This window comes from Alosa sapidissima, chromosome 23 (genome assembly GCF_018492685.1).
Source record: "Alosa sapidissima isolate fAloSap1 chromosome 23, fAloSap1.pri, whole genome shotgun sequence".
Taxonomy (NCBI): Eukaryota; Metazoa; Chordata; class Actinopteri; order Clupeiformes; family Clupeidae; genus Alosa; species Alosa sapidissima.
In genome coordinates, this window is record NC_055979.1 from 17638768 (window position 1) to 17710856 (window position 72089).

The following is a 72089-nucleotide window of genomic DNA, read 5'->3' on the forward strand; positions in this document are numbered from 1 at the left end:
AGAGGGCTTTTTGTGGCTAGACTCAATAATATTGTGTGAAATTACACACTAAGAAAAGAAGTTAATTTTCACCTTTACTTTCTCACTAATGGACACTCTTTAATGTACAACACGCATGGACTGCATCACAATGTAGCTTAGGCCTACATGATGCACACTACTGTGAAATAGTTAGCGCTGAGACAACAAATACAAGGTATTGCTCATAGACCTTTTGTCAAAGAGGCTGGAGGGGTATTTGTTGCATGTCTTGCAGTATATCTCAAGAAATCCTTTCAACAGACGATCAGAAAAGGTGGGATCCTGAACACCACAGAGTCTTGAAACAAATGTGTTGACTACACCTGCTTGTTGTCAGCCAGCCACCATCAGTGTGCAGTAAGGTTGGGGTGTTGGGGTTATGAACAGTGATCTTAAGGAAGAGACTGAGGTCTTTCCTATTTATTTTAAGCGTTTTCACGAGAATTACACGTTGATGCATCAACTTAGCTTTAACTGATACGTGCAGTATATGTACAGTATGTGGTGTCGTTGGTGTATCTGTTTGTGTGTGTGTGTGTGTGTGTTAGTGTATGTTTGCATGTGCGTGCATGTGTGTATGTGTGTATGTGTGTGTGTGTGTGCTTGTGATCTCTATAAGTTGGCTAGTCTGTCATCTCATCTGCTATCCCTTCTAAAGTGTCCTGTGAGTCTACTGCCTGCATGGGCAACTATCCCACTCAAACACATAAACAACACACCATTACATCTCAACACATTGCATTGTAACATTGCAAGGACACACCAACTGGGAAGAGGTATAGTTCCATGGATGCTGTACATATTTTCTGAACAAATACTGCTTTTGTGCCTTTAGCTTATTTGCTTTTCACAGACATGTAATCATAGATAGATAGATAGATAGATAGATAGATAGATACTTTATTGATCCCTAGGAGAAATTCAAGGTCACAGTAGCATAGACAACACACACACACATTCAATAACAGCAGAAAAAGTCATTAAAAGTATATAATATAAAAAAACACAACTAAGCAATAAGGACTGTAGAAGATAAAGAATATACTAAATATACTAAAATACAAATTATACTAAATAAAACTTAATCTAAATCAATTCGTACTCAAGTGACGGTTATGATGCTCAAATTTAGAAACTGTTAGAAATGGTTTCATATGCAGTGTTCATGAGCACAACTAGGACTGGCATGTTCAAACGTGTGCTCAAATCGCTATGAAGTAATATCAGGGCATTAATTAGGTTTTCCCTCGTCACAGTGTCATCTGTACTCTTTTTTGGCGAAGAGAGAGAACACCTGCTGTTGGCATTTTTCCCAGGAAGAACCTTGACTCACTGCTCCCCACAACAAAAGAATGTCTGTATGGGCAGAGGTCTATGCAATAGTCCCATTAGAATGACAAACTTTGAATTCTACATGAAGGAAAAAAAGGAGAGAAAAGCTCTTGAATGCAGAAACTAAGTCATCCCTACTAAAAGAACAGCTCCTCAACTCCAATTTCCCATAGGGGAAGCGATGCAATAACCCCCTCTATAATAATGGAAAATGCGCTGATCCAAGATTTCATCTCATTTAGCCCTCCAATAATTTTCTTCCTGCAAGCACATCAAGTCGGGAGAGAGGACCAGGGCATTGGTGCCTAAGTGTCTGGCTAATGTTATTTCTGCACTCGTGATGCCAATTCTGAACATTTGCTGTGAGCAAGATGTAAGATCTGCAGTTTTACATCTACTGGTGCTTCTCTATCTTAGGAAGAGAACCAAAGACATCCAAAAACTATTTCTAGCTGTTTTTCTACACTTTTACGTTACAATTTTACTCATTGGCAGAAATAATGGTAATAGCAGAGACTTCATCAGCAACATTACCATTATAAAGCTGAAATTAAGGGCAAATATTCTTCTCATCTTATGTGGGAATATAGGCCTTACATGCCAATTATATTGCAGGTTGATGTCGGTAGGATTTCTGTTATTGATAAATGACACCCTGTTGTCCTGAAATGTCTCAGATCTGACAAAATAAAATGAACCCATTCCCCCTCCAACCGTCTTCGTGAGAAACTGTTTTATTGAAGGTACAAAAACACCATATGCTCTCTCTCTGTGCCTCAGTCACGCTCCCCTTCCCTCCTCATCCAGTCTGGCGCACCTGAGCCCAAGGCTGCTTCAGTGGTCACGGCGAGTTCCACGGCGCACACGCTCAATGCACCACACACACACACACACACACACACACACAGACACACACACACAGGGGCTGGATGGTGTGTGTGGTGCACAGAATGCCCCACCACCACATTAGCCTCCCCCTCGCTCTCTCTCTCTCTCTCTCTCTCTCTCTCTCTCTCTCTCTCTCTCTCTCTCGCTGTCTCTCTCTCTCACTCTCTCTCTCTCTCTGTTGTCCACTCAATCTCGGGCCATTATTACTCTTCATCAGTCAACCCAATGACTGGGCACGCCGCGTCGCAGCATGCCAGCAGAGGGAACGCGGCATCGCGTCGCGTTCTGCTCCGGCAAATTCCCAGCACCCCACTCGGCCAGACAACAATGTGGACGTGAGGCGCTGAGGAGAGCGAGGGAAGAAGTGTGTGTGTGGGGGAGGGGGGTGATACAGCACATAAATTGACTGTTTCAAACAAAAAAGAAGAAGAAAAGGAGAAAGAATAGAATAGGGTAACACTTTACTTGACAGTATCGACATATGACACTGTCATGACACATGAAACCTAACCCTAACCCAACCCTAACCCTGACCCTGACCCTCATCCTAACTCTAAACCTAACCCTATACCTAACCCTAATCCTAATCCTAACCCTAACTTTTTATGACAAAAACCGAATGTCACTTGATAACAGAAGCGTTATGTCATAAATGGTTATGACTTGTTTATGACACGTTCATGACAGTGTCATGTCGAGTGTAACCGAATAGAAAGAGTGAAAATAACACAAAGAGGCCAGACGGAGATGAGAGACAGGTGACTGAGTGCATCAGACTCACAGGGAAGCTGCACCAGGCGCATAACTGAAGCGTTCCGCTTGCGATGCATCTGCTGCAACAATTAGCTTCCACTATAATCAATGGAAGTAGCTACACCAGACGTGGATAGCGGCGAGTACGTTCGCCTGGTGTCGCTTCCCTGTCAGACTTCTGGATGAAAAACAAAACGTCTGTCGTGGTCTGACACCTGTTGATGAGAAGCCACGCATAACAAGATCAACCCTCTCTCTCTCTCTCTCAGGCTGGGCTCAGGCGAGGGAAACCTCCGCCTGTGGCACACACACTCCGACACTCAGCGCACGTGTCAGGGAGGCAGGAGGGAGGCGACCCGCAGGTTGGCGGTTTTCATCAAAATCCAATGTTTCCCACTGCTCTGCTGATTCGCTGATGGGTGAGGGATTGGCCAATCAGAGCAAATTTAATCACGGACACCTGGGAAGAAGCACTGAGCACAATTCAGTGCACAGCAGAGGAAAGGAGGAATCTCAGGTAAAGTTAAAACTCAAAGCAAAACTCAGTTTGTCCTCCGGCAAAGCCATTACAAACTTTATGCTAATAAAGATAATTGATGTAAATGACGAAAAATTGCATATTGTAAACAGCATATCCTTGATGCAATTAGATGTCATTTTTATGCAAGGCTGAATAACAACATTGACAGACACAACCAAAACAGTTAACACACTCACACACTGATTTGCATGTAATGACTGCAACTGCTAAAGTAGTAGACACTCTTTTGAAATAAGGTCAGGAACCTCAGGCTGGCGAGCCAGATATGGCTCTTTTGTTGACTGCTTGTGGCTCACAGAGATATTTGAGCTGAGATTTTTTTTATCACGGTAAATAAGCAGCTAAAATAGGCTAATATTACACTATTGTGTCAATACAACATAAAACACCATTGACTCTTATTGTATTTTTTAAATAATAACACCTAGTTTGACCTCAACAGCACCAAAACTAAATTTTCATTGGACAATGTGGCCTGGCACAGGCCATTGTCATGTGAACTTCAAACTCTTCAAGTTCAATCTCCCTACTTGCTTAGCTTACTCACAGAAATAAAAGATCAGAACTACCGCATACTGCATTTTGACTCAGAAAACTTTTCTGTTAGGGGCAGGTCTAACAGCAACACACCACTAACCAGGAGTAGTCCAAGTTAGCTCTGCTCTAGCTCTTTAATAGACTGTTTCAATCTGTTCCTAGAGGGTTTCCGGTTGAAATGTTCAAAACCAATGCAGGTGCTTTGGAATGAAAATTAATCAAACTTTAGCGTAATGCTTTACAAAATGTCGAATTCTCAAATTGTTGTTTGTCCCCAAGTTAGCATTCGCTCAATGATGTTTTCTGTGCCACCAGAAATGCCTTAGGAATCCACCTGATTGTTTATGCAGTTGAAAGGGTCTATACAGTGTCTTGCCAATTTCAGTTTGCATGGTTCTAAATATTGAGTCTTTGCCCATGGGTAGGGCAGGGACAAATAAGAGTTTGAAAATATGCCACTCTGTAAAAAGAAAACAGCTCTAACAGTCAGCAATATTGTGAAAAGCTGCCATATTAGAAATGATGGACTTCAAGTCTATTGGGTGCGTAATTAAATTCATGGTTTGTAACATACTAATGGCATGCTTGTTCCAAGGCTTCTTCTGTAGAAACTGGTGACTGGTTAGAACTGTATAGAAGAATGGTTAATAGCACTTCAAATGACACTGCAATGCATGGCAAGTGGCATAAATCAATTTGTTGTTTTGCTCCTGTTTTTGGCTACAGTCCTCTTAAAATTTTGTTTGACGTTTCGTTCTTTTTTTTGTTTTGTTCTTTGAGCCATTTCTAATCCCTGACTAATGGTTAAGAGTCGTTAGATGAATGGATGATAAGTAACACGGCATCATGCTTTGAAGGCCAGATGAGTGAAGCACTTATAAAAGTGAAGCATAGAAGGAATTCTTTGATGCTGGTTGACATAGTATAATAATTGTCACAAACACAAGGTCATCTTTAAGGTCTCTCTCTCTCTCTCTCTCTCTCTCTCTCTCTCTCTCTCTCTCTCTCTCTCTCTCTATCTGTTCAGCCACACTACTGCATATCCTCCATATGATGTAATTGCAGTAAAGGGCCTCTTGTCCCCTCTGGCGAGTTCTGCTGATGTGACCCAAGATGTCATCATCAGCCCATACTGTTCAGCAAGGAGCAGGTCAGAACAGACAACACATACTGTACACACCTACACATGTACTCTCTCTCTCTCTCTCTCTCTCTCTCTCTCTTTCTCTCTCACACACACACAGTCACACACACACACACACACACACAAACCAAACAATAGCCAGTGACCAGCAGGTGGAGTGGGAGCTCCAACCAGCCACCAGGGAGGTGCCAGCTCCGCCTCCAGATTGATGAGCTCAGGACAGACAGCTTTGCAACCAGTAGGCCCGCCAGAGCTGCTCTCGGCCGGTAAATATTTATACTGCTCACTTCCCTCCTAACCACCACCCCACGCTCATGCAAGTATGCACATCGTAGCAGACAGCCGCCTGAAAGAGAGACTCCTCAGGCAAAATTCATATTCTCCTAGTCCTTCTCCCCTTTCCTCCTCCTCCACCACCATCACACTCTCTCTCTACCCCCCTCTTTTTTCCAATGCTCCTGCAAGGGCCTGATTGATTCAATCATCCACACAATTACACATTTTCCTCTCCAAAGGAGCCGTGTTTAAAATTGCGCATTTGGGCCAGTAATTTTTAACAATGCTTGGGATTGTGCGGAAATGGTTTAAACGCGTGCGGATAATTGGATTGTTGGATTGTAACCGAACTAGCAAAACCACAGGCCCGGGGCATGCATGCCACTGGGGTGAGTGTAACACGAGACTCACAACTCGTTCAGATAAATGTGAAATATCTGGTAAAGTCAACAGTGGGTCCAACTGTTTGTGGTCAAGCATAGGCAACACTCAATTGACTCTTGCTGGGAGATGTGTTCATCTCTAGTGATTAAGTGATTACAAATAACGAATCCGCATTTCACATTCCAAGAAAAAGTATAATGCACATGCCACAGAGACATTTAAAGGTACCCCCCCCCCCCCCCCCCCCCATTCACCTGCATTCACCTCTGTATCTTTCTGTCTAGGAAGTGGACACGCTTGGAATATGAGCAGTTCACCAAATTCACACAAGACAATGCACAAAACAAGCATGCCAATTTGAGAAAAATCTAATCTGACTCCATCCCTTTGTACTGCAGAGTCAATTGCAGTTCTACAAAATATATTTTCTCTTCTGATGATGTCAGCAGTAGGGGGGCTTTGAACAGACAAGACGAGTCATTCACCTGATTCACAAAATACATGCAGTTTATGACAAACACAAAGCTCCACACCACACAGGCCCAATGAAAATCACAGCTGCCTGGTGGAGCTAAACCACCCATTTCCTCCTTTGAACTCAAACTCACCGCAGTTCCATACTTATCCTCCTCTTCTTCCGTGCAGTAGGAGGGCTTTGAACAGACGAGGGCCCACCACCAGGCACCCCTCCATGCCGGCTTGGCTCTCCTGAAGCCTCCTGGGGGCCCTCTTCCACCGCGCTACCCGTGTGCCGGGGCTGAGTCGACGGGGATGAAGCCTGACAGTATTGGCAGGTGCCCAGATCTGCTGGCAGTCTGGCTCGTTTGGGGTTCGGCGCTGGGTTGCATTATGGCACCTATATAGTTCTATCAGAGGAGTATTGAGTGCTTGTGACACATGAAACTGCCATGGCATGATGAGAGATAACCGCTGTCAGCTTCCATCTGCGCTTCAAAAGATTTAAGCCCCCAGACAGCGAAATGGAGCAGGAGGACTGCAGATGTGCAGAAATGGGCAAGAGATAGAGGGAGGAAGAGAGAGAGGGAGGAAGAGAGAGAGAGGGACAGAGAGAGGGAGGAAGAGAGAGAGGGAGGAAGAGAGAGAGAGGGACAGAGAGAAAGTTAAGTGGACTGTGTATTAGAGGACAACACTCACACTCACACACACACACACACGCTCAGGGTAAGGAATAAATGCTCAACAGATGAGTATGCACCCACAAATGCCTCGGAGATGCTGACAGAGGAACTATTTATATTCTGGCAAGTGTATTGATGCTTTGACGCTGGCTCGGGTTAGGGCTAAGGCCTGGAGATTGGTTTGCTATGCTATGCACAGACTATAAACAAGGCTTTTTTTCTTCGCTTTTCACTATTCAACTGTTATGTTCCTCTTTCAGTCGCACCCTGGAGGAGTCAGCAGAGGCTCCTGAGGAGGTTAGCAAGACACCAATTTTAAAAATCGGACGTGTGTGTTGACAGCGCGTTGGAGAGAGACAAAGTAATGGGAGAGGAAACGCTTCATTCAATTTTCTGAAGGTTTTCTTCGAAGAACTTCCGAGGAGGGGGTCACTGAGTCAATGTGGTTCGTTGTGCCATCCAAAATGACCCCTCTCTGTGGTCAGAGTCATTCACAGCACTGGCCTCTCGCAAACTGTAATAATCATAAATCGTTTGTCATGAGGTTACCCTTCCAGAGGATTCTGACTTCCTTTTTCTGATATGTGTGATTTGTTGGTCTTGTCTTGTCTCACAGTCCTGGTTGTGTGTGTGTGTGTGTGTGTGTGTGTGTGTGTGTGTGTGTGTCTCCTCTTTTTATCCCTGCATGCTAATTCTCACCCTTTCTCCCTCTCTCTCATCAATTCTCTGTTTCGATTTCTCCCCTTACAGTGTTACTCTCTTTTCTCTCTTTCTCTCTCTCTCTCTCTCTCTCTCTCATACCCACCCACACACACACACACACACACACACACACACACAAATATACACAATCATATTCACTCTCTAATACACAACACACACACACACAGTTCCCTCTCTCCCTCCCTGGAGTGGCATGCAGGTGTACAGCGCGGAACAATGAATGCGGCTTTAGACCTGATTAAGGTTTTCTTCCCGCGAGGGCACATAGAAGGGGGAGGCCCGGGCCTCCATGCAATTAAATCAAGGTCTCTTTTAATGAGGAGCATGTTTATTAAGTCCATTCAGGGAGCCGGCAGCCCGAGCTGTTAGCGCCCCGCTCTCAGATAAGGTGCGGCTAAGTAGGCAGCGCGGCAACAGAGGCAGCAGTGAGGCGGGTTTGCATTGTTTGTGTTGTTTTGTGCTGTGGCTGGGCAGACTGCTAATATGTCACGGGTGAATCACACAGACTCTCACCAGGAGATGGACAGACAGGAGGAAGAGAAGCTGGTTATACATGCGCAGCACATATGCATCACTTACACAGAGAGACACTCAGAGACAGACCGACAGAGAGAAAGAGAGAGAGAAAGAGAGATAGAGAAAGAGAGAGAGAGTCTACGAGAGGCCAAAAAGGCATTGCATAATTTTGCAGGTGCTGTTTTTATTGAAGGGAAAACTTTATGAGTCAGAGACCTTGATAGAAACTAGAGCGACAAGGCAAACATGAGCTCTCAGAGGAGTTGTTCCTGGTGAGTGCTCACTACAACACTGACACCTAGAGACTAACTGTGGGTGTAGCAACCTCAAGTCAGATGGTGTATGGAGATCGCAGAAGGTTCCAGATCTGGAGACATCAGCCATAGCTTTCTATGACACATTGCTTGCCTTTAACAATCCTTAATCCTTAAATTAGGATTAATGCATTATCATACCGGATATGTAATCATCCCACCTAACTTTCACCTCAGGTGGCTTTAAACACCATGTCTTATTCTCTACACCTGACTATCATATGCATTTGTCATGTATACAGACCTTACTGTCCTGTATCTGACCCTAGGCAGATGGGTCAGGCCCTTGAGTCATGGATCTGCTCGAGGTTTCTTCCTATATGTATCTCCAATTCTAGGGAGTTTTTCCTCGCCCCTGTTACCCATGGGCCTTCTTTTCTTCTTTTTCTCTGATTGTCTACACTTTGTAAAGCGCCAACATGATACATGTGTAATGTTTTGGCGCTCTATGAGCACAATTAAATTGAAAAAAAAAGAAAATTAACAGCAGCCTATAATCATATACTCCTTTTATTAAAAAGAAATGCTAGCAGTAATGCATACATTTATATCAATTGACTTACTTTTTTATTGATACACTGTGAGTAACTGTCGATATACAGTGAGATCAACTGCATGTTCAGACTTCTAAAACTGGAATAAAGGTCCGAGTTCAAAATATGTTTTTCAGAGACAGAGAGGGAGAGGGAAAGTGAAAAGCATTTCTCATTTCATCTGACCATTACTCCATTCACAGATCTATACTCCAAGATACCCACTTGGCATTCAACACATCACTTAATATTCATCACTGCCACCACTTGGGTATTAAAACTTCTTCAAGTGGAGGGTGGCAGGGATTATACCTGCGCAATTACTTCTCAGACTGCGCCTTTATTCCCCATAGCCTTGATAATTATACAGACAATAGGTGTGTGTGAGAGAAAGGTTTTTGTTCAAGGAGCCCCAGGCGGTGTGCTCCCTATCACACACATGCAGCCGAGGTTCAGTTATTCAAAGAGCAAAACCAACTGTAATCACGCGCATCCGAAACATAATGACCACCTACATCCCGACCCTTGTGACCGTGTGACAATCAGCAACAAGTTTTAACACACTCCATTGTTGTAAACGCGCGCCCCCTTTGCCAATGTGAAAGAGCTTGAGATTAGCAAAAAACGGAACCTCACACTTCACCTGAGGAATGGAACGATATATTAGTATTCCGTCTCTCCACTTGGTCCATTCAGAAAAGGAAAAATAACTGCCTGATTATTCTCACCCTCCCAATTACACTGAGTGAAGAGGAAGCACAGAGAGCAGCCGACGTGTTGTTGCTTCCTTATTTATTTATTTATTTTCTATTTACATCCTGATCAAATTTTCATAACTCAATTTGGCAGGATGCTAGTGGGGAGGAGGTGGGGAGGTTCGACTTAGGTGTGACTCACCTTGTTCCTGATCGTCCTTCTCCTGATCCCATCCGGTCTCCTTTGCCTGGCGTGCCTCCACTTGGCAACACGTCAAGGTTCTGTCTTTCTGCCTTCTGGGAAAGAATTCAGGGATGTCCTTTACACAGCAAGTGTCTTTAACTTACAGTTAAAACATCTTTGCAATGCCAAAATGATGTTAATTATGTGTTGTAACTGAAAAAAGACAAAATTAACTGCAAAATAGTTACGTTTTTAAAAAAAGTACTAACATCTTTGGTGGTCATCAAGGTAACATGTGTACATACAACAATATATCCTTTCAAGATAATGCATTCAAACTCAACATTCCAACTTTCTGCCCTGCATGTCTGCCAATATTTTAGTTGATTCTTTTCTTCTGCTGGGATTTTTCTGTGGTTGAGATGACTAAAATGACAAAGCACATTATTTCAAAAAAGTTGAGTGAGTGAGTGAGTGAGTGTTGAGTTTTGCAGTGTGCTGTAGCCACCATAAAGCGAAAACAGATTCATCTCCCAGGAGTCTAGAATGTGTTATAGAAACAGTCATCGCTTTCGATCTGACAGGCAATCGTGCACTCCGAGCACACTTAAGAACTACTCCCATAGTGCCTCCCAACAGGTCCTAAAGTGACCCGCCGTGCTGTTCTCTCTCTCTCTCTCTCGGCCTAATGGCAGTGATGTGTGACGGACGGGGAATTCTCTGTGTTCTCCCACAGGCACTGCCCCACAACCCCCCCACACCAACCCCTCACCACCACCACCACCCCGTTTCTATTTCCAGACGTGTCATGGCTGAATCCGGGGCTGTGTGTCAGGGACCGGAATGTTCCTTATCTCATCTGTCAGGCCTGGACACTGAACTTCACAGATCCGCTTTCCAGCCAGATGGGCTGTGTCGGCCATTTGCATGGATGTAAATAGCTCATTGGGTTGTGAAGGGTTAATGTGTCAAAGTGATTTTATTGCTGTGATGCCTGAAACAGGCTACTCTATCTTATTTTCTCATACACATATACATTTGGGTGGGATATCAGTCTTCAAAATGGTGGGCTCTTTTTTTAATTATAGGCAAAGTACAAAGTCATTAAGTCTAACTAAAGCTAATTTAATAACCAAGCAAAATCAATTTGCAAGTTTATCTTCATGGATAAGAACATTGATGAGTCAGCTCAATGCTTTCACATGCCACACAATAGGTAGTTCATGGATGAGAACTTTGCTTGTTGACTTTGCTCTTTGCCCACCATTTACATTAGGGCCCAGTATCTTATTATTAGCATTGTATTAGTGTTTATTAACAATGTTATAATACTATTGTATGTTTATACGCCATCTATTATTGTGTATTGTAGAATGCTCATTATGACTGAGGTGAAGAATTTGACTGCTCATCCCAAAGAATCTGAGAGTATATCCTCTGTTTTGTTCTCTTGGAGACAAAGTCTAAATGGTCATTCCAGGTTAACAGGTGATCTATCCATACGCCCAAATACTTGTAGCAGGGAACCTGCTTGATTGTTTTATTGTGGATTAGAATAGGGGTTATGTGTGAGTCAGGTGGTGACCCAAGCACAATTTCTTCTGTTTCCTTTGCATTAATCTTAAGAGCATTAAGGTCACACCATTCTACCATTTTATGCACCCCCTGCTGGTGTATCTTGGGGCAGTTGGAATTATTCAGGAGAGACAGTACGACTGTGTCGTCAGAGTACTTTATAATATACTGGTTAGGTGTTTCTGTGCGACAGTTGTTGGTGTATAGGGTAGAAAGCACTGCTGAGCTCACACAGCCTTGTGGGGCTCCTACAGTGGTTATGGTGGCAGATGAAAGGGTTCTATTAACCGTAACTATCTGGATTCTGTTGGTGAGAAATGAAGCATACCAATGGATTAGGAATGGGTTTATTTTCTGCTGGATCATCTTGTTCACTAAAAGATTTGTTTGTATTGTGTTAAACACTGATGAAAAGTCTAGGAAGAGAGCTCTGGCGTAGGTCTTAGGTTTATCCAGGTGTTTGGTTATGAAATGGACCAGTGTGGTGACAGCATCTTCAGTTCCACAGCCCTGCTTGTAGGCGAATTGGTATTGGATCAGCTTGCTCTTTCATAGGGTCTGTACGAAGCGGAAGGCAGCTGTCTGCTGCCTCGCTGTCTTCAGCTCTCTACCGAGTCACTTGCCGCAGCAGACATCAAGGTACCGGCTACGAACTTTGTTTCGGACAGCCTAGCAAGATAGCAACACAGAACACCAGAAAGAAGATTGCTCACAATAAAATAGAATTTTGGACGTTGGAGGCAGCATGAAGGATACATCTATGCTGCCTTCAAAATTGGGCAAAACAAAGATATCTTATAAGGCAGCATTTTTGATTCGGACATGCCACGATGCCTTGCTCCCCTGTTAGATATCTTAAAGGCAGCATTTTTTCCTGTTTCGTACAGGCCTATAGTGTTGACCAGATGGCGGAGTAGAATTCTTTCAAGAGACTTCATAATTACTGAGGTCAAAGCTATTGGCCTGAAGTCACAGTATGTTCTTTTGGACATGGGGTTTTTGGAATCGGATTGATGTGGGAAGTTTTCCAAAGTGAAGGAACAATATGTGTGTCAATGGATGCCTGGAAAATTGGTTGCCGGACTGGAGCCATCTGATAGGCAAAATTCTTCACAAGAAAAGGAATGCATTCATTTGGCCCTGCTGCTTTCTTTGGGTTTGTGTATTGAAACGTTTTTCTTACATCCTCGGTAGTCATGATCATTCTGTCTGTCTGTACTATCGGTGTGATGGTTATGAGGATATCTGGATATCTGGTTATGAGGATATACCTTTGTTTAAATTGATTCAAATCTGGAAAATAATGTATTTAAATCACTGGCAAAGGAAACCTCATTATCAGTAGAGATGAAAGTGAAAGTGATTGATAATGACTGACTGACTATTATTGTGTTACATGCTTCAAATGTAAAGCACTTTGAGCTGCATTCTGTGTATGAAATGTGCTATACAAATAAAGCTTAGAAAATAAATCAATCTTCCAGAATAAATCATCTCTCATACTCCTTCAGCTCCTTGTAAACAGCAACTTTTACATACTCAGTTGTTTGCTCAATGATCATTGACACTCACAGGTTTGCTTATATTAAGTATACATGTAAATTTCACAAAATGTTTGCTGCAAGTTTTGGTACATAAATATATGTTCTAAAGCCACACACATCATTGTATTCTTTACAAGGTCACAAACTTGTGTTCGAACTTGTGTGAATGTGTGTGTTTGACAAGTTTGCAGCAACCGGTAAAGTATACTATGGTGACTCCCAAATATCCAAGTACTCCTCTGCCATTTATTGGTGCTCATAGTACACATTGCTGTGATGTACATCTATTTTTACATACATTTTTACAGTGTGTGTGTGTGTGTCTTTAAAACCTCTGTGTACTGCCAGTATGTCTGTGTGTGTGAGTGTTGATGTGTCTGTGTGCACAGTGTGTGTCTGTGCTTGAGTGTGCGTGTGTGTCTGCGTGTCTCTTTCTGTGTGTGTGTGTGTGTGTGTGTGTGTGTGTGTGTGTGTGCATGAAAATCACACAAATCGATTTTTTCAAGATATGCATCTTGTGATCAAGTTTACAACTTTTTACTACAGCAATGCTATAAGGACAATATATATTTATTTATAATGACCTTCAATGACTCACAACAGGGAAGCTGTTGACGGAGCTGTCGTTACCCACCCAGGCCACTGCCTTGCCCGCCAGAAGCTGCTGGCAGATTCGTCTGTGATGGAGGTCTCTAGATCAGCTACTGACTGTGCGGTGTCAAGACCACCACAGCAGGGCAAGGGCGCGGGAAGGGGGGTGCTGAGGGTGCTGCAGCACCCCCTGCTGGCAGGAGATAGATTATAAAAAATTATTTTATATTTTTTTAAATAATTACTAATTCGCTGTCTGACAATAAACAGCTGAAAAAACGAACGATTTTAGCTCTAAAACTCATTTAGTATTAATAGTATTAGTATTAATTAATTAATTTATTTCGTAAGTGACCATGGTATAAACGGGATAATGCCCTTCGATGCGTCCATTATCAGAAATAAATGGACTTCGCGGAAGCAACCGTCCTCCGCTTCGTGTCGGACAGTTCACGCCTCCGCGTCGTCCATTTATTTCTGATAATGGACAACTCGTCGGGCATTATCCCTTACTTATACCATGGTCTAGGTTGAAAAGGGTGTCATAAGGCTACGTTTATACGGTGACGATGAAAAGAGAAGACGCAGAAGTGGCGTCTCGTCTTCATTTTTTTATTCGCGTTTAGACGAGCATTCTCAGGGGGAAATCTTTGTTTATATGAAGACGCAAGAGTATGTGATATTTGATTGGATATGCATTCCAGACCGCTGGGTGGTGGTGTGATAGAACCCCGGTACGTCACGCGCAGACATTCTAATTTGACAGTTTAGCCAGTGAGGTAATCAAGGATCTTTGGTTTAGCCGTTTAGACGGAGACGCAACCCGGGTCGTCTTCAAAACTCTACACTCTGGAAGGAGTCTTCAGATTTGTGCGTCTTCAAGCCCCGATGGCGGGGTCGCCGTGTAAACGAAAGGCACTTATGGTAAAATATTTTGTCGTCTTCCTTCGCAATCGTTCTCGTATAAACGGCCCTACACCTATAAAATTATTATGACGTTGCTTGACAACGCCTGAGTTAGTCCGCTCAGCTGTGACTTATCAACATTCCACAGCATTGCAAAAACAGCTGAAAAAACGAACGATTTTAACTCTAAAACTCATTTAGTATTAATAATTGATTTCATATTTATTTATTTCGTAAGTGACCATGGTATAAACAGGATAATGCCCTCAATGCATTATCAGAAATAAATGGAGACAGTTCACGCCTCCGCGTCGTCCATTTATTTCTGATAATGGACACCTCGTCGGGCATTATCCCTTACCTAACATCTCTGGTGTGGTTTTGACGATCAGAAAAGTAATTCTCCTTAGCTATACTGAAATAGGCTAATGATGTCAAGTGCGCTTCTGTGGGGTTAGGGTGGGCGCAGTGGACTCGGAGTGCTGTCGCGGAACATTGGAATTTGTGGCTGCCCAGGACTTTTCTAAAACTTCTCGCTATCACCCGCACACCACACTAAAATGACGTAGGCTATTTAGCAGTCAAAATCCGAAACATGTCCAGGGGAGGGGAGGGGAGGGGAGGGGGATCATCGGACATCCATTATTTTTGTTATTCAGCACCCCTGGTCAAAAATAGATTCCCGCGCGCCTGCAGCAGGGCGCAATAAGGAGGGGCCACCCGAAACGTACATACTGTATGTCTCCAATGACCCTCTTCATTGTTCACCCAAGAAGGAACACCATCTCGTTTGTATCATTGAAGCACTTTGAATATAAACCTTTGATCATACCAGCTTCCCTCTTGCAAGGTTGGTCCTAACCCTGCTAAAACAACAACTTTAATGGTGGCCTAAGGCCGAAACCAAAATATTTCCTATATCATCTGGTTGTATTCTAATAAATACATAAATATGGAGTGATAAATATGTATGCATTTGCTAATACAACAAATCTAATGGGTGCCCAAGACATAGTGCGGTAGCGATACTGTATGTTAGCCTATCACGCATTACCAGAGCAAATCAGTGACTCGTGCTTAGCAAAATGAGATTCCAAAACCACCAGTGTACTTCTCTGCTGCTATTTCTGAAAAATGTATAACTCTCCCAGAGACATTCATGGAATATCCCTCTCCGTCTCCATCTTCTCTTTCCTCCAGTCATACAGTACAGATCCTCTCGAGGTGATTTTTAAACATCTCAAAAGGATCTGTAGGACTGAACCCTCTGAGCAAGCATGTTTTCTCCTTTTTGTTGTATCACATTACTGAGGGAGAAGACAGCGAGAGCTGGGGAATGATAATTAATGTCTGAGAAATAGTCAGTGTCAGCCTATGCATATTTCACAGGGTTTTGTTTGTGTGTGTGTGTGTGTGTATGTGTGTGTGTGTTTGTGAGAGAGAGAGAGAAAGAGAGAGAGAGAGAGATGGTGCTGTGTCAAAGTCGGATCTAAGAAGTGTCCGTCATGATTTGTCACTGGAGTCTCACAACACTGTCATTGCCCGTGCTTCCTTCCTCGGACAGCTGGAATGCATAGAATAATGTATATGTATCTGCAAGAAGGTCGTTATCTTGTCCTAGTTTTCAGAATATCTCTCTCTCCATCTTACTCTCGCTCTCTCTCTTGGACAACATCACCAGGATTCAGCTGTGTGAGTCCCTGCAGGTTGCTGGGGGGCTGTTAGGAGGTTGTGTCAATTACTATATGTTTACATGCATGGCACCAACCAGAATTGTGGCAATGAAACAAATCATTAGAAATGTGAAGGACACAGTCTTGGTCATGTCTGAACGCCTGGAATGCTAATACAATACCGACCCTCTGGCCTCCTGTGCATGCGGAAATGGTGACATAAGATTAATATTTATCATTGGAGTATCAAAGTAATATATTCAATGCTGACATTGTTCCAATGACAGACACATGCCTCTTCACAGTAAATAATATAGTCAAGTCCCAGACCAGGGAAGTAACATATGAAATATGTATGATATATCATGTATAGATAGATAGATAGATAGATAGATAGATACTTTATTGATCCCCTGGGGAAATTCAAGAGATGTATTGTAGGATACCAGGTGTTATATTAAATATGGCCTCAAATATGCAAGAAAAAATGTGTCAGAGAAACAAGCACCTGCTGATTCAGAGCAAGTCGCTTGCTATTTATTTATTTATATATTATTCATCCATCTGGGCCAGATGTATGTTCCCTGTGGAAAGTCGAAGGCAAACCATTTGGGAATGCTCGCATCTCCATGGCAGCGACATGTCCGAACCCTTCAGTGCTCTCTGAGCTCCCATCCCCATTGCGATCCCCATGACGATTGCTAATCCGTTGGAAATGCGGTCGCTAGCTCACCTTATCAGCGCCCCTGAGTGGCACTGACAGATCAGCCGGCACGCGAACTCACTTCATGATGAGGGATTAACGTGACATATGGGAGAGCACACATAAGCACTTAGTCATCAAACAATTACACTGTGATCCCGGCGTATCAGGCAAATAATGACAGTGGCTAATGAAGCGCGACCGCAAAGAGGGATTTCAATTTCCATCCCGACAATGGAGCTTCCAAGCAGGTGATTTAATCTGGAGGTCTATAACACTCAAAAGATGAGTGTTTTGGTACCTCTAAGACACGCATCTCTGTGTTTTGTACATGATAATGCATTGTACATGATGTGCACTGCGCTAGGAACCACAAATCCACTATATGAAGAAATCGGTGAAGATAAAGTAACAGCCAGTTTCCTTATAGGATGCATTGTTGTAGGCTATGTTCCAAGACAAAAAAATATTATTTCTGATAGGTTATCTTTTTTAGCTCAATCTTTCAAATATTATTTCTAATAGGTCATCTTTTTTAGCTCAATCTTTCAGATGATCTTTCATCTTTTTTGATCAATCTTTCATCTTTTTTAGCTCAATCGTTCATCTTTCATGTTATTTTATTGCTTCCAATTAGTTGGTGGACAGGGTGGGTCTTCTTTCCCAATGTGTGGATCTTTTTAGTGGGTGCGCGCAAGTAGCCTACCAGAGTAGAAGTACTACCATATTCCCAGCTAACAATTTTTGGTTATAAGAACCGAATGTTAGGGGGAAGTTTTTTTTAGTTTTTTTGTTATGGGAACGTTGCTTGAAGGTTGCTTTGGATGTCCAGGAAAGTTTTTCTGACGGAAATTTTATGTTAGATTTTGGTTATGTCTTTTGGTTTACAGAATGCTCTCCCGACGTTCCTCTAACGTTTTCTTTATGGCAACCTGGGATAACCTTTAGAGATTTCCATTTGGTTGCAGTAACGTTCCACCAACCATGTGAATAAAAAAAAACCTCTAAAAAGGAATTGAGTCTTTTTAATGAATACATAAATGAGACAGATCCTACTTTGAGGTTCACTATGGAGTATAGCTGTAAAAGCATCTATTTCCTAGATCTACTAATTACGATCAATAACAATAAATTGGAGACCTCAATTTATAGGCAGGAAACTGACAGGAACACCATCCTTCATTCATCAAGCTTCCACCCTGACCATGTAACTAATTTTACTAATGTAACTAACTGGCTATCGCTTTGGACAAAAGCGTCTAATACCATAACCATAACTATTCCTTATGGTCAGTTTATAAGGCTTAGAAGAATCTGTAGCATTGAGGAAGACTTTAAGGTCAAAGCCAAGGAAATGTCTCAAAGATTCACAGAAAGAGGATATGTCCATACAGTGATTAATCAGGCAATTGTAAAGGCCAGCCAAAAATATAGGAATCATCAAAAATCAGAGAGTACAGTGACCTTTGTGTCCAAGTACTGCACAGCCTCTAAGCAGGTGAAAAGAATTATGAACAAACATTGGAAACTCTTTGAATGTGATCCCAGTCTGAGCCACATATTATTTTAAAAGGGGTAAAAATATTAAAGAGTCAAACCATATGGACTTATTAAAAAACAAGATTTGAGTGTTTTTGTGAGAACTGGCTTGCAATTTTGAAAAGGTCTATGATGGCATTTTAGGGATTTTGTCTATGCTGGACTATGACAATGGGAGGGAATATTGACTTATTTTACCCAATCTCAAGGTGAGGCTGCCAAATCAGAGGTACGGTATTCTAGATTGTGAGAGAGAGAGACAGACAGACAGAAAGAGAGAGTGAGAGAAGGAATTGCCTTACCATATTTCACATCACATACCGACCCCACAAGCACAGGTGCCCTTTTATTTTTTTTCAGTGGATAACACATCCCTTTTTGGAGGTCCTTTTTACAGGGTGGGCCATGTTCTGGAATCTCTTTTTAGATACAGGCAGACAGACAGACAGACAGGGTGTGGAGATGGAGGGCAGAGCAGAAAGCTTTATACCAAAACAAAAAAACAACAACCCAGTAGTTGTGTGAAAAGCACAGTAGTTGTGTGAAAAGCACAATGCAACCATAACGTTTGCATTTTTAGTTCCCGAGAACATTAGGAGAATGTTCCTCTGCGTGATGGTTCCTCTGCCTGGAGCTAACGTTCTCGAAACATACACAGAAGGTTATTGAAAAACTAACCACAGGAGAACTATAGGCTAACGTTACTTAAAGTCAGTAGAACGTCATGTGTTTGCTGTGAATTTTTTTTTAACCATTTATTTTCACAGCAGCAAAATCGAGTATCATGTAGCCTATTTTATGGTATTACTGTATGTACAGGTCCTGAGGAGACTAGTTGGACTATTATATAACTGTTATAACCGTCCATCAACAAAAGAGTTGAGGCAGAAATGTGGACCTTCAAAATTACGCTACCCTTACATTTTATATCCTGACATTATGCAAATAGTTAATGTTGCAGTCTGTGATTCTGTTTGTTGTCTGTTGATATATGTCAATATTTATTTACTTTAAGTAGAGCCTCTAGCCTGTATTCTTTCAGGACATCCACACACAGAGCCCTGAGAGCACACACTCTTAAAACGAATGTGTTAGAAACAACACAAACTGTGTTGTCCCTATCTGGACATAAAGATGTGTTAACAAAAAACAACACAAGTTGTGTTATCTTTTAACACATTTGTTTTAAGAGTGTACACAGTATAACAAAAGCTTGTGTTAGAAACAGCACAAACTGTGTTGTCCCTATCTGAACATAGAGATGTGTAACACGCATTGTGTTATTTTCAACACATTTGTTTTAAGAGTGCATCTTTTTTCTTCCCGCTCCAGCTGCCTAACCCCCCCCCCCCCCCCCCCCCGTTCTGTCATGGCCCTCCACAGTACTCAGAAGGCAGCAGTGCAAATGCTCTTCAACCGGATGTTTACATCCAGGTAGATTTCATTTCATTATGGTGTTTCTGCAGTTGCTGCAATTGTTTTCTTCTTTTTTTTTAGCCATTTCTAAAATGGTGACCCATAGCCTGTGAACAGATTGGGTGAATAGGGTCTGGCCATGCTCCATTGGGGATTCTTTCCAATCCTGATGGGTGTACCTCGGGTTAATCAGATGACTTCACCACTCACTGCGTAAGCTGATAGCCTTTCCGTAACCGCAAGGAAGGAAGAAATGTCTTTGCACTTGATGAATACATTTGCTTTTTCTTCAACTCTCTTTGCTACTGAATTGCTATAGGCTACTGTATCTCTTCATAGCTCAGTGCTGTCATTGCTGTAACTTTAAAACAAGCACTGATTAGAGGCCACTCATAATGACCCATGCAGCGATTCATTATGCAAAGAAAGTTTCCATAACCCCAAAATGACAAAAAAGTGTTAAAAAATGACAAAAAGGATCACTTCACATGCAATGGCTATTCTTTCTACCACCTAAAATCTGTCAGTATACCCAAATCAAAAGGTATTTTTTGAGGCCTTTATTTAAAAGCAATAAGATGTAAGAATTGCTTATTTATTTTTTGGCATCAATATGCACATATGGCACATCTTTGCCCAGCATGTTGGAAAATGACACTTAAAGAGTACAGAGGTCATGCTCGTTACACCAAAGTAGTGCAGATCTTCAGAGCAGAGTGATAATGATAATGACATTGGCATTCTCCCGAAAGGCTTCAGTAACTTCCTTCAAAATAAGTTTGAAGCTGTTTTAAGGTCAATTTAAAAAGTGTTTCTTAAGGTAAAAACTAGGCATTAAGTTGCTTTAAGTGTGTAAGACTTATTTTTCTTCATGAACAAGATGTATATTATACATAATGTACAAACAGCCTAGGCTACTTAGTTTTCAGGTTTCTGTAGGCCTACTTAACTTGAGTAGGCCTAAGCCATTTATTTTTGACAACTTTTTACTTTTACTCCCCTACATTTTACAGAAAATATGTAGCCTATAGGCCACTTTTTACTCCTAAGGCTACTCCTTTTTAATCCTTACACTCAAAACAGGCTTGCCTACTTTTGAGTTAGGTAGGCCTATTGTCACTGATTTCACATCATTGCTTGCTTGCTAACAAAGGCCGATTTCCATCTATGGATGGGACAATACTGGCGCAAAAGGGGGGTTGATTTTGCACGTGTGGCAGCACCCAAAACATGCATGGCTTCATCATAACGGAAAGCGTCTTTATAAGTGTTTTAGCAAAATGTGTACCGACGACCAACCATCCTATTCAATTTTTTCTTCCTTGTTAACACGTAGGGGGAAATCTGATATTTTCCTAGCATATTCTGCTAGTGATGATCACCTCAATCATGTTTGTCAGCAAGTTCATCCTTGGGTGGGAAGGCAAGGCAAGCTACCCGTTTTCTTTTTTTATGAAACAGTGACATTTAATCTTTGTCGGCTACAGTACCCTACGCTTACGCAAAGTTAACAACTTTGATACGTTTTACGTTAAATACTAGATTATGTAGGGTACATTTCTGAGGCTATAGGCTACTTTACCTGAGGTCAGTGACACGTTCAACACGCTGGTTACGGGACCTGCCTGGCTCCCGTGCGCCTCCCGACCACTTGATGTCACTAATACACATAGCGTATACAGTTTTGGATAGCGGTAAAACGCACGAAGAAAGAGCAGATTCAACAACAGTGCGGCAGGTAGCACTAAGCATTGGTATGTTTGCTTTAAATATTCCATTATGTTGAAACTTATGTAGGATATATGATTAGTTGAAACGCGGAACTATATCAGTGAATGCTCAAATATTGATATCAGCGACCCGGTGTATTCAGAAAGAGACCCTGTAGCTTCAATAGCTAAGGGGGGCGTTTCAATGGATCCATTTTTGACAGACTTGCCAGCTTGCTAACTTGATCACGTTTGCCACTTGGCAGCTAGCTTGCTAATGCTGGCTTAAATCATGTAGCATCAGCTAGTTGTTCATGTCTGCATGTTGTCTTATTGAGTAAATTAGACTTCTCAAATGTCACTTCAGCATCCAGATGCTGAGCATCCTGCATTCTGCATCATCATTTGTCTGTCTCCTGTCTCGATTCTCCAGCGTCTGACCCAGAAAGCAGAAAATGCCTGACGAGCGCGCTTTGAAGAACCCCTACAAAGATTACGATGGCACCCAAACCTTGTTTGACGCTCAAGGAAACGTAAGTTTGTCGTCAATGTACCGTAACGTCATTGTTCTCCTTTAGAGGCAACAAAGTGACTGCACAATTTGCCATCATCTGATCTGTCAACATGCTTGAGACAAAGTATAAGCATCCTCAAAAACGGCAAGACAGTTAATCAACATTTCCTACTTTTGTTGTAAAAGCCCTTCATTCATATTTAGAGCATATTATGTCGTCCTGAGTCCAGATAGTTCAGGAAAGGTGAGAAACACCTAAGAGGCACATATTGTGCAGTGTATCAAATTGCATGTGCTGTTTTTCTGTCTCCAGCTAACGGCATCCTTTGCTGGCCGAATCACACATAAGATCAATGACCTTCTGACGGCCATGGAAAAGGGCCTGAAGTCGGCCGATCCCAGGGACTGCACAGGCTACACAGGATGGGCCGGTAAAGACAACATGTTTCTGCATACAATTTGGACTTTATAGACATCCATAAACAATTAGTCAAATAAATCGAACAACTACTCTGTCAATACAAAAAGAGTTTTTGCTTAAGTTAATTTGTTTTAATTAATTGTTTGTTTGTTTTTTAATCATAAGTGTTCACTAATTTACAGAACTCAGTATACAGCTTCCTAATAAGTGCTATGCAAATACACTCCCCCTTTCTGAAACTTTCTTCTCTCTCTCTCTCTCTCTCTCTCCTGGCACACACACACACACAAACTCTCACACACACACACACACACACAGGCATTGCGCTGCTCTATCTGCACCTGCACGGCGTGTTTGGCGAGCCCTCTTACCTGCAGAGGGCGCTGGACTACGTGAGCCGCAGCTTGAGCCTGACTGGCCGCTGGATCACCTTCCTGTGTGGTGACGCCGGACCGCTGGCCATCGCTGCTGTGGTCTACCACCGCCTGCAGAGGAACCAGGAGGCCGACGAGTGCGTCAACAGGTGAGTCACATGACTGCCAGGGTTCCTACGCAGTATGGAAAACCTGGAAAAGTATGGAATTTGATTTTAGTAATTTCCAGGTCTGAATAAGTATGGAAAAAAGAAACAAGGGTATGGAGAAATATTTGTGTTTCCAGACTATTGCATCTACAGTTCTAATCACTTTACTCAGGTCATAATGAACCATTCCTACTGTTGTGTAGCTTAAGTTGTCAGTCCACATCAATATACAATTGAATGGGGGTCCTCAGAAAAAAATCTCTCCCACAAGGAGACCCTGGTACCAAAACCAAATCGAGAACCCCTGTTCTATGCACATGCTCTACACCATTGTGCACTGGTTTGTTTGCGTATCTCTGCTATTTTCAGTAGTAGACTTTTTTGATTTTGTAAAAGTTACCAAGACATGGATACTGCATTATCTGATAAACTGTTATTGCAAACAAATAATACTGTTTACGGTGATTTCTGAGGCCTCTGCCATTAGTGCACTAGTCTCCAACATATGTAGGCTATGCTGTATCAAATGTGAGTGCACCTTCTAACTCAGCACTTCCCCAACGAAAAGTATTCAACAATGGGCAAGTGTTTTCTGAGGGCTAACAAGTTAATAATAAACATTATTATACAGCTATTTACAATGCTAGTAGAACACTCCATTGACAATGTCTAGAATATGGTCAGAAAAATGTACCGAGAAGTTTGAACATTTGAGTATGGAAAAAGTATGGAATTTTGAAATGGAAAATGTGTAGGAACCCTGGACTGCTGTTTAGGTTGTTTTTATTGATCATCTTATCCACAAATTGTGTACAGCCGGAAAGGTATGTAAGCATTTCACTGCTTATTATACTTTTATAATTGTGTTATGTGAACTTCTTGACCTCTGTCACCTTACCACCTTGAGAGATGGTTGATGATTGATCACAGTTGATATTGTGGTCATTTGGCCATAAATTGCTGTAGGGGATTCATATATGTCTGTATGATTCGTTTCATGCAAGTCTCTAATGCTGAATTTACCCCGTCTATTTTAACACCAAGCAAATTTCCCATGTGCTTTGTCTGACTCATTTTCAACTGCCAGTGTCAACGTTTTGTGAATCAAATGCAATAGATAATGTATAGCCAGTCACTGCAAAACAAGGTCACCAGGTCCCCTGAGGAAAAGTGTCCTTGTTTAGCCCATAGACTCAGAAAGGATTTGGTTTTCAGTGTGTCTCTCTGTGTTTTGTGTGTGTGTGTGTGTGTGTGTGTGTGTGTACGCCCAGGCTGCTGCAGCTGCACCAGAGTGTGGTGAAGGGCGTTGGGAACCTGCCTGACGAGCTGCTGTATGGCCGTGTGGGCTACCTGTACTCTCTGGTCTTCATCAACCAGCAGTTCGGCCAGGAGAAGATCCCTATGCAGTACATCCAACAGGTGAGCCCCGGACACCTGGCACACCTGAAGCAACACCTCACATCAACATTGAGATTCTACACTTGTACATGTTTACTCGGCATGCTTCTTGCACTTCTCATTGTTGTTTTGTGTATATTAGAATTGGCCCCGGGTAGCATTTTTTTTGTAACATAAAAAAATTACCAAAATCATGGATTGACACGAGATAGATATGATGGACACAACATTAAGTGACAAAAAGTAAAGTTAACCCTATTCCTTCAAAGTTCAAAATCCCTGTGCACAGCCCTTCTTTTTTCTAGGTGCTGATGATGTGCAGTAGAACTATTGAAACCTCAAAGAAAGAGTATACATCACAGCTTTAATAACCCTATTCCTCTTTGCTGGGTGTGTGTGTGTGTGTGTGTGTGTTTTTGATATATCTCTGGGTTAGATCTGTGACGCGGTTCTGGCCTCGGGCGAGAGTTTGGCGAAGCGCAACCGCACCCAGGAGCAGAGCCCTCTCATGTACGAGTGGTACCAGGAGCAGTACGTTGGCGCCGCCCATGGCCTGGCTGGCATCTACTACTTCCTCATGCAGGTACCGTCTGATTGGCTCAGCAGGTTGTCATCATGGCCGTTTCTCGATATGGACAGTACAACAAGAAAGAGAATTTAAAAAACAAGTTAACGAGAATAATCAACATGGTGAAAACAAATCCTATGAGATGTATAACCATTACACACATATGTTAGCCTAGAAATCTAGACGCACCCTAGCGGCAGCAAATGTAATTTGCAGTCAAGGTAGTCTAGCAACTCTCTGTTGGCTTGCGAGCTGGAAAATTGAAACTTCAATCAGGCCAATCACATTGTGTATAGAGTCGGTGGCGGTTCCGTGTGAATTCCCTGCTACTTGAAAACAATGAAGATGGATGCTGCTGCTGGCGAACAGCGGTCTTTCAAGTTAAGCTTTATTTTAAATTGGCAAAAGTTTGATCAACTAGCCAACTAGCTCCGCTGGTGGGAAAATGCATGGGAGTTGTAGCGTAGCGTTGTAGCATTGCCAATGGTAAGTTCCCAGACCCTACATTTTGATGTGGGTCAGGCTACACATACTGTATGTCATTTCAACGAGGATTTCAACGTGTTGGCCCACTAGTATTTTGACCTAAACCATCCGCTTAGCTCAACTGTCACTTGTTACTAGTAACATAAGCTAAACATAATATGGAAAATGACCTACTCACTTAAAGCAACACTACGGAGTTGATGAGCTGAAACCCTGAAAAGGCATGTGCCAAAACCTTGAGCAACGCCAGAGCCTAGCGATTGACATCGATAGATGCTTGCTGACATACTACAGTGTAACTGTTGTCTGTGGCGATATAGACAGCAATGTCATGCTGTGAAAGGTTTTCTCTCACTTTTGTTGCGTGTTTCTACCCAGAACACAGAACTGCCAAGTGTGGCCTTTTCCTTCTTCTTTTACTTAGTTATAAGTTCAGTCCAGCACTAAGAAACTAAAGAGACTGAGTGAAGCCTGTTCCTATGGCTCCTGTATTACTTTACAAATTGCAAGAGGCATGGCCTGAAAGGTTGATGATATGTCTCAAACTGTGGAAGAGTCCTTGTGTGTTATGAGCGCCAGTAGTTTGGCTACTGAACAAAGTCCAAGTTGGAGTTGAGCTGCACATTGCACTCTCATTGCGTGTGTAAAAGTGCATTTTAAGGAGAGGCTGGAGCACTAGCTGTTCCCAGTGGGTAGGGAGAAGCGCTTTGCGTGTCAGCTCCCTGGCTGGTAGGCATGAACTGTGAATCATCTTGGGAGCGTTCGGCTAAGTTGGAGAAGCACTCAAAGCGTTCTGTCTACCTCTTGACAGTCATGTTGATAACATCTTTCTGAGTTTGGCCTCAGTTGATCTCAGGTGCTCTGGAAAAAAAAGACCCATCAGAGCAGCGAATGGGATGTCGGGGCTAAAAGAACCCAAATGTGAGCTAGGACCACTCGAGTGGTCTAAGAAAACCACTCAGATGACTCATTTGCTTCAAAAACATGGATTTTTCTAAGAGAGCTGCAGATCATGGGCTATTGGTGCTGTTCTTTTGAAGCCCCCTAAGGTGACTTTGATGGAGCTTCAGGGTAGCTCCGCTGCGGAATTTAAAACTTATCTCCCATCAGTTCTCCCTGTAGCAAAGAGTGGAGAGTGGTGACTAAGAAAACTTCAAATCTCCTGTAGAAAGAAACACACTCTTAAACACCAAAGAGCCTTGTTGTTGCCATAGCTATCCTGCATTCCTAACACTCCTCTCTGTGTGCGTGTGTTTGTGTGCGTGTGTGTGTGTGTGTGTGTGTGTGTGTGTGCGTGTGTGTGTGTGTGTGTGTGTGTGTGCGTGTGCGTGTGCGTGTGTGTGTGTGTGTGTGTGTGTGTGTGTGTGCGCGTGTGCGCGCGCACTGTAGCCAGGCTTCGTGGTGGGCCAGGAGAGACTGACGACGCTGGTCAAGCCCAGCGTGGATTTTGTGTGCCAGCTGAAGTTCCCATCGGGCAACTACCCGCCTTGCGTGGGCGACGAGCGCGACCTCCTGGTGCACTGGTGCCACGGCTCCCCGGGGGTCATGTACATGCTGCTGCAGGCCTACAAGGTGAGTCTGAAGGCAAGAGAATAGAGAAAAGAGGCCGAGGAGAAAAACAAATCTTTGTAGTTTGATTTTTTGATTTATTTATTTTTTAAAAGATATCAGATTACAAGGTAGAGGCTGCAGCCTGTGGTATGCATGCATTACTAAAGTGTAGGTTGATTAAAGTGAAGCTGTCACCAAGCAGCACTACCCTGGAAATCCAGAGTTCTCGCGAGAGCACAATTTGAATTTGTTCAGCGAGCGACTCTGGCGAAAAGTAATGATGTTCGTTACCTATGCCCATGTAGCCGAGCTGCACCAATCACATCGGTGTATCTGATATAGGCGGGCCAGAGGCGAGCTAAACAGATGACGACAGCGCTGCAACACCGAAGTCCGGAATCAGTCAGTAAACATTGGTCATAGTGTTATCCAATTGCGTGCAGTGATATTTTCAAATGCATGCTGGGTGCCACCCCTCGAGTTGGGCCATTTTCATTACTCGTACCCAGACCCTTAATCTTTTAGATTTTGGTCTGGATTTTCCAGGATAAAGCAGCACTATGCAAGCAACAGTTCTTTTTAATAATAGTAGCAGTTTGAGGGCTTTAAGTCAGAATCAGACAGACTGAGCACACCATTAGATTTGTCAGTCTCTTTTGTAATCTGACCTGTCAGTGTATTGACAGATCTATGTTTGACAGTTGCAGTTTGTGCTTGGCAAATAAATGTTTTTTTATTTTGCTTATATAATCACTTTCTCCAATAAGCGATTTATTCCTCTTTATTCTCTTTGGGCTATTGGAATTCATTTTGGGCTTCGGTTCCATTCCAAGCAAACTCAGAAATTGTCATTTTCCACCATCACCGATTTCCCGACCCCCCCCCCCACCTCCTCCAACCTTCTATAAAATCAGGGAAAATTGGTCTACCCCAACTTCAAGGAAATATCCAACTTCCACGAGTTCTCTGGAGTGCAGCAGCACAGTATAACACCTCACCTGGTTCTTGATTAGCTGAATACAGCCGGAGTAGTTCATCTAATGAAGAGCTTAATGATGATGTGATGAGATCAGTCGGGTGGGTTTGTGCAGGGAGAGGTGTGAAATATGCCCAAGCAGCTGGTCCCCCAGAGGAAAACTCAAACAAAATGACTCCTGTGCATCTGTGTCCTATCATTTATGAAATTCGAATCATTTCTCACAAAAATGTGTTTATTTTATTCAGCGGCTGCTATGACTGTTCGGGTTTAAGTACCAATGTTAATTCATTTAGTGTTCATTTAATTGATTAAAAGAAGTATTCAATCCTTTCCCAAAGAAGTCATGGTCCCATGAAAAATTAAATATATTTCATTGAATTACATGAATACAAACCCGGTGAAAGCATTTTCATTGAATTCAAACCATTACATTACAGATAATAGAAACTTTAATAGATTTGTATTACTATTAAAAACACACCAATTATTACTGCAGAATCAACAGGTTTGTTGATACAAAACTTCCCTAAACTCTCTGGAAGAGCATGATACTACCATTGTGATGCTGCTATGGTTTTGGTTATGAAAATAATCTTAGCAAGCTCTGGATCTATTATTGAAAGGGTATTTTTCATAAATTAATCAAATATGTTGTCTATATTAATTAAACCAGACCCACTTAATTGTTAATTTCACTAGATTATTGCTTGTGTTCTTCACCAGCTGTTGTTATGTCTGAAACAGCAGTCATAAATCAAAAGTCATATATGTATGTGTATAATCAACTGTCATAAGTCATACGTGTACGTATGTGCATACTTTCTGTTCTTCACATGATAAGGCTATCAATGAGAGCAGGTGACAGATTTGGAGCAAACAAAGGCCTTCAGCATACAATATAGCATACAAATCTAAATTAAGAAATTTAGGCACGATAAGTTATGCAACTGTTGACTAGAGAACTAGTTTATTCACAATTTAGTGTTTCCGACAAAGTTCCCTAGACAGCCTGAGATTTCTGTTTGTAATTCACAGAGCACAGCTGATGGAAAGGTATACAGACCTGCATTTTAGTGTAATTTTCACGAATGCACTTAAAATATCCAAATGAGTTGCATGGAAACTCAGTCACTGTGACCAATGACTTGGAACGCGTTACTGCCACCTGGTGGCTGTCACTGAGAACTGAAATTCAAACACATGGTGACTTTTAAATGTGATTCAGATGGTAGAAAGCAGAGTGTGTAGTTACTGTTCCTGTAGTTTGAGAAACAAAATTGAATTATGAATTATAAAAAATGATTGTTCATTCATCATTTAGTTTTCTCATTGTGCTTGGATGCTTTTGCCTTTTACCTGATAGGTATTATTGTAGGGGGGCAGCCGTGGCCTACTGGTTAGGGCTTCGGGCTTGTAACTAAGGGGTTGCTGGTTTGATCCCTGACCAGTAGGAAAAAGGTGGCGGGGGAAGTGGTTGACCACTGCTCTCCCATGCCCACATCCACGGCTGAAGTGCCCTTGAGCAAGGCACCTAACCCCCTCACTGCTCCCCGAGCGCCGCTGTTGATGCAGGCAGCTCACTGCGTCGGGATTAGTGTGTGCTTCACCTCACTGTGTGTTCACTGTGTGCTGAGTGTGTTTCACTAATTCACAGATTGGGATAAATGCAGAGACCAAATTTCCCTCACGGGATCAAAAGAGTACTTATACTTATACTTATATTGTCTGTATCTATACACTAAGGTAGAGTCTTCTGGATGTTCTCTACAATTTTCTTGAATGGAAACAGTCAGAGGTGCAGAATAAGTTCATCTGAAATGTCTGACAATTTTACATAAACCTTTTGGTACATTTTATAGCTCTGTAGATGTTTCTTTGATAAGTGTGTGTGTGTGTGTGTGTGTGTGTGTGTGTGTGTGTGTTTTATGTCATCAGAAATCAGAAATGAAAGGAAAAGCTTATTTTTTGCTGTTACAGTCACTGCCAGATTTTTGTGTAAACCAGCCATCACCAGAGCTCCCCCCTCTCTCTATCCCTCTCCCCCCCTCCCCCTCTCTCTCTCTCTCTCCCCCTCTCTCTCTCTCTCCCTCCCTCTCCCTCTCTCTCTCACCTCTCTCTCTCCCCCCTCTCTCCCTCCCTCTCTCTCTCTCTCTCTCTCCCTCCTCCCTCCCTCTCTCTCCCTCTCTCTCTCTCCCTCCCTCTCCCTCCCTCTCCCTCTCTCTCTCACCTCTCTCTCTCCCCCCTCTCTCCCTCCCTCTCTCTCTCTCTCTCCCTCTCCCTCTCTCTCTCTCTCTCTCTCTCTCTCTCTCTCTCTCTCTATCTATCCCTCTCATCTCTGCAGGTGTTCGGAGTGAAGCAGTACCTGGAGGACGCTTCCCAGTGCGCAGAGGTGCTGTGGCAGCGTGGCCTACTCAAGAAGGGCTACGGCCTGTGCCACGGCGCCGCGGGCAACGCCTACGGCTTCCTGGCGCTCTTCAAGGTCACCCGCGAGGCTAAGCACCTCTACCGCGCCTGCATGGTAAGAGGGAGAGAGAGAGATACCCACATGAAAAACGGCGAACAGTTGGTTTCTTTTTCTATTCTAGTTTTATGTCCTATTCTAGTTTTATGCTTGTCTCCAAAATGTGCCATTTGGATAGAGAGGGACATTTTGGAAGTAAATGGTGTGTATCCAAGTTATGCAATGCATTGCCATTTACTGGCTATGCTTGCAGTCCTGCCAAGGCAATGTGCCATACTAGTCTCAAATGTGTTGGGCAGGAGAGGTGGGGGGGAGGGTGTTTTTTTTGTTTTGTTTTTTCCAGAAGGTGTTGGCCAGTGTCCTAGACAGGTCCATGGTGATTGCTGTGAGAAGTGCATTGGTGCTTCTCGAGGGCACACACAGGCACACCACACCGCTGTTGCTGTGCAGCCAAGCGCTGCCTCCTGCAGGCTCTGGCCGCCGCCCAGGCCTAAATGGAAAATTATACCACAATTTGAATACGTCTGATTCCGCAGGAATGTCCATCTCTTATTTACATAGACGATTGGAAGCCGCTCTCTCTCTGGCATCAGAGGAGGGGGCAGGCAGCTGGGGGGGTTGGTTGGAAGGCGGGGGATGGTTGCTTGTGGGGGGGGGGGGTGTCATTTGGTCCCCATGCACCGCCTGGAGGCCCTCCAAGTGGCAGCAGGCGCCCTCGAGGGTAGTTTCATCGGGCGGAGGGTATTTATATCCGTCCCCCAAAATAGACGCGCCTACTCCACACGGGCCAAGGCTGCAAGCATACTCTCACACTCACACTCACACTCAGCTTTGTTCTGCACTGCTTTCCATTGGGATTGTGTTTTCGATGGGGATCTGTGTGTGTGTGTGTGTGTCTCTGTGTGTGTTTACATGTACTCTCTGTGTGTGTGTGTGTGTGTGTGTGTGTGTGTTTACATGTACTCTGTGTGTGTGTGTGTGTGTGTATGTGTGTGTTTGTTTTTGAGGGATGGTGGCCTGCTTTTGAGCAGCAAAGCGTGTGTGACCTTTCTTGACGTTCAACTTTGATTAAATTGAATCAGACGAACCTTTGAATGTGATAACAGTTACTGTAATAACAAAATATTTCTCACAGTGTTCCCTTCAAGCTGTGTTCACTTCTGAAATGTACTCCAGATATGTGTCTTGTCACAAACAGTCTGATGACGTTGTTGATTGGGTTTGAGGCGAGGGATAATTCCCTCAAGGTTGTTGGAAAGTTGCCTGATGACTAATAGCGTCTGTCTCCTCCTGCAGTTTGCGGACTGGTGCATGAATTATGGCAAACATGGCTGCCGAACTCCAGACACTCCATTCTCTCTCTTTGAAGGTAAAACCGACCGAAAATCCATGCCAATTCATTAAGTTGATGATGCCTCATTATAATCCGCACTTTTTTTAATAAATGTGCCTCCCTTGCTAATTATGGGTAATTAAACTTTGCTGCCTCCTAATTACTGCCTTTTTATTGTTCATCACCCTAATTTTGATTTACTCAGGTCGCAGATTAGTTTAGCACTTACTGGCAGGAGTCTTTGCCATTAGTGAGCAATTACGCACAAGCTTGCAGAAATGAGGTTGTGGGCTACTGAGGCCTTAATTGCCTGTATTACGTCGTTTATTTTAAATACTTAGCCCCCTGATCTTCGCCAGTGTGAGCATCGTGTAAAAGAAATGCATAAGTTAAGAGCTGTTCTCCAGTCTGTTTAATATTCCCTTCTTTTAAATGACATCAGATTGTTGTATTGATGAGGTATGTGCTGGATCAGTGCATTTTTGCTTAGAGAGGCAGTAGTCCAGTATGCATAGCTGATATGCATAGCTAGGGGGTTAGGCTGGCTATCGGAAGATTGCCGATATGAATCCCAGATGGTCACTTGATGTTGTGCGTCGTGCCCTTGGACAAGGCACTTCATCTGCATCATCTCGTGTGTAGGGGTGTAGTTTGATTAAATGTTAATCAAAAATTACAACCTTTCACAGACAGCATATTTAAGTAAGATGAGGTTATTAAAGGTTTAGATAAGTTCCTGTTTGTTAAGAAGAGTTCTCTAAATTAGAACACACAATCTATGCCCCGTAGTGTCAATATGCAACGCCACTTAGTGCTAAGACGGTACCCAGTTAGTCATACATTGATTTAAAAAGATCACAATCCTATTGGACCGTGATCCTAACAACGTTAAAGTGCAATATCAAGTGTTCCTTGTGTGCAGTGCCATTGTTAGGAATTTCACTTCATACTATAAGTGAGGTTAGGTAGATGAACTGCACTGTGTTCAAGTGCCAATGATCCTGATGTGTAGCTTGTGTCAAGGCTTTTGCTACAAGTGTGATTTATTATGCTGACACTCTTTTCTTTTCTACACAGGCATGGCAGGCACTATTTACTTCCTGGCTGACCTGCTTCAGCCTATGAGGTCAAAGTTCCCAGCCTTTGAGATATAAAGGTATCCATGGCCACCTTCATCGAGTCCAAGGCTACTTCAACTACCATGTTTTGGAAGGCTCTTTCACGTCTCTCTCTCTCTCTTTCTGCTTGCACATGAGAACTCTAAAGTCTTGACACACATTAGTTGTCATGGCTACATGCTTTAAAATTTTTCTTTTTTTTTTTCCAAAAAAAAAAAAAGAATTGGCATGAAACACAGAGATGACAAAACAACTTACATCACTACACACACACATTCTGTGACCACACATGGTAACGTGATGTGCAAGTCAGTGTGAACCCACAGAAGTCTCAATATATGTCCAAGTCCTGGTATAATTTTCTATAGTCTGGTCTTGAACTCATGCCTATTGCCCATAGGTGTATGAATAGTCATTGGACTGCTCCAAAGCTTCCAAGGATTTAAGAGAAACCGTGTAAGAGAACAGTGATCTGTAGGCGAACACCCTTTGCACTTGCCGTGTTGGTTTGCATGCTAAAAGCTTGTAAGTGTCCGCCGGCATCATAGGTTTCATAAAAAAAGGAAAAAAAGAATATTACTTTGAATTAAGAGTTGTCTTAAGGAAATGTGTGGGGAAGGGGGAGAGAATGTTGCAATTCTGTCTGCTTGTCATCAAGGTGTGACTGAACAAAGGCATAAGTAGTGGTGTTAGGAATCAAATTCATGTATGGTACCTAATTGTGTGCATAAAATGTGCTGCCCATTCATTTTTATATGTATGTTGCTTACAAGCAAAAAGGAAAAAAAAATGTTTCGGTGTCAGTATTGTATGTGGATATAGCCAGTGGGATTGAACGTCACTTGCGCAATTCATAATGACTCTGTTTTTTTTTCCCCTTATTGATCTCTTTTTTCTAAGTCCTTTATTCACTTAGCATGGCTATGTATGATTTTTTTATTTGAATTTGTCATGCCTGCTATTTACACAGGCAGTTTCTTTTTTATGGCATTAATATGACTTGTAAATAAGTACTAAACAGTGTAACTGTAAACCTGTTCACTGAGCTAGACCATGTAGGTGCAACATTGCCTGACCTTTGTTTCTTACATCTCCATTAGCTCAATAATAAAATAATATTTTTACGTCTGTCCATCTGTCTTCCACTTTTTATGCACCGTTGACAATGTTTACTTGATTTAGATTTATTAATTTAGCAATTCTCCCCAGAGCAACTCGGGGTTAAATGCCTTGCTCAAGAACACAACGGTAGAACCCACAACTTTTCAGGCTTTTCAGTGGTGTCGTTCCTTTCCTCTAGTTTCCTCTACTGTTATTTAGGGGAAAGTACCAGAACAATTTTATAGAAAGACAGAGATTGAATTTAAATGTCTAATGGAGCCCTGCATGCATTAAGTCATGAAATGACATTCTGCATAAAGTAAGGAGTTCCACCTTTGGGTCAGTTAAAGTAGCATAGCAAGCCTGTAGTAGCAGAGCTTTTCCACAAAGTGGCACTGCTTATCTGCACGGCACTAATCTGCGCTTGAGAGGCAGAAATGGCACTTTTGACAAGATGTGAACCAAGCGAAGCCTGCCACATGATCATCTCAGACCAGGATGTCTCGGGGGATGCTCTGCAGACCTGGGTTTCTCGGAGTGAATGCTGTGGTGTGGTAGCCTGGCTAGCGCCACCACTTCTCAATGAGACGTGGTCTGGGAACCAAACGTTCATTTTCTCGTATTAGAAAAAAATGCCCAGATCCGTTTATTGGGTGCCACGGATGTCTATCAAATGCGTCTGTGCATAGCTCATCATCGTCTTGCTTTCCCCCCTGTTCTGTGATTGGTTCCCTATCTCAGGCGAAAATTTGCTCCATGGTCTCCAGGCTGCCTTAGCAGCGTGAATCAAATCGCGCGCAAGGCAGCATGGGAACACCCAGGCTAGTGGTGTGGTGCAGTGGAATATTTTCATCACTGAATTTACCAGTGCCACTTTTTTATATCAATTCAAACATCAGCTACACAAAATTATTCTAAATCGGTTCTAACCAAAATGGATATCCTCTCGAGTTATGTTGTATCATGGACTAAATGTTAATATGCCCATTTCAGTTGACATGTTTTTCGATGTCAGAATTAAAACTTGTAACTGAATTAAAAACTTGTGGTCACCATCTCATCACAATAATAACAATAGTATAGTATAATGGTAAAATATGGACCCATCATACTACTAAACTTCAAAGTAGTAAAAGATGGCAGAAACATAAGAGGCTGAGGGTGAAATGAAAAGAATGTATATCAGAGGTAACCTGACCCTCGCCAGATGAATTTCGTTCCGCCTAGCTTCACTCACATCCATCTGGGACCATTCTTCTTCCATTGAGAGTGATTTCTGCAACCGACTTTATGGTTCAGCCAATCAGGACGCAGGGCGGGAGTTTCATAGATGTGACGTAGTGGAGAAGCGACCGTGAGACTGTTATCAGCGTCACGGGTTGGCTTCGATGTGAGTGGTTGAAGTAGCACGTCAATAGATGACGGACAAGTGGCTTATTCAATCATATGCAAGCATTTTTTGATTAGGCCCAGCCTTCTGAAACACCATTCCAATGGATCGGTTCCAGATGGATGAGTGGAGCTAGGCGGAGCGAAATTCATCTGGCTAGGGTCAGGTTATATCAGAGGTGCCATGGATAAAAAAGATAGCGTCCAGATAGTGTCCCATACTTGAAACGTTTGGAATCATCAAAAAACCATCAGATCATTAGACAACTGTTTTGATGTCTGTTCCACTGTTTTGCAGCAAAAATGATTGACATGAAATGTGATGTAAGTCAGGTGAAAAGTAGACACTTGATTGAAAGTCTTGTGAGATCATTTGACAAACAGTCACACGTTTTCAATTCATGTTAAATATTTTTGAGAGATCGTGACCTTTTTCTAGAAATATATGATCAGTGATAGCAGTGGTATTTTGTTTCTCATTTACATCTCTATTAGCCTACAACCAATTAATAACTGATTGGAGCTGGCACTAAACACATGTTTTCACGTTCAAGTGTAATTTCTCAATATCTCATCTCAACTTCTCTGAAATGTTGAAAGTTATTAAAAGCTTGTTATAAATCTTTTCACCTTTAGAAACTAAATATGTGTTGTAGGTTTAATAACAAAGAGCCAACTGTGTGTGAATGTGAGAGTATGTGAGAGTATGTGTGTGTGTGTGTGTGTGTGTGGGGGGGGGGGGGGGGGGGGGGGGAGGCCAAGGCTTCTGGACAAGGGTTGAGTGTGGGTGGGAGTGACAGACATGTCGCCAACCCCTTGAGAAGCTAGCGACCTGTTCAGAATACCTCTGAAGAAACACGACACGACAGAAGACGAAGATCCTAAATATAGGACTCATCTGCTCAGGGGCGCGGCCCCTGCACCACTTCTTCCAGACCGGAACACGGAGAAACGGGAAGGGGTCAGGCTGCGAACTCCACTGTCATTTTGTCCGTCACTGCATTGCTTCTACATGATGGCTAGTTGAGTTGATTGTCTCTGTCAATTCTCTGTTACAACTAACTTTAGGTGGCAATAAACACTTGTGTTGAGCGTTGAAGACGTATACTGTAGCCTACGCGCGCGTGCACGTGTGCCTTTTTGGAAATGCACTCAGAGGCTAATTCGAAGTTGCTTTATAGTAGTTTTAAAGCATTGTATGGTCGCACACGTGGGCTCATAATAGCGTAGCTGATAAACCACACAGATATATGCAAAGTACATTGATATTGTTTAAGGACGCATCTTCCAGTTCCACAGGTCACGAGGCAAACTAGCTGGCTTATGCTTACAGAGAGGTCCGTAAAGTTTTTTTTTTTTTTTTGTATTGACGTGCTATCACTGTATAATGACTGTGAAAATCGAAACAAACATAATTAAAGTGAGACCACATATGTAGGCTATTCTAGTAGTCTTTCAAAAGAGGCTATAAAAGTGCATCACTGCAAAGGATGGAACTATTGCATTACCACAACACAACTCCATGATCGCCTTTACTTCGCCGATGGTTAGGTCCTCTTGGATGCATAAAGAAGCTGCGTTACTCTGTGTTACCCATATAATTATGTAACACGCGTCGAACAGACCCTCTAACACGGTGTCCACTGTCGAGGTTGTTTTCCCCCCTATTCTATGCTGTTTCCGCCAACAACATGAAACATTGTTGCACTCAAACATCCATATTTGCTTTTCATCAGCACCACGGATAGCTCCAAAAGCGTCCAATTAAATCAGTGGCTCTCAGAAGCTGGCATGTTACATGAAAGACCTGTTCTTGTGACACTGGATAGCACATATGCAGTCGCTACATACAGCAGAATATAAATATTCTTGTAAACAAATCAGTGGCCCCACAAATGCTGTGTGAATTGTAGGCTAAAATCTTAAAGTGTTATATTAAGCTTAGATTCAAAGAAAGATTTGTTGACTTGCCTGTTTTCTCTTTGGTTAATGTAACACAGTTATAAGCTTTGATGTTGGTTTATAGAGTGGCCAACTGCCTAACAAGCAGCATCCAAAGCTTGGCACATGAAGTGGAATTTCACACCCTCCTAATGTATTGCGTGTAAAGATGAAACAAGAGGAAATCAGAGAACATAGTCTTTTCACTTTTCACTTCAGCTTTTTACTGCACCCATGATCCAACCATAAGAGGACGAGTCGACCGTCTTATGGGTTAAAAATATCGCACCATGCAAACTAGACACATAGGTTAGGAGTCATTTCACAATTACAAGCAAATCTTACAATGCTGAATTATGCATTTCACATGTCAATTGTGCTGGACACTAGCACCAAATCTTATATGCCCCCAAGACTAACCCATTATTCAGATTTGAGTAATTAAATTGCTGAGCCGAGCCAAGCCAAGCAGTCTTCAAACAGTCCTTGAACGTGTTCTAAATTTATCACCCTCCCCTTCTGGAGCGGTGTCCAGCCCCCTAGCCAAGGCCATCGGTCTCCTTCCCCATTTGCCCTAAGAAAGCTAAAGAACCTCCAAAGCGACACTTGATCCGACATGTGACATCACAGTCTGAACTTAAATAAGAAGGGCCTAAGCCCATGGTTCAGGACCACTCTCCTGGGACTCCGGCTTCTGTTGACTTCTGCCTAACCGCTCCTCCATCTACATATCATCATGGTGTGTACTGTGGATATTTGCATTATTCTATGGATTTCTTTTTCTCTCTCTCTCTCTCTTTGTTTGGATCTGTGGCTGCCAACACATCTTTTGCGAATATAGGATACGTCTTTAACCAAACTGGTCAAGGCATGCAATTCAACTCTGCAATTGGTTCTGAATAACAGATATTGGACATATGCAGGGATGATTTCATATCATATAATCAAAAAAAAAAGAACAAAAAAAGACTTTTGTCAGAAAATACATACAATTTATGAAAAAAATAATATGTAAGAAAAAATAGAAGACGTTTCAGTTCCTACACTACCATTAGTAACTTCTAGATGGACTTACAGTGTTTGACGGAAGAAGATGTGTACGTCTATGTAAACGCTTGTGTGTGTATGTATGTGTGCTTGTGTGTGTGTGTGTGTGCATGCCTTTGTGTGTGTCTCTGTAGTGATACTCTTTAGTAGTAGAACTAACATGGTGCTTGTGCCTGTGTAGGGTGATGCTCCCGCTGAGGCTCCCGCCGCGGCCCCCGCTGCAGGTGGTGACTTCTCCGCTGACCAGATTGAGGGTAAGTCTCGACTTTATAGGAAACCAACAGTATGGGAAGCATTCTAATTTGGCCAGATTGAGGGTAAGTCTCCATCGCTGGACAAGACTTTATGGGAAAAGTACAGTATGGAAAGCATTCTAAATTGCCCAGATTGAGGCCTCTATTGCTGGACACAACTTTATAGGAAAAGAACAGTATGGGAGGCATTCTAAGTTGCCCAGATTGAGGCCTCTATTGCTGGACACGACTTTGAGGGTATGCCTCTATCACTGGACATGACATGACAAAGTACAATAATGTTACAATGAAATAAAAATGTTTTATTCATAAATCTAGCAACAATATGAATACTCATGTGAGTGACATGATAGTATGTGCTCTTTCACTTTCAGTAGAAGGTAGCTTGGTGTGCTGTTGATCAGTTCTAAAGTTTCAGAATCAACATACTACACTACAAATTACAATACTATGCTATTCTATCACTACTACGACAACTATAGCAAAAGTACAGGGAAGCACTCTCAGTGCATCTTTAAACGGCATGGCATTGTGCACTTATAGTAGGCCACATGGTGTACTCTGTGTAAATTAGTTGCTGTACTGTCTGTGAATTAGCCAATGCTCTGTGTACCCTCTTTGACTGAAAAAAAAAAACAAGATGCCGGAGTGTTCAGGCATGTTTGAGGGCTAGCTAATCTTACAGTGTTTAAATATATATATATGTACCAGTTGAAGGATGGGTCGTCACATGTGTTGATTGATGTTACAACACAATTGACAAGATAGTTGACACTCAGACTCTTGTTTCCTTGTTGTAGATGTAGTGGTTGTCAATGGACATAGCTTTCAGGATAAAGAAGAGATTCCATCTTGAAACTCTTCTCCATGATATATAGAATTATTGTCAGAATTACTGTTAAGCATGAACAAAATCTCACAAAGACAATGTGAAAAAGTCTGTTCAGAAGACATTTCTATAATACCCAGAGCAGGTAGATGTGTTATTTTGGGGAGTAAAACCACGAAACCACAATTTTTTTTTCTCAGAAAGAGAAAAACATTCTTTTGTTATGGGACTTGTGTATCCATAATAAAAACATGCCCCAAAACACCTGCTGTCTTGGTAGCAACACAAAGTGTTGGAAAATGTTTCTCAGCTGTTGAGGCCATTCTTAACTATTCTATTCCCAGTGGTGGTAACACAGGCTTCAGTTGCACAGTGGTCCTTGGACTTTGTACTAATCTCTAGCTACGGGCTGAAGATTCAAAGATGGCGTAGGGTCAGTTTTCAAAATACATTTGCACCAACGCCCTTGCCACCCCTCAAGTTTTTTTCATTCACTGAACTTTACAGCCCCTTGCTAAGATGTCCTTTATTAAGACGTCCATTGAGGATCATTTAGAATAATTCTTAATTCAAAAAGTAGTGTGCTCCAAAATATATATTTATATTAGATGTAAGACAATCAATGGGGAGTAAACATTTAGTAATATACATATGTTCTTTAGTTTCAATAAAGTATAGAGAGGTCTTTGTGAAAAGCCCTTCTACTGATAGTGCCTACTGTGTTAGTAAAATCTCATCGCTAGATTAATTAGAACTGTGACATGACGAGTACATCTGTCAGTTATATCGGTGTGCAGGTTTTAAGCTGCACCTTCCTCAGCAAGAGTCCATGCTGGCGGGTGTTGATTACGCTGCTGTCAGCATTCTTGCGTGCAGCTTGGGTCGCAGCGAGACCTCCACTGCCCTTTTACGGCCAGGGTTGGCTTCTTGGGGCGTATTGATTGCCCAGCGCACTCCGTTAAATGCCATCTAAACATGATCTGCCCCGCAGCAGCTGGCCTTGCTCAAAATCATGCATGGCCATTAATCTGTCAGCAGATCCCTGTCAATTCCACAACCCCAGTGGATCCCATACACATTGCAATCTCTTGTTTTTCACTCCTACAGACGTTGCCTATGCGGTACCTTCCGCTTGGGCGTTGATTACACAGCTGTTCAGCTCAATTAGTGGAGGAGGACAGAGAGACACAGAGAGAGACAGCAGAGGAGAAATGTCTTTGAACTAACTGTAGGACAGGTGGTAGGAAAGCATGGTACAAAAACATGTGAGCAATGTGTGGCTTGAAATGTGACGAGTTCTCACCATGTAGTATAAATTACCACATATCTGGAAGGGCAAAGACATTTTTTTAACAATGTTTGTTTCCTGAGTTGTTATGAGAGGAACGCCTATTGCAGTACTAATGTGCACTTCCAGTCCTAAGTAATAACAATAGTATCGTGCCTAGGAGAAGTAGAGAGCGGAAGTGTACTAAGTGTCCCTAAGTGCACTAAGTAAAGTAAAACCACCATGTTTTATCACCCTATTAACACTCTCATCACCTCTCTCTCCCATTGTCCAGACTTCAAGGAGGCTTTCGGTCTTTTCGACAAAGTTGGTGACAACCAGGTTGGATACAACCAGGTTGCCGATATCATGCGCGCTCTGGGCCAGAACCCCACCAACGGAGAGGTGAAGAAGTTGCTGGGCAGCCCATCCGTTGAGGGTAAGCCACTACAATATACATATTTTAAATCAGCTTCTGAATCATGCTTGACTGTTGAATGTATTATGACACATATTTGATATCTACCCTTCGATATGTTGCAGTGTGCAAAATTCCAGAATTGAATTGAAACTGGCTCTTAAATTCCAATTCAATTCTTGAATTTCACTTGCATTTCAATTGAGGTAGCAAACAGGAAGCAGAATTGCAATTTGAATTTTGCACAACCCTGCTGGATACATGCCTGTTTCTCACTGAATAGAGTACTAATTGTTTTACAAGGTTTTACATTTACATTTCAGTTTTGTATCATTTAGTGAGTAAAGTATCAGCTCTATTCTATATCTATAGGCTTCCATCAGTTCAGTATTCATCGAAAAGGTGATAAAAGCGTGCAGTGCCCGTATCTGTGTGTGTGTGTCAGACATTAACGAATGTTGGTTTGTCCGTGTGTCTTCTCTGGACAGATATGGCCAACAAGAGAATGGCCTTCGACGCTTTCCTGCCCCTGCTGGCACAGCAGGACAAGGTCCAGAAGGGTACCTATGATGACTACGTTGAGGGTCTGCGCGTCTTCGACAAGGAGGGCAACGGCACAGTCTTGGGCGCTGAGCTGCGTATCGTGTTGGGCACAATGGGTGAGTAGTCACGCCAGAGAACCATGGGAGACTTTTGTCTATTTTTAAACTACTAGCCTATCTAAAGTATAGACTAAGAACTACATTAGCATTCCCTTAGATCACAGCCTATTTTCTTTCTAATACCCACAGGTGAGAAGATGAAGGAGGATGAGATTGATGCCCTCATGACAGGTCAGGAGGACGACAACGGCTGTGTCAACTACGAGGGTAAGTTTTGTCCCCTTTCACCTTTTAATGTCGGGATGCACAGACACATATGGTTAGCCTACTGCAGTCTCAGGCCTTCCCAGTGCCTGACACGTTTATTTACAGAGATGTCCTTAAACGGAATATGGCGAGGCGCTCTAAATGGTATTTTCTCTCTCTCTCTCTCTCCCCCCCCCCCCCCCCCCCTCCTTCAACCCCCAGCTTTCGTCAAGCACGTCATGTCTGTGTAAGAGGCCCCCAGGTGGAAGTGGTGAAGAAGATGAAGTCAATCTACAAACCCTCAGGGTGTCAGGACATCCAACTCTGTTTCTAAGACCAACCTAAGAGAATTAAAAGGACTATGGGATGTCACTATTCAAGAAAAACACTTTTTTTTTTTTCTTTTATCCACATCACCTTCTTTCCCTTGTTTTCTCCGCTCAACCTCTTTCTGGACGTTACCGTTCTCTCTCTCTCTTCTTTTTATCCCCCTGTGCCGCCCACTTCACTCCCCTCCCCACCAGGGCGGCGCTCCCTGGCTTGGCGGGAAACGGGGGAGGAAGGGTGGGCCACCCATGAAGTGGGGGTCTCCCCCTGCCTTGCCCCGACTCGCCCCGGTCACTTCATCACCGGCCAGCCGTGCTAAAGGCACCTGGCACGCCTGTGAACCGCTCGCCGAAACGTTCCCCTCCCAGACACAAAGTCATCTTTTATTTTCACTCAGAATAAAACCTTTTCCAAAAGTACACGCTCACCTTGTTCATTCTTGATCTTTTCCACTAACTTATTCCATTATTCCTCTGCTAATGTTCCAATGTAATAAATATATATTTTATTCATAAATCTAGCATCAATGTGTATACTTCATGTGAGTGACACGATAGTATGTTCTCTTTCACTTTCACTGGAAGGTAGTTTGATGTGCTATTCATCTATCGGAAGTTTACAATAGCCTACTATTCCACTTTAAAGTAAAACACTAAATTTGTGTATACAGATCAGTGTCTACACAGATGTATCCAGTTCAGATTTATCAACACCTGTATCACACACTACATTATTAATTTTATTTGGTGTAAGTACAGATTTATGATAAAATAAGTGATAATATCTCAAACTAATTTTCCAGGGGTAAATACAATATCCATATGGTACCAAACAACTGTATTAAATATCACCTATAGTAGTAGTCCAATATATTTTAGCAGATATTAGATATCTGTATTTCAGTGAGACATAATTTGAAATCGAACCCATACGAATAAATTTGACAGCACCATGCTCTACCAGTTTAAATGAGTAGGCTACGCCATGATTTATTAATCAATAGTGTTGGTTCACCACTGAAGTTTATTAATACACAGAGGAGAAATCGGCATTGCATAGAAGAGACATGATCTCATAAGCATGCAATGCATATCTGATATTCTCAGATAGAAATAGCTATCAAGATACCATACAGTTTTGTGATAAAGCAATTACTTCACTGAATTCTGAAATCTTCTGAGGCCTGCATCCATTGTTCCCAATATGGTACTGCAAAGTCCCTAAGTGGAAATGGAACTGATAGTGAGAATATGTTTGACAAGGTAAAATGTTCCTTTATCTCCATGTCAGATGTTCTCATTAGCATTGAGATGTAACTGTCTTTTAGTGATTCAACTACACAGAGATCAACCATTAAAAGAGTACAGCTGAAGCGTGTAATATCTGAATACAGTGCTGTTAAATAGCAAACAGCGTGTAATATCTGAATACAGTGCTGTTGAATAGCAAACAGCGAATAATGCGACTTTAACATCGAATGGAAGCAAAAAATGTTTTACAGAAACTTGCATCTCTTGGTTTGTGCGAGTACTGTAAATGGAACGTCATAGCACAAATCATAGGGCAACAGCGCCCTCATGTGGTTTCAAAGACCTCTGCAATGGATGGTGGATATTTGTGGCTCAACAGTCAACATGAACACAAATAACTTCCTCAGGTTCTGTAGCCTGACGTTGTCATACTCAAAATTCTAGTCAGTCCAAAACCGCTTTGGTTCTGGCATACCAGACCGAACTTCCCAACCTCAAATGTTGTGGGCAGGGCTAAATTCAGCTGGCACCCAGGCTACAAGTTCTGCTTACCAAAGTCCTTTTAGGCAAATCCCTCCTTAATTCACAAAAAAAGATTACACAGCCATGTAAATGGTTTTGCATGCTGTGGCTCAGCACATCTTCAAAGACAGTAAATAACAAAATGATTTATTGCCATAGAAATGACAAGCAACAACTTTGAACTTTTGAAACTGCTGCTTTATTACAGATGGTTGAGCGCTTTTTACATATTATCTACAGGATACTGTGCACCCTTAATCAATGGCTGTTTACACTTGCCAGCTTCGTCACAAACTCTGGAATGGCACATTTGAACCAAAATGCTTTGAACATAACGTCATGGTTGCAGACGGAAACAATCCAAATTATGATGGGTGGCGTAGGACTACATCAGAAGTGTGTGTGCGTGTCTGTGTGTGCGTTGGGTCTCTAATCCCATGACGACTGACCAATGTAAGTGCAGATTCTGCTGGTCTATGCCACATCCTGTGTGGCAGTACTGGACACGGAGTGACCACAGGTGAAATGAGGCTGAGCACAAGACCACCACTCCCGGTTCACACGACTCCAGTCCACACACACGAGTAAGAAAACAAAAGTCTTCTCTCAGAGTGTATACAGCCTTGTAAGGTATTAAAGGGACAGTAAGTAGCATTAGCAAATATAAGGTTGCAAAGCATTAACATAAATACATTAATGCACAGTGCGCACGTTAAAACAACTTCATGTTTGTGTTGTGTTCCAACTGTGTTCAGATGATCTGGTTTTCAAAACTGAACAGATATCCTTTAACAACTGAGGTTCAGTTCAACTGATATTACCTTATCATATCTAGGGAGAAAAAAGAACAAGGTCTGCTGCTGTATAAGCTGTGTTGCTTGAAATCCAACTTAAATGGTTCCTTATGTCCACAAAACGCCTTATAAACATGGAAAAAAAGCAATCTTAACATTTTCTGTTGAGGTCTGGTAGGTGAAGATTAGATAGAATGACCAGACATGCCATACTGAGGTACTTCGGATGCTAACAGACACCAGTAACATGGGCATTTTTGTTTTGTTTCTCAGTTCAGTGCAGTGGATGTTGGTTGGCAAAACGCTAAATAAGTGTAAAAATATATTCAAATTACATTAATAAAATGTTGCATTATCCCATCGGTCATGGATCTGTGAAAAAATAACTATAAATGAGGCGGATTTTTTTTTTTTTTTGTAAACAAGTTGTTCTCCCCTCCTGACCAATCTTTAAATGTTTTTCTTCATACATCTAATAATACATCCATGTCATAGGAAAAAGGTCAAGTCTAACAGAAGCGGTCTCTGTAAAGTCCTCGTGTTGGTCTCTGATACAACTGAATGACAGTTTGAACTTGGGAACTGTCCACTTAGGAAATGACCTTCCAAGAAGAACATGTGTGAAGTTTATCTACAGAATGAAGTGGTGGACAGAATCCGCCACAGAGTAGCAGGTCGGCCAGATATGAACTGTGCTCTGACTGTATTGAAAAAAAGAACTGCCCCTTGCTCCTACTCCACCGTAGCGGTATTTCTTCTTTGATCTCTCTACTGGATTGAGCAACATTGTCTTATGTTTCTGTACAACCACATATACAAGTGCTTATTTGTACACCTGGAGGGTGACTAGAAAACAAAATGGTGAAAGATTATCTATTCCTGTTGGAGCCGACTATGTCATCCATTTCTTTTTACTATAATTTTGAACAAGGACTTCCAAAATAGTCTTTCATGGCATACTCATTCACACAAAATCCCTTTTGCAAAAGATTCAATTTAACTCCTAGCTGAACATATCAGGATATGCCAACAGCTTAATTGGGTTAAGGCAAACCTTGGAAAACACCTTCGATAATGTAAACTTAATGAAAACCCTCTCTGCCCCATCTGATCTCACTCATCACCCGAGAGCCTAAACTGCAGGAGCAAACCCAGGCCCCCGAGAACTGCCGAGAACACACACATTTTAGTAATTACAAGTCACTCCAGAGTCTCTCTCTGTCAAACTGGGTTAATGAACAAAACACTCTAAAGTGGTGGCCAAGCACTCAAACACAAAAAGCTCCATCAACCCAAAGCATCAAATCACCCCTTAAGAAGCTGAGCCAACGAAGCAAAGAGCATGCTCACACACACGCACGCACACCATAGACTGTATAGAACGGTCTATGGCACGCACACACACACACACACAGCAAAGCCACCACTGTTCCTTACAACACCAGGACAGACACTGGTCAACAAAGTCTTCTACTACCTGCTAGAGCTCTCCACATCCTGCAGTATCTCTGAGCTACAAAGTTTCCTGGTGAACTTCATTTAACATAATCTATCATGCCACTTCAATTACGACAGGGGTTCTGACATGTGACTAGGCCTGTTGCCTTGCAGGCAAAAATTGTTAAAAAGAAATGACTGAAAAATCGAGGGCCGTAATAGGGAGCACTATCATTTTATAAAGGTTGGTTGTGTCGTAAGTTGAATTCCGCAGGGGACATGGCGCAGGGAGGGGAGAAATGCAATTGCGCTGGTTTAGATTCTGTGTAAAGCCTCTCCTCAGTAAGGTGAGCCCTGCCTAACCAGGGACAAGCAGGGCTGGGACCTTCCCAAAGGGCAGCGAGGTGTGTGGGCAGCACGTGTGCCCCGACAGGGACACCCATCTGCTCTGGTGGGGGGGGTTCTGGGCCAGGGGCGAGCCACTGAGCAGGGCTGGGGGAGGGAACCAGGGACCCAGGAGTGCGGAGGGGTTCCAGCGACCGCAGTGAGAGATTGACGCGTTCTGGGCAGTGGCACACTGAAGGGGGTGGTGCTGGTCTGAGCAGGCTGCACCGAGCAGGAAGGAAGGGAACACGGCCTGGGGTTTCGGCAGGGGAGGTAGAGCTGGATCAGAGAAGGCCAGAGAGGAGAGAAGCGTGTCCCAGAAACAGAGCACCGAGTTCGGCGAAAGTGCAGAGGCCGGGCGGGTGTCGGAGAGGATGGGGAAAGGTGAGGAGGCAAAGGGGTCGTCGGGGTGGTGGTCGTGGTGGTCCTGACTCTCGTTGTCCGGGACACAACAGTTGGGGTGGCCTGCGGGCGACGCTGGGACGAGAAGGGGGGAGTCCGGGAGGTGGACGACGCGGGTGGAGGTGGAGCTGGAGCTGGAGCTGGTGCTGAGCTGGTGAAGCACGGCGGAGACAGCGATCAGACTGGCCACGCTGGTCAGGTACAGGAGGCCCAGCATGCAGGCCACCTGTGGGTGAGAGAGGAGAGGGAGAATGTCAATGATAGCTAGCGGAGTGCTAGCGGAACTAGCGGAGCGCCGGCCACTGGATTCTGAGAACCTGGTTTGCATATCAATTGATGAACGAAACTAAACCTATTCAGGAGGTGTGACCACAAGGGCTTAAGTGTCTCTAAGGGCCGGGACACAACAACCCGACGGCCGACCGTTGGCAGAAAAGCAGTCGGACTGATCAGTCAGCTCCCGTCTCCCCAAGTCGGTCAAAAAAGTGCCGCAGAACACACTGAAGCAATGCCAAACATACATTCTGCGCGTGCGCAGGACGTAATACAGTACATTTCCATAAAAGCAGCCAATAGACTGAAATGGCACTAGTTTCGGACTTCACCGATTAAGCAATAAGAACATATAAATATAAATATACTGTATATTGTGTACTATTTTAATGTCATTGCTTGTGTTTGATGCCAATGAAACACTCTTTCGGACACGGAATAAACAATTTACTTTTGCCTGGGGAGACGGGAGCTGACTAATCAGTCTGACTGCTTTTCTGCCAACGGTCGGTCGTCGGGTTGGTATGTCCCGGCCCTAAAACAGTGTGTGTGTGTGTGTGGTGAAAAGGGAGAGGTGCTCACCTTGGTAAAGTGTAGATAGATGGCAGTCAGAGCCTGTCGCCATGACGACTGCTCCAACAGCACACACAGATCCGTGTAGGTGAACCAGCCTCGCTTTATGCCCTGCCGCTCTGCAATGCTGAGGTTGCCACGGAGACATCAAAGATTACAAGACAAAATCCCCTATTTACTTAAGACTTAACATTTCAGGGAAAATTAGGACCTTTTTTCAATCTAAAGAAGACTGCATCCTTGTGAAATCTAAAAAAACACCCAAGGGAATAGGATGTTTTGGACATAAAGCTTAAATCTATATAGTCCATATGCACTATGTACACTATAGATGTCCCATGGTTCAAAGACCTTTAAGTGGGTCAAGGCAAACATGCTGAAACAGGAAGAAGGGACTCCGTTACACTAAACAGTATGATAAAGAATAAACTAGGCCACCATGCACAGGTGAACAAATGAATGGAGGTCACAGGAAGCAGTTTTTTCTTCATGTGTCTGTACACAATGTGCCCGTACACAATGTGCTCTTTGAGAGCAACACTACTACAGTTGTAAAGATGTTACAATATTCAGCAGTCTCATGCTCTCGTGTGAGTGCAAAAAAATATTTAGGTACACTGGTGCGAATGACTTCTAACCATGTCAATGTTTGTCTACAAAATACACCGCAACATCAAGAAACATTACTGGTGCAAAAGAATCACGTCGCGAATGCAGCATAAAAACTACACCTCCCATCAATGTTAGAAGTTTCGCGTTGTGACACGCTAGTAGTCGCTTCTATCAAATCCAAGAGCACGCAGAAAAAGTGGAAAGTTAGACTAGCCAGCCAAGATGCAAAGATTGAAGAAATGAGTTCTTCTATCCAGCGAATTCATTGGATATCGGAGGAACAGGATGAGATTCTGAGAATGCAGTGAGAGAAGGAAAGGTAACCTAACATGCCTTTTAGCCCAGTTGACGTATTGGCTGCAATATGCAAAATTTAGCTGTAGCGAACAGGCACAAAAGTAGCTTCCCGTAATACTCCCATTTTATTCAAAGGTAGAACGCTACTGACCACTCCAGGCTTCCACGCATGCTTGTTTGTTTACACCGAATACAAGCTGAAGTGCAAAACGAAAGTAGGCCTAAAGTTTGCCTACTGCCCCCATCAATGCAGATATTTCAAATAAAAAGTAAAAGTATAAATATAAATATATATATATATATATATATATATATATATATATATATATATATATATATATCCTTGATTAGCCTATGTTGGGTTTTGTGGAAGAGAAAATGGACTGTTTTAGTAGTAGTATTAGGCAGTATGCAGTCAGATAGGTCACCATGGGCATATTTGGATTAGCTACAGATAAATAAATTAGCCTACATTTGGCAGGATACTTGATATACAGGCTAAATGCAAATATGGCAATGTATTATACTATTTTATATTAACAAAATATAGGAAAATAGAACAGACTGAAAATAAAGTAGGCACTGATCTTTAAAATCCTATTTCCTGTAGCCTAAATGTTGTCAGTCATTCTTAATATTCGCAATTGGTGCACTGGCATGTTTAAGTGTTAGCTGCAGTGTAATGTTAGATTATGTTTAAGTTAAGTACAGAACTGACTATGCGCCCAAATTTTTGTCTGTGCTCCTAAATGTTTTAACTTGGACGCACAAGTGCTCCTGGAAAAAAATGTTAAGTGTAGAGCCCTGCTTGTAAGCTTTATGATCATCACACTAACGCCGCTGATCTTAGGAAATACAACCCCAATGCCCTATTGCACAGGTTACGACCCCAGCAACAGAGTATGTTGTAACTCCAGTCAAGAAGTAAATATATCTGTGTGTGTGTGTGTGTGTGCCACTAACCTTGCTTCCAGTTGAGTCAGGATGTCAAACAACTCACTGGGGTCCGTGTACAGGCTCCATTCCTAAAATACAACAGGCACAATCCTCACATTCTGCTGGGCGCCCATTTTTGGACATGCTGTGGCACCACTTCATAACAGACCTAACATCATGACCAAGCAATGTCTTTGCCATGCAAAATCTTTACTGCTGGCGTTCAATTATGAGCTGACATACTAACCACAGCAGGATAAGGCTTTCAGACAATAATCTGTGTCCAATGCGGACTGAACAAAGGAATTAGTGCTTGTTTTCAAGTGCCCTCAGATAGCCCAATTTTTCAGTGGCATTTTTTTCCCTATGGTAGAAAAACATTTCGCAGTAGACACACTCCCTTTGAGCTGTAACATATACTCCTTACATAAATAATGTCTGTGCCGACATGTACTGAACTATATAAGGTCAGCATGCGTTGGCACTCACAATAGCATTTTGTGACACTCACAATAGCATTGAGGAAGTTCATCTCCAGGTTGTTGACAGTCTGCACGTCCAGTTTCCCCGCGGCTCCCCATTCGTCATTAAAAACCTCTTCCTCTTCGCCTTCATCGTACAGGTACTTACTGGCCACCATCTGCATATGAGCATACAAGAATATCAAATTAACACCACTTCCCATTTGCATCCATCAAGAGGTATTTTTGCTTCTCGATTACTATAGAGAACAAAGCCAAAGGAGAATAGGGTGCCATAGGACAGTTTCCACAGAGTCGATCATCTTAATCTTGCTCATCACTTTATAAATATAGCAATGGCATCCACCACAAAAAAGCTGTTTGAAACTGCATTACATGGTAAAAGAACAACAAAATGCCATAGGTAGTTAGCTTCAATTAACAACCGGATCTCCTTATATGGACAAAGATGGCCGTTTTGGTTCTTTTTTGTAGGCGAACTTCAGAGGTCTATTCACCTTGCAAAACAAGCAGTCATTAAACCACCTACTTAAAATACGACAATATTACTGGCAAATACAACATTTGTTGGTATCACACAAAACACACACACACGTACCATGGATATCAGAAAGAGGTCTGAGGAGGAGATCTGTTGCAGGTATTCAGGGTTTCTGTGTCGTAGTCTCTCAATGTACACCAGGGCCAGCATCATCGCACAGGGCGAAATGCAGGCTTCCCTGAGAGTGACAACAACATCAACAACAATAAAGGACAAGAACTTTAGCAAACAGCTATGATGACATGAAACTGGCCTGCTTTTAGAGATCACAACTAATAAGGGCTTCAACAATTAATCAATTAATCGATTAGTTGTCAGCTATTAAATTAATCAACAACAATTTTGGTAGTCGTTAATTGGTTTGTGTCGTTTTTAAGTAAACGGCCTTAAAATACTCTGATTTTACCTCCATAAAAGGTGCTATACGGCAGTTACTTTTTAGTTTACACCATCCAATAATTACCTAGAAATAGAGGTGTGAAACAGCCGTTTTGATGTAATGTAAAAAACGGCTATTATGCGTGTTCAGATATCCAATGAATTTCGCATGCAAACCAACTATCATCGAACAATTTTTTTTATTAAGGACATATCTGTCAGATATCAGCTGTCAGCCTATCTGATGACAGAAGACAATCTATCCCAGTTTCAATATTCTATGAACAAGTGAGAGGAGCTGGTCAAACAAATTGTTTTGTTTGCCAATGAGTACGCAATACACATCACTGCAGAGTACAGTACCAAAAAAAGTACCGTTGGGTACTGGTACTGGACAACACGTCCTTATATCGGTACTGATATCGGTTCAAATGTGAGAAGTACCCAAAGTACCAAAGGCCCATGCACTTTTCAACAGCATGGACTGCCCAGACACTCCATGCAGCTTCAACATTTAGTTTCAAGAGAAATCAAATCTATCAGCATCTATTTTACTCTCTTCATCTTGCAGATGCTTTATCTAAAGCAGTGTACAGTCAGCACACGTTTTCATTTGTATACATGCCCTATTTAAGTAAGAGAAAATACAGACCAATAGATTGATATTCTTTCAAACATAGTGACTGAGTGATTAAAGTTGTTTGCAGAGAGTGATTTCTGCAACAGCAAAATAGTATATAGAGACTACATGTATACCTGGTACACATGTATAGCAAGTACACCTGTATCCAGGTATACATTGACTCTTAGGCGGGGATCACATTAGCCAGCGGCAGGTTTCCTATTGTTCTCTATGGTTTGGCAGCGGAACGGTGGCAACGCTGGCGTAACGCTAGCGTTGAACAAGCTGAGCGTTGAACTTGGTTCAACTTTCAAAGCGCAACGCGAGCGTATACAATTGTCAGTTAAGGCAAACCGTTTGTGTTACCATGAGATAGAACTTATATAGGAATGAGATAGAACTTATTATGGTCTGAGCGTTGCGTTACACTTGCCGCTGCCTAATGTGATCTCCGCCTTAGGCTGGGACACTCACCTGGCTACATGGGCAGCATATTTTTTCTGGAGTTTGCGGATTGGGCTTGGTGCAGATTTTTGGAGCAGCTCCACGGCAATGTCTAGCAAACAGAGGACGTTTTTTATGTAGGTGACCAACTTCACCACAAGTCTATCATCGTAAAACAACAAGCTCTTTGACTCAACTGTACCCATCTGACAAAAATACTAATTGTGCCATCAGTTATGTCACTATATTAAATGTAAACTGTACCAAAATGTATATTATGCATCATTTGCTCTGCTGAGAGAGTGATTGGCTGCAGCCTGCCTTCTCTCCAAAGTCTGTACCTTGACCTTGACCTTGAGGCGGACAGGAAAGAATGCTGCAGACCCCTCCCACCCCGGACACAGTCTTTTTGAGACATTCCCCCCTGAGGCTGCGGTCAATCATGACCAGGACCTCACGCCACAGCTGGTTTCTTCCCCTCTGCAATTGGTCCCCTCAACAAAACATATCCCCCTTTCTGCATCTGCACTTTGTCATATTTGTACATATGTGTATAGGCTTATATTATATTATTATTGTATTTAAATACTTCTTATGTGTCTTGCAAAATTTCACCAATTCCTTGTATTTTCTTTTTCGTGTGGAAAAGAAAACAAAAACTCAATAAAATGATTCTGATTTATATTCTTGATTATCTTTATTTAGACAATGCCGTCTTCTATGACACTGAGTGCGATGCAATTCAAAAAAATGTCTCTGGGTGTTTAAAATATCAGTTGCCATGTCATTGTGTACAAGTATAATGCAAATCACCTGTTACTGGGCATGACAGGGTATCCAACGAACTATCCGGATCAAGGCCATAGTATAAACGCTTTCGAACACGGTCTGCCAGTTGCTGGTGTCCGGGTAGAAACTGTAACAAAACAATGTTAGCTGCATTAGTTGCATACAGAGGGAGGAGCCTGTCCAAATCTATGCGATGATAATACATGCCAAACTACGTACTATTACCTGACAGAATCTAGTTATATTAGTGAAAAGGTACATAGGACAACGTCATTTGCAGTTAATAAACTTCTGATTGTGTATTGTTAGCTTAGCACTAGCTGCCCATGTTATGGTTAGCAGCTACAAGGAAACGACATCGACAGCAAAATGGTGGGTCACAGGAACGTTTCCTGATATTTATTTTTACCGACTCCGTGCGCCTGACCATTGATGACAATGTATTCAAAATAAAACGTTATTCCCGCAAGTGTTGACATGCACATTAAAGGTAACATTAGCTAGCTAGCTATAAGTTAACTCACTTGAGTTACAGCCATGGATATCTATGAGTTACAGCTAACATTAGATAGCATAGAAACCAAGCCAGTCTGATGCATGCTAGTTAGGAAATTGTTCTGCCGTACGACCCAGTCATCACTTTGTTTACCGATTATACAGCTACAAACACACGTACCACGCCTTGCAGTCGTCACATTCGAATAATGTCAGGTCTCTTTAAAGACCAACGTTATTTGGCGATAAGTTGCCTTAGTTAAATACTTCTAGCATAGCTAGTAAAGCTCATTAACGTTAGCTAACGTGACAAGCCACCGCTGCCAACGAGCTAGAGCTAATGTTAGCTCGCGTACTAAAGTCACAGAACTGGTAGTTACATACCGTAAACTCCTGAAAGTCCGAAAATGGAAACGTTCGTTCGTCAAATAGCTCACCAAAATCCATTTTCTCCAAACAATATCAACATTTAAACAGAAAATCTAGATATACACAAAGCGCGACACGGACGAGGGCGTACTCCTGCTGCTCCTTCTGAGCCCTCTAGCGGTTCGAGCGGTTCCCTCCCTTTGGAACGTAGAACTAACACGTTACGCAACAGCTAGAACTGCATGTACACGGCATGTAAACATTACGTCGTCTCCTCACACAAGTGGCAGCGCACGTCGAAAGTGCGTCCAAACTCACCATTATTCTCTGTTGAACTACACGCGAAGTATACACAGACATCGTATCATATCACATGAAAGCCCTTTCTCAGCTTTTAAAAGTTGCTGTTGTAAACGGTTAGCGAGAAAAGTAACTTTAATTTAATTGTATTAGGCCTACATACAGTTCTGTACCCATCTCATCATTCATCCTGGTGGAATACTTCGAATTCACATGGTAGCAAAGAAGGACGGACTGGGACTAAAAAAAGGCCCTGGACTTTCTTCCAAATAGGCCCACTACCATACACAGTAGGCTACACGCGCACACAATCTTGTCCCTTGCTGTCTCACATACTTTGTGATTCAAAAATGAAATAGGTGGTCACAATGTACAAAAATGCAAATTATTTGCTGCTGGAGAATTTGGGCCCCAAAACATAAAATACTTTTGGTCTCCCAAATGCTAGTGGGGTTCAGGGGCATGCTCCCCCGTGACGAACATTTTGAAAAATAACCCCTTAAATGATGACTTCTGGTGAATTTTGTGGAAACTAATTGATAAATTGACTTAAAATATATTAAATGCATTGAAAGCATAATACGGTCTATAAAAACCTACACAGGTTGTTATATTCAACTCATCTTAAGCAAGTCTATTGGGAGTTTGATCTCATCACATAGGCTACTACATCATAACCTGACCCTAGCCAGATGAATGTCGTTCCGCTTAGCTCCGCCTAGCTTCACTCACATCCATCTGGGACCTCTTCCATTGAGAGTGATTTCTCCAACCAACTTTATGGTTTAGCCAATCAGGACGCAGGGCGGGAGTTTCATAGATGTGACATAGCGTAGAAGCGACTGTGAGTCTGTTATTAGCGTCACGGGTTGGCTTCGATGTGAGTGGTGGAAGTAGCACGTCAATAGATGACGGACAAGTGGCTTATTCAATCATATGCAAGCATTTTTTGATTAGGCCCAGCCTTCTGAAGCAACACTTCAATGGATCGGTTCCAGATGGATGAGTGGAGCTAGGCGGAGCGAAATTCATCTGGCTATTGCCAGGTTAACTACATCAAGGGCCAATCTCAATTCTCTATTTTACCCCTTCCCCCTTCCCCTTAGTTTTGCGCGTGCACGTGAGACGAAGGGCTATCTCAATTCTCATTTCGATCGAGGGGTAGGGATAAGGGCAAGGGGTAGATACCCCTTAAAACCAAGTAAGATCGGGAGCTAATTACTTGAAACCGAGGGGTAAGAGAAATACCCAACATACACCGCTCACACCGGAAAAATAAGCACACTGAGAGATTCATTGACATGAAGTGTTGGCATTAATAAGGATTATAAAATTAAAATGGTAATTGTTTTATGTTGCATTCAATCTTGTGACCATATATTGAAGGTCCTGCTCTTCACGAGGAAGTTTTCAAAAAATCGCTGTTTTGTGAATGTTAACAGCACATCATTATTTGCGCGAATGTCTCGCATTTTACATATTTCCATGTCTACCCCGCGAATTGGCAGCATACCATGTCAGAAATGTAAAGTCCAACAGCAGCTAAATTCGCTGAACTTTTTTACCGCTCGTCTGATATGCTGCATAGGCCTACTGCTGCCGACTCCTCACATAGGCAGGTAGCGATTGCTTCTGATGTCAAGTAACGACCATTTGGATATTATTGTAAAATATCAAAGGAGTTGTGGGATGTTTACATAGCAAACTGCATGTTTATTTTGTCCCCCATCCCTGTTTCATTCACCCGGACCAAGGTAGGCTGCGAACGAACATAGGCACGTTCAGCTGTTGTTGAAATAATTCCTGAACGGTTTTATTCCGAGCTGAAAATGCAATTATAGCCTATTTGACAGACGACAGGTTGCTAGTGACAAAATATTAGCTTTCAGTGTGGTACGATCTCTGTAAATTACGTTAATTCAAGTATCCAGCTCTCCCTTATGGTTGGCTAGTGGTATCTCATTTCCAAGGGGAATATTTTCACCCCTATGTCTTGCCACTCGGTTTCGAGGGACAAGGGCTAGGGGTAAAATGAAGGGATAGGGGAAGGGGAAGGGGTAAAACAGAGAATTGAGATTGGCCCCAAGGTAAAGGTCACACCTGTTAAAACTCACCTTAACATGACATTTACTGAGAGTAGGGAAATATCTAGCCTAAACAAAGCAACACGCCTATGTTTTACCTCTAGTCTGTAGGAAAAGCAGGAATAGCTCACTGCAAATAACCCCTTATAACATGTAAATTATCTGGTTACATGTTGGGCTATATTCTTTATGGGGACTTTTCATTTGAAAAAGGGGCTATTGTGAGACGTATAGATAGATAGATAGATACTTCATTGATCCCCAAGGGCAAATTCAAGGTCTCAGTAGCATACAGACATCACACACACACATTCACTAACAGCAGAAAAAAGTAATTAAAAGTATATAATATAAAAAACACAACTAAGCAATAAGGACAGTAGAAGATAAAGAATTTACTAAAATACAAATTATACTAAATACACTTAATCTAAATCAATTCTAAAAACAGTATCCACATAGTGGGCGCTTGCAATGACTGAGGCAGGGACTGAGCCTGTGATTCTCTGTGCATAGTAAGGTAAGGTTCTGTGTGAGTGAGTGTCATGATGATGGTGAAGTCCAACAGTGCAAGAATAAAGTCTAGAGACCAGCATAAAATAAATATGGACATATCAGAGAGTAGGCAAGGTAATATAAAATAACTATAGAAAAACGGTATCTATATATATATATATTTATATATAAATAACTATATTAAGAAAAGGTATAAGTGTGGCCACAATCTGGCTGCGGCATGGAGGGAGGGGTTATGCATATGTGCTAATATAGCAAGCAAACAGTGAGGCAGTAAGACAGACAGTGGTAAAAAGTGGCTAGTGGACAGACAGTACCCAAACATGGAGAGGGTGGAGAGGCAGACAGACTATGCGGAGAAGTCTCTCTCGTCTTCCCTTAAGTGAAGCATTGAACAGTTACATAGCCCTGGGGACAAATGACTTCCTCAGTCTGTTTGTTGTGCAAGGCAGTGAGCGAAGTCTCCAGCTGATCAGGCTCTTCTGCTTTACAATAGTGCTGTGGAGTGGATGACACTCATTGTCTAAGATGTTGATCAGTTTGTTCAAGGTCCTTTTGTCAGATATTGAAGTGATGCACTCCAGTTCAGCTCCCACTACAGAGCCAGCTTTCCTTACCAGCCTGTCAAGTCGCCCAGCATCCTTCTTCTTTGTGCTTCCTCCCCAACATACTACTGCATAGAAGAGGACGCTGGCAACAACAGACAGGTAGAACATCCTGAGGAGCTTGCTGCACACATTGAAGGACCGCAGCCTCCTCAGGAAGTACAGCCTGCTCTGCCCTTTCTTGTAGAGTGTGTCAGTGTTGGCTGACCAGTCCAGTTTATTGTCCAGGTGGAGACCCAGATACTTGTAGGTGCTTACCACCTCCACATTGACCCCATCAATGGAGACTGGTAGCAGAGCGGGCTTAGACCTGCGGAAATCCACCACCATCTCCTTGGTCTTTGAAGTGTTGAGTTGAAGGTGATTGAGTTTACACTATTGCACAAAGTCCTCCACCAGGCTCCTGTACTCCTCCTCCTGCTCGTCCCTGATACACCCCACAATTGCAGTATTGTCAGAAAACTTCTGCATGTGGCATGACTCGGTGTTGTAGCAGAAGTCAGATGTGTACAGGGTGAACAGGACTGGAGAGAGCACAATTCCCTTTGGCGCTCCGGTGCTGCTGATCACAGTGTCAGAGAGACAGTCTTCTTCAGTCTGACGAACTGTGGTCGCTCGGTCAGATAATCTGTAATCCAGTCCATATCCATCTGCAAGAGTTTGTCTCCCAGTCTGAGGGGTTGGATGGTGTTAAAAGCACTTGAGAAATCAATGAACATGATTCTCACACCACTTTTCCCCTTGTCTAGGTGAGAATGTGTCCTGTGTAGAATATGTGATGGCATCGTCCACGCCCACTTTCTCCTGGTATGCAAACTGTAACGGGTCTAGTGCATGGCGTACCTGGGCCTGTAGTCATTAAGCTCACTAGGGTGTGGCTTCTTAGGGACGGGGGTGAGACATGATGTCTTCCACAGTGTTGGAACTTGTCCGAGACGTAGACTCAAGTTGAAGATGTGCTTCAGTGGCTCCCCCAGTTCAGCAGCACATGCCTTGAGTAGCCTTGGACACAGTCGGTCAGGCCCGGCTGCGTTATTGAGGCTAAGTTTCTTTAGTTGAACTCTTACTTGATCTGCTGTGATGATGGGGGGGGGGGGGGGGGTGCATCTGGGATCTGTGTGTCTGATGGCTGTTGACTGTCATTGACTGACTGGAAGTTGTTGTCACCTCATTGTTTGTGATCGCCATGAGGGGGAGGGGTGCAATATCCAGTGATGGTGGGGGTGAGTGTTGCACTGGTATTGAGGGGGTGTGGGGGTGGGGGCTGGGGGATGACCACCTCCACCTGCCATGGTCGTGGACACCTCAACAGGCACAGGCAAGGAGGAGTCAGGCGGGGGCAGGGCGTGAGGTGATGGTGGCTTAGGTCGTTGGGTGTCACCGGGATGCAGAGCTGGAGACTGGGAGGTGGGGGTAGGGCAGGCACGCAAACAGAGAGCAGTGTCTGAGTCAGCAGGCAGGAAAGCAGCGTACAGTATGTATAGGCCTGTATGTCTACTCATGCTTGATAGCAAGCAACAAGACAACCAGTAGGCATGTAGGCCTGAAAAAGGCCCATCAAGACAGACAGCCAGCATGTAAACAACGTCCATCTTGTTTTACTTCCTGTTGAGGCTGTTTCTGTCATTCCCTGTTCTGTGGTTTGGTGGTTAAAGAGTCAGTCAGGCCTGATTTACATGCACTGTTAAAGCGCTATGAGTAGCGACTGGTTACCAAAGGACAGACAGTTGAATTTCTGATTAAAAATAATTTTGGTGGCGTTTTGATGTTAATGTTTTTAATTAATGTAGGCTTATGTTATCGTGTACCCCCCCCCCCCCAACACAACTTAACCCATTCTCATCTGATCACCCAGGCTAGGCCTAGTCTATGTAGGCTAGGCTACACATGCAAATCAACATGGAGGTGTTAATGGTGTCTACGACAACGTAGAAATATTAAGAATTGTGTCAGAATTAACAGCCGCATTGATAACGTAGCCTAATGTAGGGAAATATGCCACCTTGTATTACTGTAATGGGAAAAAAAAACATTGATGCTAATCTAGGCTAGCCTACACGTCAAATACCTCTGGCTCTTTTCTCTATCACTCTGGGGTAATCTACACGTAAAGAAATTACTAGGAGGAGGGGGCGTGTCCACATTTCTGGAGGGAAAAAACGCTAAGTTACATATGGACTAGCACGGTTTTATGATACCGGTATATTATCAGCTAACAGGTACGTTACTACTCCAGGAATGGCACAAAGACAACAATTTAGACTGTTGCAGGAAAACTTCAATAGGATTGTAACTGAACAACTTCGCGATGAGGGGATGACACATAAGTTCTGTCCCCGAGGAGGGAACTCAAATTCTCTGATGGGCGATCACAAAGGAGAATATTTGAAACATCTCAGGCATTTCAGGTTTTGACATAATAGTTTATTTTCAGATTATGCCTATTCCTTTTTGAAGTACAATTCATAATTTATAAATTTTAATGTAATTCCTTCCAGGACTTTGCAGGGATCGATGACATGTCTAGTGAGGTGTTCTCCTTGCAACTGGCTATGTCAACGACTCCAATCATGAGCACTTCAACTGGGACTCTGGGGGACAATTGTATCCATGAGTCTTGCCCAATGTATGTACTGTGGATGGCAGGAGCCGAAGTAGAGGTAACTCTTCTGTTGTTGCATATACAGATGTAATTTATTGTTATGGAATCAGAAGTAATGTAATTGGAAAACATGTTCAAAATATTTTGGGTGCTAACTTCAAGCCTTTAACTTAATTTTAGGAAGTACTGGAGTCCCTGAGATCCCCTCTTCAAAGTAGGCCTACTTCTCCTCCTCAAATGGAGTCATCCCCTCCTCATAACACCTTTCCTCTCTCTGTGGACTCTCTGACCTCCCCTGCCGTATGACTTCTCCAGAACACATAGCGTCGTCCCCCACTTACCACATTTCCCCCATCTTTGTGAGTGACATGCTTGAAGACCATGTGGTGGATGTCGCGTCGAATGAGTAAGTACTCAAAGCCCGCCATAATATTTATGACAGTTTGCATTAAGAATCACTGTTACTGTTAATGGATTAACACTAGGATTTTCTCTCTTAGGGTTGATGCCCGGGTTGTGTTGGAAAATCTGAAATCTAAGATTGATTTCACAAGCTCTCCCACCGCAAATCTGGTTAATGTTTGCCGCGATGATGCCTTAGGATGTACCATTAGGGCATTTCAGTGGCCCTTATTCGACCCTTGTAGGAAAATCGACATCATTTTCGTGGATGACTGGGATCTGTCTGAAGGTGTGGTGGATGATGGTGGCCCAACGAGGGAATTCTGTAGACTCCTCATGAAGGCCATCAGAGATGGCTCAATGTTTGAAGGACCCGAAAAAGGACAAACATTTGTCCTTGGACTTGCATGGAGAGAATTTTTTTTTAGATAATGAAAAATTATTGTTGTTGTCATGTAGGTGAACTTCTAACATTGTGGCCTACTTTCACAGCTTCTTCAAGATTGCTTGACACCAAAAATAATATAATAATATACTGTATCTTTAGCTCTACAAACAGGCCGGTATAGGCTGGCTGGTTTGATGATGGCAGTAAGCCTGGTTCATGGAGGTGTTGCACCGCATTTTCTGTAAAAAAAAAACATTATGGTGGCAGGAACAGTGACGGGAAAAGGAAGCATCAATGACATTGCTAACAGTGAGCTGAGGGAGAGAGTAGAGAAGGTGAGAATGATGTGATGATGTCAAGAAAAGTGTGAACTCTAACTGATGTTCAAAGATACAAAACCATAACTCTAAGCAACCTGTGTGGCATTTCACACGTCTAAACGCTGTGTTGATTGCTTGGGGGAAATAATTGGCACAGATTGTGACATGGACATGAGCACTCACCAAACAAAATGTGCAGCACTAATTAAAAATGTCATTGCCCTGTGCATGTTCAACAAACTACGGAAAGATATCGGGTAGTCTCGCTACTCTCTCATCAAAGATGAAAGCACTGACATCAGTAGCTGTGTGCGGTCATCAGGTACTTCAGCACTTTTCTGAAGAAGATTGTCTCCACCTATTTAGATTTAATAGATTTGCAGGGAGAAGATGCCGTGGCCATAGCTTCCACTCTGACTACGTTCCTAGAAAGCGTGGGAATAGATTTCATGCGCTGTGTGGGCCTAGGAACCGAGGGCTGCAGTGTAATGGTCGGAAAGAATAACTCCATGTACACACTCCTCCGTGCAAAAAATGAGAAGCTTCAACTAGTTAACTCATTGAATGCCAAGCTGTTTTCGGAAGCTTTGTCCTAGAGTGCCAGCAATCTAGACCATTGTTGATGATTTTTGTACAGCCACAGCATATTCTGTGTTATAGCTATGAACACATACAATGGCTCGTTTAAAAGGTGAGACTTTAAGCTCTCGGTGGGTGCAAACCATGTATTTCTACACGCCTCTGTTCCTCCAAGCTAAACAGTGGCTAGTTTTCATCAAAATCGCTGTTTTTTTTTCTAGAAATTGAGATATAACGTCTTTCATGAAATATGAAGTGTTGCCTGTTACTTACTTGTGTAAACTTTCCGGGAAGTGATCAGCGAGACCTGGTGAGACTGCCACCTAGTGATAGACCCACGAAAATGGCCTGGTTTTGACCTGACGTGCATGCGTCACTGATTCGACCCAAAGCGGCAACCGAGTTATGGAGAAAGGAAACATACCCGATTTATGGGTAAAGCACCGCGAGTTACTTTGATTGGTCTAAGCAGATAGTAGTCTTGTGATTGGTTAGATATCAAGACGAAGGTAAATGGCCCGCCTCTTCCTAAATTACCAGCAGCGGTAAGTGTTTATGCCACCACAAATGCTTTAAAAATTACGTTATTAGCAGCTGTAAGTGTTTTTGCCACGTCAAATGTTTAGAAAATTACGTTGTTAGCATTTGCTACTATGAAAATCCAACACATGAAAGATAGCACTCATTTGTTTGCTTGCTAGCTCCATTTTATAGCCTATTATCAACATGAGCTGATGCATTGATCACTAGGCCTATGGTATCTTGTAATGTCAGCTATCCTGCAGTTGCATTAGATTAGACATTTTCATATCATTTGTAAATGTATAAATTATACCACTCTTGATATTTTAGTTATTAGGCCAGTTCATATCTTAAACATACATATTTTATGCCAGTAAAATAGTGAGAGGACAACATACTAACACACACCAGCCTGTGTGCTATAACTACGACAAACCCTGGTTTACTACTCAGATGGCTAAGGATGGAAAAGAATGGAAAAGGATGAAACGTTTCAGATTAGAGACGGAGACCGCTTCAAAACAGCGAAGTATAGGTTCAACAAGGCAGTGAGAGAGGCTAACTTAAATCTGTACTCTTAACCCTTAAAGGTGAAGGTTTTTGAACATTCTAAGTTCCGCAACAATTGAAGGTTCTAAAATTCTATGTTGAATTCAATTAACCCAGATATTCTTTAGAATGTTAATTTCCCAACATTCCCGTCACACCGGTGTGACGGTACTCCTTTAAGGGTTAAGAAACAGCACCAGTTCCCAGCCATTGCCTCTGTCCTGGAGGGCTCAGGCAGCTTGTCAGCTTTCAACATAAAGCCCCCTATACCATAAACAATCTACAACTTGCCAACAACCTGAATAACTTATACTGTTGTTTTGACAGACCATGGGACAGTCTTTACCATCTTCTACCATCTTGAGCAACCATACGACAGCAGACATCTGGTCTAACCCCCTGTTGTCCATTACCGCAGAAGTTCCTACCCCCATCACTATGACTCCTCTCTCCATATTAGAGAGAGATGTAAACAGGGTTTTTAAGAGGCAGAACCCCCGTAAAGCAGCGGGGCCGGACTCTCTATCTCCATCCACCCTGAAGCACTGTGCTGATTGGCTGTCTCCTGTGTTCATCATATTCCATAACTCCCTAGTGAACACTGGAGTCCTTCCGTTTCTTGGGAACCATCATCTCACTCACATGATCTGAAGTGGGAGCATAACATCAGCTCCCCCATCAAAAAAGCACACCAGAGGAGGATGTACTTATTGCAGCAGTTGAGGAAATTCAACACTCCCCAGGACCTCAGGCCACAAAAACACTTTCTTGTCTTTTCTTTTTCGTGTGGACAAGAAAAAAAAAATATTCTGATTATGAAACCTACGCCTCTGTATTTATGTTCTCAGTATCACCTGCATTTGTTTCATCATGTCACACACTAGAAGTTTGTCTTACATCTATGCTCATGTTTTTTCATGTTTTACCTAAAGCTGATAGTATGATGTGATATGATGTATGATATTGTCTGTGTATTAATAAATCAGGATGCATTTTATACATGCCCTCAAAATAAATCTTGATCCGTTTCTATGCATTTAGTAATTTAGCTGATTCTTTTGAACCAAAGTGAGTTACAAAATTCATGCTATGAAAATTATTATTTTCTCATGCCTTTTTTATACTCTATTCATTCAGACATGCCAAATCTGAGACCAAGACCACTGCCCAAAGGAAAAGACGTTTCAACGGGACACAATGGACTCAGGTGGAGAAGAAGGTAAGTAAGGGTATTGCTGTATTCTCTGTGTGTGTGTGTGTTTGTGTGTATGAAGATTGTGTGTCTGAAGATTGTGATGCTAATTGCCTGCTGTTCATTCTCCTCATGATTCTTACCTTATAGATGACAAACTGGTGTCACAAAGCCCAACATGAATTTGCGTCAACACCCCTCTGCCTTTCTGTGTGGATAGACACACAGAAAGGCAGAAGTAATGTTCATTTTTCAGGTATAGCTTTGTCCACAATTTAACCCTAGTAAGATAAGACTGACAGTGTATCATCTAATCGTGATGGCATATGAAGTTAATCAGATTAAAACTGTAGACAAAATTTTAGATTACTAAAAATCCCACCACCATTCCGATCAAGAGCATTTCAATACCTTTTCTGGAATTACATCTTAAACTGCCAATCTATTGTAAGTTGATGTTGCTGATTTAATAAATCAATATTTATTTAATATTGTCTGTTAAACACTTTTGAATCTCAGGTGTTGAGCAGTATGTAAGCAGTGTAAAAACTGTAATACAACCTCAAAATTGTATATTGGACAAAAATGTTAAAGGGACACTCCACCCATTTGCATTAGGCTTTGCATTGTTAGAAACCCAGTCATACTTTTGAATGGTCATGCAACACTCTCTCATTTCCGAGACGGGAGAAATCCGTATTCACCTCTTTACACTTCCTCCCACAATGATGCAAAAATCGTAAGAGGGGTGGATTTCTGTTGAGACTACAAGCGCTAGTTCCCACCCTTTCAACCCCGCCCATAGGGGGTTGGACCTAATGCGCTAACAGACCTATCACAGATCAGTGCCAGTGCTTTTGAATTCACTGGCAGAGAGCTGCAGAGACCTGCAGAAAACATGGCCGAAGGTACCGAATAGTGTCCTTCTCAGTTCGTTTGGTGAGATGAAGATGAATCTACCCCAATCTACAGCTTTGATCATTGTAAGACTAGCAATAAACGTCTATTAAATATATAAATAGCATTCAGTAGCCTAACAGCTTACATTTTAAAAGTTTCATCAATGCATTAAATCTGTTCAGTTCTTTTAGAGAAATAGCATAAAGGTGGCCTTGGTAGTAACATTTTAAGACTAGCCATAAACATGTCAAAAACACATAGGCTAAATAAGAATCAATAACAACTTAAATGTGAAAAGTTTGATCAATACTGCAAGACACCCACTGTTTCAATAACACACTAAGCAATAAGCAATCAACTTTTTCAATAAAATACTTATAGCCTAACTTATATTTCAGCCGCCTGGTGAGACTACAGCATGAAAAGGATGACTGATACTTACTGAAGTATGATACATACTGAAGTTTTCAATATCTGTTTAAAACAAGAACAAATGCAAAAAAGACTGGGAGGAAGGTATGGTGACACTGCAACATAAAAAGGAGGTCTGACACTAATTTAGGTTTCCAAAAAATAAAAAGATTTCAGTATCCAAAGTTTAAACAACAATTGTGTGTGAACTACACAAAAGACACAATGTGGAAGGGATGGATAGCTCTCCATATACTCTGTACACCTCTAAGAGGGACATGGTGACATTCTTGAATTTCCCCTTGGGGATCAATAAAGTATCTATCTATCTATCTATCTATCTATCTATCTGGTAAGGAGGACGCAACACATTTGGCTGGAGTCAGGAGTGTTATGGGAGGTGTGGAAGATGCTGGATCAACACAACTCCATTTGTGTAAGGGCCCCATTGTGTGGACCTTAAACATAAAAAAATGATCTTATCTGACCATTCCAGTCATATATCGCACACCCTTCTTGTCCTCTGCATCCTTGGTCCTGGATAAGCAGAACAGGCACAGTGGAGAATGGAGGGAGAGAACAGAGCAGGTAACACCCAGTGTATACTTGGGACAACACATTAAGTAAGTAGCAGAAACCTAAGCAAGAGGCCAGCAAGAGTTTTACATAGGCTACCCATATACACAGCCAACTATTTGCAAGGCTGGTTGGGGGTGCCACAAGTCCACACAACAACTATAACAATAACAACATGAAGAATGTTGGGAATTACTTTCAGAGTGATCTATGCCCTATTAACCTGACTACACTTTTCAGTTATCCAAAAAAATACATTTGTCCTACTTACAAAGATCACTGACCTAATGAAAGGCAATGCCCTCGTGTCACGTCAGTCACTTCGATGGAAACTTCGCTATGTATTTGACAAATTACTTGACAGACAAAGCAATCAAAATTATTACACCAAGAACACCAACACGAAATGTAAAATTACTGAAAACTGAATGAACTAACCTGAAACCGATTATCAGTTGGAGCAAAAACTCCTACTGTAGGCTACTATAAAGACGCCACTGTCCCACAACCACGCTCGTGCCACACTCGCCTACCGCTTGTGCCACTGTCCCGTTTGGAACAGTGACAGTGGCACAGGACTGGGCTGGCAAGGGACACAAGAGCCACGCACCAGTAACAAAAACAATAACTTATAGTCTAGGTTTTGCTCCTACTGCTTCCCCTGAAATTCATAACTGAAATCCCCTCTTTCACGAGTCGTGGACACCAGCTTCATGTCATGTTCAGGCCACGGTTCAGTTCAATTCATTATTGACGTAGGAACATTACCTTTAAGCTAACCTCTCTCCACATCAAGGTTTGCAGGCTAACTTTTAGCTTCGAAATTTCGGTCAACATTTAAGCTATAAATATCAGTTAAACAAGCAGCACAAAATCCTCAAAGAACAATACCAGTATCTACTAGTGCAGTTGGTATAGGAAATGCATATGCCAATTGAAAAAACGTCGTACCTTTGTCTACTTACCACTGACAATATCAGGCAGAAAGCAATGGAAGTGAATGGGGCTAAAGCCGTGAATGTCAAAGTTAGGAACTTATGAGCTCAGCATAACGCGGAAGTAGCCTAGAAAAAGTGCCGCCATTGTTTCCTATGGAAGTCTATGGGAGTGTCGCAACTCTCTTTTTCTATGGCTCTGTATCCACCTTATTCCTAGCTCCCATGATACCTTGCGTGAAAAAGGGGTGTGACTTCCAGTTCGTTACGCCTCCGAGCCGGCATTTTTAAAAACCAAAACAAAGCTCAGCTGACCAAAACATCCTAAATATGTGGGAACAAGGGCCATCATACCTGAAAAGGGAAAACGTTATCATACCACTGCCGTCTATGCTTGCGGATTGGGAAGATGATATGAAAAAGTTGCCTCAGATAACGTATGGCGAAATATTTAGATATTTCATCCAGTCTGTTGCAACGGACGGTGAAGCAATGAATAACATCAAAAGTTCAGAGGCATATCAATATCTACATAGTCACAAGATTGGACCCGTTCTCCTGAAGGAATCATTAGCCTTTCAGACATTAGAATGTCGTTATAATGCTGCTACTATGGCAAACTCTTGGCGCCCTCTCTACATTTCTCATAACAGCTTGTCCCAGATACAATATACCTAAAGGACCGGGAGAGTGGACACCTAGTCCTTCCATATAATGGGATATTTACGAACATTATTGGACCGGACTACGGTGTGGAGGGGAGGTCCTCCACCGAGGCGGGGCCACCACAGTTCCGCTTCCCCCCTGGCCGTCTCCCTGCTGCTGCCCCGGACCGGGACCAAGACCCCCACGCCCCTCCCCATCACCGGCCACCTACACAAGGTAGCTAATTTACTTTTAAGTAGCCTATTATAGAGTTCGCAACGGGCCTGAAAATTATAACTCGACCCGACCCGTGGCTTTTAAAGCCCGGACCCGATGTAGCCTAATCCTACACATAGACATGAATTATCTGCCCGAATCCGGCCCGACGTAAAACATTCTTTTTGACTGTTAAACCCTGACGTTATTTAGGTGAAGATTTATATTTATAGCATGACAATTTAGCCTATAAAACGGTGAATTTCTCCTCTTCTGTGTACTGGATTAAAGAACCATGTCAACTTTGGATGCGCGGTTATCTTAGCGATACTTTTTGCAATAGGCTACCCTCGATATACATATCGTTGGAAAGTTTAGTTCATGGCCGTTTATGTGAGCGGAAAAGATTAAGCCCGAGGTCCGACCCGACCCGAGTCATTTCCTTATATTTTCGACCCGAACCCGTGGGTCCCGTCGGGCCGACCCGACCCATTGAGAATTCTAGCCTATGCTAACCAGTCTTTTGTTTTTGTTTTTAATTGTTTTTAAAAGGAATGTTGTGGTGGCCTCATTGGTGGATGGAGCATGGGAGGAGGCGAACCTGACGGTCCGTTTCAGTGCGTATCAGGCCACGGTGCAGGGGATACAAGACCTGGTCAGGGCGGCGCTGGATGTGAGGAGCGTCGTCCTAGCCGATGGCCAGGGGAGGAGGCGAGCCTGACGGTCCGTTTCAGTGCGGATCAGGCCACGGTGCAGGGGATACAAGACCTGGTCAGGGCGGCGCTGGATGTGAGGAGCGTCGTCCTGGCCGATGGCCAGGAGAGGAGGCTGATCCCCCTGAAGGTATATATCAATACCACCCTGAGCTTCTTTAGTTAATTTGACCAGTGCTCGAATTATCTTTTGTCTTTAAGGGGGTCTCTCTATCTCATAAAACGTTGACACCTCCCGCGCATTGCCTAAAGGCGATACAAAATAGCCGATAGGCGCGAGTGGCGCATTGCAACCCTAAAAATATCTGTGAATTTTCCGGAGCTCTGAATGGCATAGGCTAGGATAGCTAGATCAGTTGACACAATCATAGAAGTAGGCGGCATTATATGGGCTTATAATGTATGGCTTTGTCAAAACATAGAAGAGGCTAAGCGCAAGTTCAACACAGGATTAAATTACAATGCCAGACACCTTCAGATACGAGAGACTCCCTCAGATTTTTGACTTTGTTGGTTTCGTGGGAGCCATCCTCACTCTAGCTCGGCTCCCTCTGGCTCCCACATAATTCGAGCACTGAATTTGACATGTTCTGTCTGTTCCCATTAGGGTTGGAGTATTGGCGGAGGGGATCAAGGAAGGTGGTGGCCTACAGGGCGGAGGACTTCCCCCACAAACGTTTCGGACGCCGGTAAGGACACTCTAAAAAAAGGCCTATAGGCAAAGTCTGGCGTGATACGCTCGAACCAGCAAGCATAGCCGCTCAGTGATGAAAATTGAGCCATTAATGGTGTAATATAAAAAAAGGCCTATAGGCAAAGTCTGGCGTGATACGCTCGAACCAGCAAGCATAGCCGCTCAGTGATGAAAATTGAGCCATTAATGGTGTAATACCCAAGGATTGTGGTTTATATATCACACAAACTTAGTCAGGGCCAATACACCATCAAATAGAACACTGTAAATGCTAGTTTAAACACTTAACTTTTCAGGTGGCCGATAGGCTAATCATTAGCCTTTCAGACATTAGAATGTCATTATAATGCTGCTAACACTAGCCTACATGCTGCAACACAGGTATGAAATATATTATGTTTTAGTGACCTTGTTGTTTCTATGAACATGAATTGTTATTTATAGGAAACATCACCTTAGTTGACGCATAAAAAGCCCTGTATATCCTCATTGAGTACTTAAACTTTTGAACTAGCTAGCTAGCTGATAGCACAAGCTGAATGCTACCACTGGCTAGACACTGCAGTAAAATGGTTAGCAAACCGTCCATACCCCCCATGAATATTTCACTGTTTCAAAGACGAAATTAAGAGTGTCCAAAGGGGTGAAAACCACTTTAAATCGGGTCACATTATTGACTGTTGTGTGTCCGAGGGGTCAGCTTGTGGGTTTTGTAAGGGCCAGCATGAGGGACAAGACCTACAAAGTTGTGTGGTGAGTTTTGCAGGGAGGTTGGTAATGCTAGTTAACATTAGCTAGGCTACTGTAGCCTTCATACTGTACGAGTCATATCATCAATCATTAACCTAGAAATACTTCTTCGTACATTTAATGAACATTTTGTGTAATAATTCACAGCAAGTTAATAAACTGAATATGGTGGTTCAAGAGCAGACCATGCACCGGTCCATGCATCAGGATGGCAGTCAGATACAAAGCACTGCACAATGTTGCTAACGTTAAGCGCTTTCACACACACAATATAAAACACACGATGGTAAATATAACATCCAATACCAACACGATTACTCCTGAAATAACTGCTATTAACTGCACATTCACTATATAAATGATAATTTTGAGTGAAATTTTTTCACTCAAAATTATATGTTGTATGCTTATGAGTTATGCCGTAGCTGATTAGCCTAATACATGCTCTAAAACTCTTTAGATACAGATTTTTCTAAAACGTCAATGGGAGAAATAAATGGGAAATTTACTTCCGGAAACTAAGCTCTCTCGGAGGAGGGGCGTTTTCAGTGTGATACGATCTGTTTGTAAATTACGTTTGATTAAAACGTGTTTCATCTGTTCTGGCTATCCCCGCTATTTGGATCTTACTGTATCTTAATCAATGAACAACATCTCAACACTAAATGAATAATGATCCGTAATAGTCATCAGATAGCCTAGTCATATAGGTAGACATTCAGTGTGTTTGAAATAATTAATTACATAATATTTTCCATCTTTGCAGAGGAAAAGTTTTGTGTTAAGGGAATTAAAGGTCTGTCTCATATAGACCCTGTCTCTAATACTAGCCGGTGCAGTTTGGCAATTTGGGAAAATAAAAGCCCGGGCTATTATTTGAAGTTTTACGGGGGTATGTCTGATCTTTATGTTAATATTCTAGCCAATCCATATGTTTTCAGTTTCAAACCGAAAAGTTTCAGTGGACTAGTCTATGCTCGATATACATTACACTTTACCCCAGCTATATTTACTTTCAATGTGTGAAAATAATTCCGTGGAAATGCATGGATTCCAGTTGCTTCCAGTAGGAAGTATGATCCCTTATCATACCTGTTCATTCATACTCGTTGCTCAACTAATCGTGACTAAATTCAAGATGGCGCGAATGGTAAACTTCCTGAAGGTACCATCTGTATAAATCGTCTTGTTAATAAACTACCAGTGCTTTTTCAAAGTTCTCAATGTCTCATTTTAAATGTCAAGGCTCCGGAAGTCTACCAATGAAGTATGGAGCTACTTTAAGCCTCGTAAATGGTGTAAAACAGTGATTTATTTGCATGGCTAGGCCGATGCCCGAGGCACCCCCATCGAAAAACTGTTGGTAGCATCAGCTAACTAGCGCCAGATTTCTGAGTGCAGGGGACAAGCCGAGATGAGCTATGAGACATACAGTGGGCAGTGCTTCGACTTGGCCAGCTTCGCGGTCCGCGCGTGGGATCACACGACTTTAATTTGTATTTTCCCAGTGTGACGCTGCAACAACCCAAACAACCGGTAGATGGCTCAAGTGAGCAGGGTGTCTCGTAAAAAGAAATGGAGCCTGGAAAACCCTACACAGACTTCACTACAAACTTTAGCAGACTGGTTTAGAAATAATTTAATAGCCAGAAATATGCCTGCCCTGCCCTAATAAAGAAATATTTGGTTAACTGCGAGTGAATCCCGTTTGCAGCCTTAGAAGAAACGCAGGACAAATTAAACATTCTGGTTTTCTCTGAGTGCAACGATGATAGACAGACATCATTTGGACAAAATATAGAGCATATTAACCTCAGCCAAATGCCTTCCTGTTACGTCCTGTTATCACGGAGTTACAGGCGATAAACGATTTTTGATGGTCACAAGTTTACTTCATTAACGGTTTATTTTTTTGATTATTAAAGAGTGTTTTTCATTTAAAGGTTTGACTTCGTGCTTATTCAGTAGAGCATTTAGTGCTCTCCCCAATCCCAGATGTTCACATTGCATGTTTGTTTGTAATGGATGCAACCGCGAGATAGGCTACGCATTTGACGGCAATGAGTTGTTAACGGACATGAACCAAGACATATAGCCCAGCAGCAATCTAGGGACTGTTCGTTATTTATTGAAGGGGCCACCGGAGGAATTTTGAGTGCTTCAGTCAAAAGTTGCATGACC

The 72089-nt window shown here is 42.5% G+C and overlaps 3 protein-coding genes across 3 annotated transcripts; 2 read left to right on the top strand and 1 right to left on the bottom strand.

Moving 5' to 3' along the window:
* Positions 1-21560: 21560 nt before the first annotated feature.
* Positions 21561-34120, top strand: lancl1 (LanC antibiotic synthetase component C-like 1 (bacterial)). The gene is made up of 10 exons (XM_042079988.1): positions 21561-21681; positions 22070-22169; positions 22464-22581; positions 22890-23094; positions 24366-24513; positions 24929-25075; positions 26936-27118; positions 30418-30594; positions 31834-31906; positions 32948-34120. The coding sequence occupies exons 2-10, from the start codon at positions 22092-22094 to the stop codon at positions 33022-33024; spliced, it is 1206 nt and encodes a 401-aa protein (XP_041935922.1). The 5' UTR covers positions 21561-21681; positions 22070-22091; the 3' UTR covers positions 33025-34120.
* Positions 34121-38005: 3885 nt separating this feature from the next.
* Positions 38006-42828, top strand: mylz3 (myosin, light polypeptide 3, skeletal muscle). Its single transcript, XM_042079989.1, has 6 exons — positions 38006-38158; positions 38648-38720; positions 41112-41255; positions 41723-41893; positions 42026-42103; positions 42305-42828. The coding sequence occupies exons 1-6, from the start codon at positions 38156-38158 to the stop codon at positions 42331-42333; spliced, it is 498 nt and encodes a 165-aa protein (XP_041935923.1). The 5' UTR covers positions 38006-38155; the 3' UTR covers positions 42334-42828.
* A 1529-nt stretch (positions 42829-44357) lies between these two features.
* Positions 44358-54206, bottom strand: cnppd1 (cyclin Pas1/PHO80 domain containing 1). The gene is made up of 8 exons (XM_042079987.1): positions 54025-54206; positions 53170-53272; positions 52387-52468; positions 50970-51090; positions 50401-50529; positions 49917-49978; positions 48054-48171; positions 44358-47424 (listed from the first exon to the last, which is right to left on the bottom strand). The coding sequence occupies exons 1-8, from the start codon at positions 54085-54087 to the stop codon at positions 46771-46773; spliced, it is 1332 nt and encodes a 443-aa protein (XP_041935921.1). The 5' UTR covers positions 54088-54206; the 3' UTR covers positions 44358-46770.
* Positions 54207-72089: the final 17883 nt, after the last annotated feature.

What these genes read in the sequence shown, in the direction of transcription:
- lancl1 (XM_042079988.1), top strand. Translation starts at nt 22,092, where the DNA reads ATGCCTGACGAGCGCGCTTTGAAGAACCCCTACAAAGATTACGATGGC. An exon ending in TCTACTACTTCCTCATGCAG is followed by an intron (nt 25,076 to 26,935) that starts GTACCGTCTGAT and finishes CGCGCACTGTAG; the next exon opens with CCAGGCTTCGTGGTGGGCCA. An exon ending in TGCTGCTGCAGGCCTACAAG is followed by an intron (nt 27,119 to 30,417) that starts GTGAGTCTGAAG and finishes TCATCTCTGCAG; the next exon opens with GTGTTCGGAGTGAAGCAGTA.
- mylz3 (XM_042079989.1), top strand. An exon ending in CTCCGCTGACCAGATTGAGG is followed by an intron (nt 38,721 to 41,111) that starts GTAAGTCTCGAC and finishes CCCATTGTCCAG; the next exon opens with ACTTCAAGGAGGCTTTCGGT. An exon ending in GGGCAGCCCATCCGTTGAGG is followed by an intron (nt 41,256 to 41,722) that starts GTAAGCCACTAC and finishes TTCTCTGGACAG; the next exon opens with ATATGGCCAACAAGAGAATG.
- cnppd1 (XM_042079987.1), bottom strand. Translation starts at nt 54,087, where the DNA reads ATGGATTTTGGTGAGCTATTTGACGAACGAACGTTTCCATTTTCGGAC. An exon ending in CGGACTTTCAGGAGTTTACG is followed by an intron (nt 53,273 to 54,024) that starts GTATGTAACTAC and finishes GTTTTGTTACAG; the next exon opens with TTTCTACCCGGACACCAGCA. An exon ending in ACCTCTTTCTGATATCCATG is followed by an intron (nt 50,530 to 50,969) that starts GTACGTGTGTGT and finishes GCTCATATGCAG; the next exon opens with ATGGTGGCCAGTAAGTACCT.